This window comes from Myotis nattereri, assembly GCF_964212035.1.
Source record: "Myotis nattereri genome assembly, chromosome: 3".
Lineage (NCBI taxonomy): Eukaryota > Metazoa > Chordata > Mammalia > Chiroptera > Vespertilionidae > Myotis > Myotis nattereri.
This window is the reverse complement of record NC_138077.1, coordinates 3,935,593-4,006,496: the sequence shown is the minus strand read 5'-3', so window position 1 is coordinate 4,006,496 and position 70,904 is coordinate 3,935,593. Positions and strand designations below refer to the sequence as shown.

General features: G+C 51.3%; 1 protein-coding gene across 1 annotated transcript; it reads left to right on the top strand.

Moving 5' to 3' along the window:
* The first annotated feature begins 16,652 nt into the window (after positions 1 to 16,652).
* LOC308515820 (biotin--protein ligase-like) lies at positions 16,653 to 58,104 on the top strand. The gene is made up of 6 exons (XM_081086441.1): positions 16,653 to 16,909; positions 22,353 to 22,490; positions 30,098 to 30,260; positions 32,134 to 33,080; positions 35,948 to 36,130; positions 57,298 to 58,104. The coding sequence occupies exons 1-6, from the start codon at positions 16,715 to 16,717 to the stop codon at positions 57,571 to 57,573; spliced, it is 1,902 nt and encodes a 633-aa protein (XP_080942567.1). The 5' UTR covers positions 16,653 to 16,714; the 3' UTR covers positions 57,574 to 58,104.
* The last annotated feature ends 12,800 nt before the right edge of the window (positions 58,105 to 70,904 follow it).

Here is a 70,904-nt window from a genome sequence, read left to right as displayed (position 1 = left end):
ATTTTTATTGATTTCAGAGAGGAAGAAAGAGGGAGAGATAGAAACATCAATGATGAGAGAGAACCATTGATCAGCTGCCTCCTGCATGCCCTCTACTGGGGATCGAGGCAGCAACCTAGGCATGTGCCCTGACCAGGAATCAAACCGTGACCTCCTGGTTCATAGGTCAAAGCTCAACCGCTAAGCCACACCAGCTGGGTTATTAAAATATATTTTTTTAGCCCTAACCAGTTTGACTCAGTGGATAGAGCATCAGCCTGCAGACTCAAGGGTCCCAGGTTCAATTCCGGTCAAGGGCATGTACCTTGGTTGCAGGCACATCCCCAGTAGGGAGTGTGCAGGAGGCAGCTGATCGATGTTTCTCTCTCATCGATGTTTCTAACTCTCTATCCCTCTCCCTTCCTCTCTGTAAAAAAATCAATAAAATATATTTAAAAATATATATATGTATTTTTTTTAAAATAAACTTTATTTTTTAGAATAGTTTTAGATTTACCAAGAATTTGCAATATTGTTTCCATAAACCCATTTTTTGTTACTATCTTACATTAGTACAGTGTAATAGTTGCAACTAATAAACCCATGTTGGTACATTATTATTAACTACTAGAGGCCTGGTGCACGAAATTTGTGCGCGGGTGGGGTCCCTAGCGGCTGCTGGCTGCCGGCTGGGGCCTCCCTTCCCCCAATTGGCCAGCTGGGCCCTGCCCCCTGGTCGAACTCCTGGTTGAACTCCGGATGGAGGGGACAATTTGCATATTAGGCTTTTGTTATATAGGATAGTCCATTCTCTATTCAGATTTCCTCTGTTTTTCCCTAAAGTCCTTTTTCTGTTCCAGGATCCCATACACAACCTTACATTTAACCATCTCCTTAGGCTCTTGGCTTGGACAGTTCCCAGATTCTCCTCGTTTTGAATGACCTTGACAGTTTTGAGGTCAGGTATTCTGTAGAACATTCTTTTTTTTTTTTTAATATATTTTATTGATTTTTTACAGAGAGGAAGGGAGAGAGACAGAGAGTTAGAAACATCGACGACAGAGAAACATTGATCAGCTGCCTCCTGCACACTCCCCACACACTCCCCACTGGGGAAGTGCTCGCAACCCAGGTACATGCCCCTGACCGGAATCGAACCTGGGACCTTTCAGTCCGCAGGCCGACGCTCTATCCACTGAGCCAAACCGGTTCCGGCATGTAGAACATTCTTGTATTGGAATTTGTGTGCTGTTTTCCCAAGATTACATTGGATTATGGGGTTTGGAGAAGTGCGATTATACAAATATATACTTGGCCTTTGTCCCACCCAGTTCCTGGCACAACGCTCCTAAAACCCTGGGAATTTTCAGAGTGATAAGAGGTCTTTGTTTTTCATAATGAATTCTCTTCAATCACATCTGAGTTTAAGCTAATGAGGTGATAATTGCTGTGCTCCTATTGGCTGCAGGATGGGGGCTGGTAGCCAGAGGAACCAACCATGTGATCAGTGATTTAAGCTCCCTCTCTGCACCCACAAGCCCCGTGTAGGCAAAGGGGTCAGAGCCTGGCGTTGTCAGGCGGGACCGCTGGAGCGGGCAGGCTGTTCCTGAGTTGTGTCCTTCGTAGCAAACCTGTAATTGTAAGTAAAGCGCTTTCCCGAGTTCTGGAGTGTCCCAGGGATTATCAACCCCGAGGGGTGGGGTGTGGACACCCACAACTGTGTAGTGGGCTGGGCAGAAACGAGGGGCGCCTGGCTGGCGTCTGAACTGGGGAATAGGTGTTGCTGTTGGAAATGACACCACGTGTTTGGTGTCAGGAGGAGCAAACGTCTCCGGGAGGCAGACCCGAGAGGGGAAGCGGACGCCCCTATTTTTACGGAGCATCTGGAGAATCGGATCTGAAAGCCTGGAGGAAGGGCGTGAGCGACGGCAGGGCAGCATGCAGGAGGGTTTAAAATAAAGGTCTGCAGGGGCGCGTGGCGGGGAGAAGGCGGCACAAGAGACGCCTCGAATGGCTTTCTTCTTTGGACGTGTGGTCCTGCGCCTATCGGAGCTGGCAGCCCCGCCGGTGACTCCCGGCCCGAGCCCGCGTAGGCGCGGTCGGCCGCGAGGGGGCGCAGTGCGCGGCGGGGACACCCAAGCGCACCCCCCACCTCCCCACTCCGCCTCCCCCGCAGAGGAGGAGGTCCCCGCGCCGCCCCGGGAGCGCCGCTCCGATGATCGGGGCCGCGGGCTGCACCCCGGAGGCCGGGAGACCGGCTCCAGCCGGGAGAGGGGGCGGGTTCCTGGAAGGGCCGTGAGGGGACCTCGGACCCGCCGCGCTCGCTCCTCCCCGCGGGCCCGGGGGGCTCGGCCGCTGCCAGTGCGCACGCGCGGTCCGGGGCGCCCGAGCCTGGTTCTGGCGCCGCCGCCCCCCGGGCTCCTGGTTCCGTCCAGATTTCGCGTCCCGGGATCAAATGTTAGGGGCCAAGGCCAGGACTGTTCCCCCAGCCCGCCCCCCCTCCCCCGCGGCCGGAAAACACGGCTGAATTCTATAACCTGGGTGCGGGCGAAGGCTTTCTAATAACCCCAAACCCAGACGCTAGGAAAAAATAAAGATTGCTACCTTTGACAACATCAGAACACAAAAGCCCTAGAGCCAAGCAAAGCCTGCCGTCCATAAAGGGCTGGCACACTGAGGGAACCGAAGACCAAAAATCCAGTTTAAAAAAGGGCAGAGACATGCATGGACACTCTGCAGAAACTGATATAAAGCTGCTCTTAAACAATGTTCATTTCCTTTCATGGCAGAGCAGTGCGCATAACTGAGCCATCACTTCTAACCCTACCCATTGCAGAGGGTCAAAACCATCTGACGGCCTGTGGGTGAGCAGGCACCTGATACATGGCCGGTGGGAATGCGAGATGGCACAACGGTACAAGGGCTTGGCAATATCTCACAAAATCAGTATGTATTTGCCCTTTGACGTGGCAATTTACGGCTGGGAACTCACCCTCAGGAAACACCTCCACTAACATGAAAGCATATGTATGTTCAAGGTTACTCATTGCAGCATCGTTTGCAATGACAACATTCTGGAAAGAACCTCAGGCAATTGGTTGAGAAAACCTGCTGCCTCCACACCATGGAGGTCGGACTCTGCAGCTGTAAAAAAGAGCTTCATGATGGATATGGAGTGATTTCTAGGACACATTGATACCCTGAAAAGCTAAATACAAGAGTAATTTATTATGCTATTTTTTTTTTGTATAACGTAAGGGGAAATATTGAAATATTCAAGTGTCTGCTTAATTCTGCAAAAACAAACACAGGAAGAATAAGCTAGAAACGAATAAATTTAGAATCGGGTAAACTGGTTACCGACAGCGGGTGGCTGGGAATAGGCTGAACGTTTAAGAAGAGGTGACCTTTTTGACTATGAAAAACAGGTAAATGTTTTAATATTCAAAAAATAAAATTGAGTCAACAAAGATGGGGAAACGAAATCTAAAACTGCATACCAATGGAAGTAAACAAGTGAGGGAAACTATAGAGTAAATTACCCACAGGACAGGGAAGGAAACCCAAGCTGGTTTTGCACACAGCTCTTTGTGCACCTTGCATTTGTAAACAGCTCACAGGCACACAAAACCTGCACAGAAACTTTGAGCTTCCTTTAGTTGGGAGTGATCTGGAGTAGCGATCCTGACAAGGTTTTTTTCTGTGTGCTGGTGAGATGAAGCCAATTAGTAATTATAATGACAATGCGAAGAGGCAGGGTTCTCCCTGCGGGAGAGGGTGGGACCGATATGGACAAAGGAAGGCCAGGGCTCTGTGAGCTGGAACCTGTTTCCTGGATCTGTCTGCTGAAAGCCTCCCAGGCAAGGCACCCTGATGGCCTTCCTCCCGTCCGCATCTTGGTTGCTAAGGATCATTCTCCAGGCTCCTGGGAGAGATGGGGCATTCAGGGAGGGCAGGGAAAGTGAAAGGAGAGCCAGGAGCAGGTTGTGCCAGTGGAAAGCAAGACAATGGTCAAAGAAGGATAGACTCACCTTAACCGGTTTGGCTCAGTGGATTGAGCGTAGGCCTGGGGACTGAGGGGTCCTAGGTTCGATTCCGGTCAAGGGCATGTACCTTGGTTGCAGGCACATCCCCAGTAGGGAGTGTGCAGGAGGCAGCTGATCGATGTTTCTCTCTCATCGATGTTTCTAACTCTCTATCCCTCTCCCTTCCTCTCTGTAAAAAATCAATAAAATATATTTATTAAAAAAAAAAAAAGAAGGATAGACTCAGGACAATACAGGGGCCAGCTTGACAGGACTCCCAGTGGCCACATGTGGAACATTTGAGCAGCAAAATGAGTATGGCATCCACGAATTATCCCATCGACTATAAAAGAGCCCACAAGTCCAAAGTGCTACTAAAACGCAAATAAAATTACAAATACATGAATGGGGGTAAAAGGGACAGCTCTATTTTTTTTTAATAGAGAGAGAGGAAGGGAAAGGGAGAGATGGAAACATCAATGATGAGAGAGAATCATTGATCGTCCTCCCGCACACCCCCTTCTGGGAATTGAGCCCACAACTCGGGCATGTGCCCTGACTGGGAATCAAACTGGCAACCTCTGGGTGTATGGGACGACACTCAACCAACTGAGCCACACTGGCCAGGTCTGGGACACCCTTCTTCACAGCAGAATGCCAAGTAATGAATGCTGAAGGAACAATAGAGTTCGAAAAGCTGCCATATTAAATGGATGCTAAAACCGCTGGTGCCAGTTTGTTGGGCAATAAGCTGTTACACAGTTTTAAAGCCTTACTCCTCCACAGATGGTTAACTACAAAGGTGAAAAAGGAAGCTATCTAGTGGAAAAGCTGGTGGATACCACCTTCGCCATGTGATCAAAGTCAGCATCGCCAGTAAGGGACGAACTGACATCATGTGCTGAGTGCGACCACTTGGAAACTCAAGTTGAGGGACAAGCTAAAATATAATGGGCCTGACTCTTTAAAAATGCCAAGGTCATGAAAAACAAAGCCAGAGAGAACTTAGGGACTGTTCCAGCTGAAAGGGGCCTGGAGAGGCATGACAACTCAGGAAATGTGTGACCTTGAACTGGGGAACATAAATAGTATCACTCTGAACGATGTTACGGGGGCAACTGGCAAAATGTGAATCTGGCCTGAAGAGTAGATATTATTAGCATTGGATCAATATTCAATGATCTGAATTTGGTCTCTGCAATATGGTTACATGAAAGAATGCTCTTTTTAAAATTGATTTATTGATTTGAGAGAGAGAGGGAGATATTGATCTGTTGTTCCACTTATTTCTGCATTCATTGGTTGATTCTTGTATGTGCCCTGACCGGAGATAGAACTCCAACCACCTAAGCTACTTGGCCACAGCCCATAAGAGAACATTCTTGTTCTTAGGAAATACTCCCTGATGTATTTAGGGGTGAACAGTCATGATTTCCGAAACTTAATCGCAAATGGTTCAGAAAAGAAAATCAAGTCTGTTATACCTTGTACCGCTGAGTGGATATCCCACTATTTGCATACTATGTTCCTTACTGTGGAGAATTTAAAAATTTGAACTAAAAAATTCATCCCCCTTATAAACCATGTTGCTATCAACATCTTCACAAATAGAATTTTTCTTCTTGAGTTGTCGATTTTTAGGATAAATGCCCAGAGTTATGAATACCAAATCGAAGCGTGTAAGTGTTTTTATGACCTGAAGAAGAGAGTACTAATTCAAGAGGCCAGGAGGGCTGGTGTAAATAGAACATTGTGTGTATCCCGGGAGGTGAGAGCATAGTCCTACAAATAGCAGGCAATAGGGGCGCAGCTGTGCCAGCGACTGTGCAAAGGGCTCTCGGATTACCAGAACGCCCACACTGAGCTTACGAAGCCTTTTCGGTTAGCAACACCCCTGCCACTGTTCTAGACTCGGGTCTATTCCAAGCCACCATGCCCTAAATTTAGACGTTGGACAATAAGGGAGTTGTGATTAGCTGGCTCGTTGCCTCTAGAGCAGCGTTTCTCAACCAGTGGGTCGCAACCCCTTTGGGGGTCGAACGACCCTTTCACAGGGGTCGCCTAAGACCATCGGAAAACACATCTATAATTACATATTGTTTTTGTGATTAATCACTATGCTTTAATTATGTTCAATTTGTAACAATGAAAATACATCCTGCATATCAGATATTTACATGACGATTCATGACAGTAGCAAAATTACAGTTATGAAGTAGCAACGAAAATAATTTTATGGCTGGGGGTCACCACAACATGAAGAACTGTATGAAAGGGTCGCTGCATTAGGAAGGTTGAGAACCACTGCTCTAGGGGATTCTCCTGACGAACAACCACAATGTGAAATTTTGTGCTTCCAGAACCTCATAAATCTCCGAGGCAGTTGTGAAAATCAGTATGAATCTAAAATGTTTTTAAAAAGTGTGTGGGCCCTAACTGGTTTAGCTCAGTGGATAGAGTGTCAGCCTGTGGACTGAAGGGTCTCAGGTTTGATTCCTGTCAAGGGCACATACCCGGGTTTCGGGCTCTTGCCCCAGTAGGGGGCATGTAGGAGGCAGCTGATTGGTGATTCTTTCTCATCATTGATGTTTCTATCTCTCTCCCTCTCCCTTCCTCTCTGAAATCAATAAAAATATATTTTTAAAAAAGTGTTTGGCCTAAAAGACATTGAGTTGAAAAAAAAATAAAAAGAAATAAGGGTAATGGGAGTGTAAATTGGTATCACTACTTTGGAAAATGGTTCAGCGTTAAATTTTTTTTTTTTAAATATATTTTATTGATTTTTTACAGAGAGGAAGGGAGAGAGATAGAGAGTTAGAAACATCGATGAGAGAGAAACATCGATCAGCCGCCTCCTGCACATCTCCCACCGGGGACGTGCCCGCAACCCAGGTACATGCCCCCGACCGGAATCGAACCTGGGACCCTTCAGTCCGCAGGCCGACGCTCTATCCACCGAGCCAAACCGGTTTCGGCAGCGTTAAATTTTAACACTGAATTCGAGTTCGGCTCAGTAAGTCCTCTCCTAGTCCATCCCCAGAGAAACACCTGCCTGTGGGCTCTGGAGACAAGAAGGGGATGCTCAGAGCAGCATGGTTTGTCAGAGCAAACGGGAAGTTACCCAGTGTCAGCCGCAGAGCAACGGCCAAACAAATTATGGCACAGTCATACAACAGAACATGGCACAGCAGTGGAAGGAATACAGAGCAGCTATGCACAATTATATGTATGACCCTTAGAAGCACTGCCTAGACAAAAGAAAGGTTCAGAAGTTTACTTCTTTTTGTTCATTTATTTTGCTCTTTATATTCCACATATAAAGGAAAGCATATGGTATTTGTCTTCTATCAGAAGACAAAATGATACGACATTTGAGGTCCGAAGTTTGGGCTTATGTTTCAAGAGTCTTAGAAAGGTTCATCCACAGCCTTTGGCCCACTTATAGGAGGTAGGACTGCATCTTAAACAATGACCAGAACGGTGGCTGCAAACTTCTGTGTAGGACCGTCCACTTCCGCATTATAGCAGCAAACCTGGGGAAAAACAGCCCAGCACCAGAAGACTTCCACAAACGTGGAATGTTTTACAGCCATCAAAGACCCTGTTCCTGCAGACTTGCTTATGACCACCCTGAATTTCTTCTCCCCTGTGCACAGAAGCCTCAGCAGTGATGGGAGCCCTCAGCATGAGGTTTCCTCTGACCTGGTGACGCTGTAGACCAGCGGTTCTCAACCTGTGGGTCGCGACCCCTTTGGGGGTCCAATGACCCTTTCACAGGGGTCCCCTAAGACCATCGGAAAACACATATATAATTACATATTGTTTTTGTGATTCATCACTATGCTTTAATTATGTTCAATTTGTTACAATGAAAATACATCCTGCATATCAGATAGTTACATGACGATTCATAACAGTAGCAACATTACAGTGATGAAGTAGCAACGAAAATAATGTTATGGTTGGGGGTCACCACAACATGAGGAGCTGTATGAAAGGGTCGCGGCGTTAGGCAGGTTGAGAACCACTGCCGTAGACCACCCACGAGCTCTTCCCCAGGGCAGACATGGCCCCTTTCCCCCCATGCCCAGTCACCCCACTGAGTGCGCCCTCCTCTTTGGGGGAGCCTTCTATTGACACCATGGGGCAGCCTGGGTCCCAGCACGGAATCCTGAATGAATCCCCTGTTCCGCCCAGAGGGGGAACCTCAAACCCTTGCCTGAACTCGGAGGCTCCAGAGCGCAGGGGCAGGGTTGACCCCTGAGGGTGCAGGAAGGTCTCAGGCAATGAAAGGAGTAACATGGGGAGCAGCAACCCGCTGAGTACACCCACGCTGGGCACCTGCCTCCCCAAACATCCCGCAGGAGCAGCGCGGCTCACACCTCAGCCACTTCCACTATGAGCCAGGGATCCAGACAGTGTGTGTGTGTGTGTGTGTGTGTGTGTGTGTGTGTGTGTGAGAGAGAGAGAGAGAGAGAGAGAGAGAGAGAGAGAGAGAGAGAGAGAGGACGGGAGGCAGGCACGTGGTGCCCACAGTGCCAGGAGGGTGCCACCGCAGAGGACTTTGGGAAGGGGTCGCACCTGGCGCAGGGTCTGGCGGGGCCTCGCGAGGAGGCGGCCTGTGGACGTTTGAGGCCAGACCTCCGGGCGGCGGGGCGGGAGGCCGGCCGGGTGCCCGGGCAGCCAATGGCGGAGGCCAGCGCAGCGGGAGGGCGACTCCGCCGCCGGGCGCCCAGCCAGCGCGTCCCGCGGAGCCAGGCCGGGCTGCAGCGCTGTCAGGATTTGGGGTGGCGGCCCGGCAGGGGGCCCCACGGAGGAGAATCCAGAGCTGGCCGTTCCCACGCCCTGTTTCCCACGCCCCTGCTGCCACCTGCTCCGTCCTTGGCGACGAGTCCCCCGCCCCCTTCGGGCGCTTCTCGGGGGCGGCCGCCCACTCGGTGCCGGCGCAGCCGCCGGACTGCGGGGCCGGGAGGCCGGGATCGCGGCGCTGGGATCCGGGCTCGGCCCACAGGTACGTGCGGCGCCCATCGACCCCGGGGGTCCGTCTCCCCAGGAAAAAGGAGGTGAGAGGGGCGCGGTGCCGGGGCCGCGGCTCTCCGGGGCGCAGGCGCTTGCTGCTCGGTGGGTTTCCTAAGACGAGGCCAGATTCCGCCTTGGATGCCGCTGTTTACCCCCCACCCCCCGCCCCCGGGAGATGTTTGTGGGAAGGAACGGTCTAACCCCCGCGTGCTCCCGGCTGCTCTCCTCACGCAGGGGTGCGAGTGGGGGCTGGGAGCACCTTCCCGGGGCTGACCGCCTGCAGAAAGCGGCTGGTACAGCAGCTCCAATCCGGCGGCGGCGGCGGCGCGCGCTCGGCGTCCCCCGGAGCGGGCTCCTCCTCTGCTGAAGGCGCCTTGTTATAAACACGGAGCGTACTCCGCCCTGTGGCTGCCGAGTTGCTTCTTCACTTCTCTTCCTATTCCACCAGATTTACTGTGGTTACAAACGGCCTGCAATGCTTTCGGGGCTAAGAAGTGGGGTTTGCATAATCATCTTTAAAAATCTCGGTTTGACCTGCAAAGCAAGGGCCACCAACAGGGGGCGCTGCCGCCTCGCCGGACCGCGCCCTGGATTCTCCCCACGGAGCCTCGGGGACCGACCGCGAGGGAGCGAAGCTGTGGGCCGGGAAGGTGGGGGGCTGTCCGCTGTCCGGAACCTTCCGCTCGGTCCTCCCACCCCCTGTTCCCACCAGACTGCTTCCCAGGCCCGTGACATGTCCGGTAGCAAAGGGTGATCGGAGGCAGGACTGCTTGTTTTGCTTAAGCAGTAATTGGCTTTCACTAAGCACGGAAGCGTCAGTTCCGAAGGGAAAATGTTCAGGGTGGTGGCGGGGGTGGGGGTGGGGGGGGCGGGGGGAGAGAAAGTGCAGTTGTCATGTGACTCGACTGCCCCTTTTCACGGAATTTTGGGCCACAGGGAGGGTCTCTGAGGGGTGGAGTCTGCTTCTCCGTGGCTCTCTCCCTGTGCTTCCCGCCAGGACACTGCCTAAGGGCCCGTTAGCATTGACCCTTTAGGGGCCTTTGGTTTCCAGCTGTCCCTGGATAGCCCTCTGCTTGTCCCTGTGGTCTTCTTGACCCCAGATATGCTCAGGCCAGGGTTCCACCGAGCAATTCATAGGGCTGCAGTTTATACTCAGTTGAATGGTTTTTTAAAAATATGCTTTTATTGATTTCAGGGAGAGGGAGAGAGAGAGAAACATCAATGGTGAGAGAATCATCCATCAGCTGCCTCCTGCACTCAGGATCCAGGCCACAACCTGGGCATGGGCCCTGACCGCGAATCAAACCATGACCTCCTGGTTCATAGGTCCACGCTCAACCCCTGAGCCACGCGGCGGGGCCACAGCTGAATGTTTGTCCTCTGGCCTACGCACAGGGTCCTACCCTGAATTTTCTAATTAGTGTGATGGGCTCCATTCAAAGCTGCAGCCCAGGGCTTGACACTGACTTCACTCCGTTGGGAGATGGCGTAGCCGGAAGGGGTATTTCGCCTGGTAGAGACTTCGGGCACCGCGACTGGCCCCTTGAGGACGGTTCTTAGGCAGACAGCTTTGCTGTGCCTGGGAAAGGCATGTGGTCCGTGGGAAAGGGCCCCGCTTTGTGTGGGCCGCACAGCCCGAGTGTCCTGCGCTGTTACAGGAGGTACACCCACCCCAGCGAGTGCCCTGAGGGTGGGATTGCCTTGCCCTCTGCTTCCTGTTGACTTTGTGCGGGTGGCTGTTCCTCCATCAGAACAGTTAGAGGTCACGCACAATGAGGTTTCTGTCCACAGCGGAGCATGTGATGATGGTCCCCTAAAATCTCAGTGGAGCTGAAAGACGCCTGTAGCTCAGTGACGTTAGCTGTCATAACCTCGCAGCTGCCGTAAGATACTCAGGTGCCTGCGGTGATGCTGGTGTGCACACACCCACTTCGCTGCCCGTTGTCCAAAGGTATCGCACCTGCAGTTACATACAGTATGTAATACTGGGCAATGACTGTTACTGGTTCATATATTTACTATACTACACCTTTTATCATTATTTTAATGTTTTCTTTCTACTTGCTAAAATTTCTTTTTGCTGTGTAAACAGTATGCCATTCCTTGGGCAGCAGACCCACCCATCTCGTGATTGCCTCATTTTTTCTTGTGCTTGATTTAATCTCGTGTTTTATACAGTGACATGCTTACGGGCTGTTCCCTATTGTGTGTGTAAGGGCACACTGTGTTGTTTGTACAACCATGGGATCACTTCAATACCTTTCTCAGAACGTCTCCCTGTCCTTAAAAGGGTACACTCGGCGCGGTGTGCTCACCCTCCACTGGCACCTGGTGGATCCTCTAACTCTCAAGCTGTGGAAACAGGCACCTGCCCCGGCCACTGAATGCATTTGTATGTGCATGCGTGTGTGTGTGTGGAGTCGGGGGTCAGGCAGTATTTGAACCCAGAATTCCTGACTCCAGACTGTCGCCTCTATTGCTTAACTATGCAAGCTGCAGCTCACGCAGGCTCCACCCGGGGCTGCTGCAGGGGTGGTGGGAGTTGGGGTGTGTGCAGCTCCTAATGTTTTTACCTCATTTTGGTTGTAAAGGTTGTTGTCAATTTCCACATTCATTTACTTGACCTTCATAACTGGCCCTTTAAGACCTTACTTCTGGAAACGAGACAGGGTCATTAGGAAGACAACAGTGTCCATGGAGCAAGCAGAGCTCACCTGTTTGGGTCACTTCACCTTCGTTGAGGTGATTTAGACCTTTGAGGCTGCCGAGTGCTGAGTGCCGTGTGTGTGTGTGTGTGTGTGTGTGTGTGTGTGTGTGTGTAGCTGTCTGATCCGTAATGGCCCCAAGTGCAGGTCCTGTCTGATGGGAAGAAAACTGCTCACAGATGGTGACTCCCCTCCCCCAACCAGGAACAGATTCTGCCTGGGATGTAAGGGACCACTCCCCTCTGCTGGATGAAGATAAATTTGCTCCCAATGAAGAAAATTCTGTGAGCGCCTCTTTCTAGCGGCCAACTGAGTGAAAGCGATAAGTGTTACCTCACTTTACAAGTGGGTGTAGGAGCCAGTTTCCGAAACTTTTTATTAAGCACCTACTGTGTGCTGGCACAGTGCTAAATGCCAGGGATATGAAGGTGAATATGACATTACTGCAAATCAGATCCTGGTAAAGTGAATCACATTGTCATTGTATTGGGATCCCAGAATTACAGAGCTCGAGGGGGAAGGTGGAGGTACCATCAACGGAAAGAAACAGGATTTGGGGTAGAGAGCAGTTGGTACTCCAAGAAGACCGAGCCCTAGATCCACGTGGAAAGCAGGATGTGATGTCATTAACAGAGATAAAGAAATCATGGTGAAGAGGTAGTTTGTGGGAGAAAAATGCATTTCGTTTTACTCATGCTGCTTCTGAGATACCAACAGAATATCCCACAAGAGATATGCAGAGGGTGAGTATGGCATTGGAGGCTGGGAGATGCCAGAGCTGGCAGTGAGGGCCTGAGATCGCGCCCTGAGGGGTGGCCGCTGAAACCTGGCAGGCAGGCAAATGGAACCGCTGAGGAAGAGAACAGGTGGGGGCAGCAGCTGGCCAGACTCACTCACACCCAGCGGTTCAAAGGGTGAAAGACAGGCGTCCTGAGAACTGGATGGATTAGTCTCCTCGGGCTAATAAGGCGGCTTATTTCCCCACAGTCTGGAGGCTGGAAGTCCAAGATCAAAGTGTCGACAGGGTTGGTTTCTTCTGACTACTAAACACATGTACCATAGATTGTCAAATATTCAAAGAAAGACTCTTCACATTTTATAGTTTTTTAAAAACATATATTTTTATTGATTTCAGAGAGGAATGGATAGGGGAGATAGAAACACTAATGATGAGAGAGAATCATTGATCAGCTGCCTCCTACTGGGGATTGAGCCCACAACCCAGGCATATGCCCTTGACCGGAATCGAACCTGGGACCCTTCAGTCTGCAGGCCAACGCTCTTTCCACTGAGCCAAACCATCTAGGGCCACATGTTATAGTTTTTGCCAACAAAAACCTCATGATTTCAAATAAGTATTTCAATGACCTTTTCTCAGAAGGCACTTTAAATAGATGGTCATTCTTGAGTCCCTGGGATCTCTGAATATCATTTTATTTAAAAAAAATATTTTTATTGATTTCAGAGAGGAAGGATATGGGAGAGATAGAAACATCAATGATGAGAGACTCATTGATTGGCTGCCTCTTGCAAGCCCCACACTGGGAATCGAGCCTACAACCCGGGCTTGTGCCCTGACCTGAAAATCGATCCATGACCTCCTGGTTCATAGGTCAGCGCTCATCCACTGAGCTATGACGACCGGGCTCTCTGAATATCATTTTAAATTCACAAACTTGTCTAGCAGTCCAACACTGTTGTGGAGGGAACAGATTCTTTTATTCATAGAAGAGACTACATACTTTAACTGCTAAAAAAACGAACTGTTTACAATTACAGTTATTTAAACTTCAGCTTCTACTCATTCCTACTAAACTGGGATTTTTTAAATTTCAGAAACAAACTAATCCTTCTCAGCTCTGGCCACTGGCCTGATCAGCATGCTGACTGCTTCCCATGTTCAGACAGAGCTAATGTCAATGTGATCGACTTCCTCTGGGGACGAGCTGTCATGTATTGAATGGGGGACAGGACAGCTTCCGAGGGGAGTGATCTTCTCTTGGTTCACACTCTGCCTTGTCCCCAGACCATCACTTCTGGGACATGCCTAAGGGCGGGAGAGTAGAGGCGGGGGTCTGGGAAGGCTTTTCTTAGAGAGAGCCTGTCCTTCTGGTGGGTAACTGAGGTGGTCTTCAGTTGCTGCCTGGTGAGTGCACTGTCTTCCCTGTAGTGACAAAGTCTCATTTTGAAATTCCAAAAAAAAAAAAAAAAAAAAAATTCCTAGTCTGTGGTCTTCTTCTCCACAATTTGGAAGACTCTTGTTAAGAGTCTAGACCAGTGGTCGCCAACCGGTGGTCCGTGGACCACTGGTGGTCCGTGAGGCCCGAAAGGTTGGCGACCACTGGCCTAGAGTAACCCAGACACAGGGAGTGACAGAGGTAGGCTTCACCAGTGCTTTTCAAACTTGAATGTGGTTGTGAATCACCTGGGGATTTTGTTAAAAAGTGCAGACATTGCCCTGGCCAGGTGGCTTGGTTGGTTGAAGCGTTGACCCATACACCAAAAAGGTTGCATTTTTTTTTTTATAAGAGTTTCTTTTTTTTTAAAATATATATTTTATTGATTTTTTACAGAGAGGAAGGGAGAGAAATAGAGAGTTAGAAACATCGATGAGAGAGAAACATTGATCAGCTGCCTCCTGCACATCTACTGGGATGTGCCCGCAACCCAGGTACATGCCCTTGACCGGGATCGAACCTGGGACCTTTCAGTCCGCAGGCCGACGCTCTATCCACTGAGCCAAACCGGTTTCGGCAAAGGTTGCATTTCTGATCCCTGGTCAGGGTGGGTGGAGTCAACCGATTCATGTTTCTCTCTCATATCGATATTTCTCTCCCTAAAATAAATGAACCAATAAATCAATAAAAGCATATCCTCTGGTGAGGATTAAAAAAAAAGTGCAGATATTGACTTAGTGGGGCCAGGATGGGGCCTGGGATTCTGCATTTCTAGTGAGCTTCTAGGTGATACCAACGCTGCTCATGCCAAGGACCACTCTGAGTAGCAAGGGGCTACAGGGTGCGAATCAAGTACACACACAGTCAGCTCCCCTGATGCCTTTTAAAAAAAATGTATTTTTTTTATCGATTTCAGAGAGGAAGATAGAAACATCAATGATGAGAGAGAAACATCAATGACTGGCTGCCTCCTGCACACCCCACACTGGGGATGGAGCCCTCAACCTGGGCATGTGCCGTGACTGGGATCGATCTTGGGACCCTTCAGTCCGTAGGCTGACCCTCTATCCATTGAGTCAAACCAGCTAGAACTCCCTGATGTCTTATTTTTTGCCTCCTTCCCCTTTTCCATTGCTATCTGGGGGCAATGAAGCTAAGCTCCATCATTTTAAATGTACAGTTTTGACCCCCACATTTTCCCATGATGTCTTCTCAGACCAAGACATTGTGAGGCATCTAAAGGTCAGCCTGGAAAGCTCCCATGCTGGCCGGATGGAGGCATGGTGTCTGTGGGAAGGTGAGGTTGCAAAGCTCTTAAGGAACTTGGAAAAACTAGAGATGCTGTGACCGTCAGGGAAAAGAGATGGCCTCTCCATACCTAGTGGGGGTGGGGAGACTGGTCTTTTGAGCTGAAATTCAGCAAACTTCAATAAGGCTATCTGAAGTGTTTGTCTAGGAAAGCATTAGGGCTAAGCACTTTATTAAGCTTTTTCATGTTCTAATTTCTGACTGGTAGCCCTGTGTCATCATGGAGGGGCGGAGTCCCTCCTCATAGGGGCTCATCACTTCTTTCTCCAGGGACACAGGTTCAGGTCTTGTTACTGTGCAGGGACCCACTTCCCACCTGTCACCGCGGGATCCGGCTTCAGCCCTGAGTACCGCTGTCTTCTCTGTCTGGCCCACTGTGAAGCGTACCTTGTTTTTGAGCCCAGTTACTTCTCCTTGGAGTCTTTCTCTTTTTTAAAACTCTTCTTGCTATGTGGAATGGGAGAGTTTCCTGTGTCATCTGACCCGAGGTGCGAGGTTCTGAAAGTGGGTATTCTATACCGCTATTCCAAAGCAGATGCGTAAAGGGTCAGGGTACTTGAAAAATCTGTCCTCGGATGGAGGAAGACTTGGAGTGGCACACTGGCTGGCTTTTACTGTGTGTTGCCACCCACTCACAGCCACGGCGAGAACGGGAAGCAACGCAGGGAGATGTGCCTCCGCGTGGCTGAGGCAGCTGTTGTTCACTTGCGGTTGAGTTGCTCACCTCTGGTGTCCCCGTGAGTGAGGGAGGTTCAGTGTCCTGTCCTCAACACTCCCGTACACGCTGCCTTGGAGAAAAGCGAGCCTCCACGGAGACATATCATTCCCGCCAGGAATAACTATGCTTCTCTGAGGCCCTCAGACGTAGGGGACAAGAACAGTGAGTCATAACTGATGTTCCCCAGAACTGGCTTTAGGATGCTCACAAAGTGCTCACGTCAAAGAACACCAGCAGCCTTTTTACTCCCGATCTGTCTTTAACTTGTTCCCCGCCCTTACTTTAAACTAGGGTCCAGAGAAAAAGTATTATTGCATTGCATGAATTTGCTTAAGTTATGCTAAAATCCTTTGAGCAAGAAGGCCTCACCTTACTTTCCCAGCTGGACGGGGTGGAGGCTGTCAGCACGCTGTGACTCCCGTATGGAGCTGTTAATGCCATACACATGCACAGCCCTGTCCTCCGTCAGCCTCCCCCCCCTCGGGAGGCCGGACCCGGGCCGACGCAGGCCAGGAGCCCCGGAGCCTACCCGCTGGTGCTCAACTTACTCATCACCCCCCTCCCCTCCCCGCTTTCCCTCCAGCACAACGTACCTGCCCGTCTCCCCAGCCCGCACCCTTCTCTCTCCAGCACGCCCCCAGCCTACCGCTTCCCCGCGGCTCCGCCTCTTCCGGCCGTCGGGAGGGCGGGAGGGCCGGCGACTGGGACAGGCGGAGGGGCGGGTCGGGGCGGGCCGGCGAGTTCGAGCGTCCCGGGCCCGCGCCCCTCCGCGGCCGGCCGGCCATGCTCATCACGCTGTGCTACTTGTACCTGTGGGCGCGCTGGGGGCGCCGGCCGGCCGCGCTCGTGCGCATCACGGTGCAGCGGCTGCGCGCCTCGCGCTGCTCCTTCACCTTCTGCGTGGCGGCCGCGCGGCCCCCGGAAGCCAGCGTGTGCCTGAGCCGCGGCGGCCGCGTCTTCTGCGTCGGCGAGAGCCAGGTGGGCGGGGCGCGGGCGGGGCGGGGCACGCGGGGCGGGTCACCAGCGGAGGGGCGGGGCCGGGGCGGGTCACCAGCGGTGGGCGGGGCCTTGGGCGGGGCAGCTCCGGTGGCGGGAAGGGCAGGGTACCAACGAAGGGGGCGGGGCACAGTGGTAGGGGGCGGGGTAATCCGGAAGCGCCTGCCTGGGCCCCTCCTACCGCCTCCCCTCCACCCGGCCCGTCCCGTGCTGTGGGGGCCTGGGAAGACCCCTCTGCACCGGGTGTCTCGGAAGCGCCCGGCCGGGCCCCCTGCCCGCGATGCCCACGGAGCCGGCTTTAAGGGGACCAAAGATCCGAAAACGGACAGGCGCGCGGGGCGAGTGCACGGACGCCGGGCCCTTGGCTTCCAAAATAGGCGTGTACCTGTGCGATCGCGATGGCCACTGGCACTGAGCCCGAGAGCGCTGCCCACTCAGGCTCCTGGCGTCCTCCCCTCCACTGCGGGCTGCCGTCTGGGTGAATGAATTCGGAGAAAGACAGCAAATTCTCAGCTCTCTGTCAGATATCTCCGAGGTGACAAAAACTGCCCGCCCGCCCTCCTCTCCTGTCAGGGTGTCATTTACCAGCCGGGCGCCCCACCGGTCGCCTTGGCACCTGTCTTATTTCGGTTTGCACAGTCTTTGTCTTTTTGGCCCAATTCTTAGCCTGGTGGCTACACGTTCAGCCGCGCTGTGGCTTAATCTCAGCAAAAGCTCTGCTCTCCGTGAAAGGGACAGTAGTAATTCCCGTTCAGCTCTTGGAAATGGACTTGGTTCACAGAGCGGTTCAGCGCAAATTTCCATTGATGTCACTGATACTGTTTTCATGAATGTTTCAAAGTGTTTTGCTTTTCATTGGCTTCTTGCCCTTTCCTTCTGGAAAGTTGGCTCATTTTTAGCATTAAAATGAGATTTTCTATGTGTGTAAAACCATAACACCCGAATGGGAATTAAAATCTTATCTCAGGTCTTGAATATTTTGTTGGGGTTATGCATAAGTATAGGATTGTACTGTTCTAATAGCAAATCAAAAATACCCTTCCTTGTTAGTCTACTGCAGTGGTTCTCAACCTTCTGGCCCTTTAAATACAGTTCCTCATGTTGTGACCCAACCATAAAATTATTTTCGTTGCTACTTCATAACTGTAATGTTGCTACTGTTATGAATTGTAATGTAAATATCTGATATGCAGGATGGTCTTAGGCGACCCCTGTGAAAGGGTCGTTCGACCGCCAAAGGGGTCGTGACCACAGGTTGAGATCTGCTGACCTAGATGCAAAGGAGTGACGTTCATTCACTGCATACGGTGGACGCCTGAGGGCTTAATTCTCTCAAGGAACCCTGATTGAGAAACAAGTCCAAGAGGGGGAAAATGGAGAGGTGGACTTTTCTATTGTACTGGCTTCCACACTGGATCATTTACTTTAAAAAATAACCTTTAAAATTTAGAGTGGAAATTTCAAATATTCAAAAATATTCAGAGTTTTCTTGAGAAACAGTTTTACTCTCTTTTTTGTTTTGTTTTATTCTCACTCGAGGATATGTTTATTGACTTTAGGGGTGGGGGGAGAAACAGATCGATGGCCTCTGAGTCCGATCCCTGACTAGGTGTCGAACCTGCAACTTATTAGGAGCCCTGACCCAGAATGGAACTTGCAGCCTTTGGTGTTCGGGACGTCGCTCCAACCAACTGAGCCACCCCGCCAGGAGGACAGTTCTACTTTAGAACACCTCCATGACTTGCTTGGTCTTCTGCTAACTTCAATGACTACAACTAAAGCTTTTCAGCCCTTGCCCTCTGCTCCAGCCAAACCTGCCTTGGGCTTTCAAGGGATTCTGCGCCCCCAGTTCTTAGCATAGTTACCTTTGCCCGAGATCTTCAGTCAGATAGCACTGTCTCACCCGCCGGACTATATGGGTCCGGACTGCGCTGTGCTGCTCCGTGCCCTTAGAGTTTAAGTCACAGTTCATCTTTCTAGCTTTTCTTTTTTTTCAATTGCACGTGCTTTTATTTTTCTTCTTCTTCTTTAGATATGTTCTTAAAGCTGTAATGGCTGATGGAAATGCAAGAACAGTCCTCTGGGCTAGGCTTCTGTTAGTGACGTGCTTCTGTCTAATGGGATGCACTTCTGAGCCTCATTTTTTAAAAATATTGCTGGGAGCCGGTCCATCCTTGCTGTTTCAAGGGACCTGGCATATATGGCATACTGTTCTTGATATGTTTGCTCACCTTCTTGGCACTGTGTGTTTTAGCCAAGGTCTCCTCTCTGAGAAAGATTGTTTCCCCAGGTAGGGATTTTCCCCTGAAGTTAGGGAGGGAATAAAACCTCTTAACTAAGTGCCAGGCGGGTAATTAATCATTTTAACTACAAACAATCATGCTTAAGCTACATAATCTTTACTCCCTGGAATGGAGATAAGAAACGCCCTAACCTTTGTAATAGAGATTGATAGGATTGAATCAACTGGTATAAATACAGTTGTAACAAGACAGCAAGAGACACAGAGAGAGACAGAACCTAGGCACAGAACCTACACAGAACGTTCTCTAGAGACAGAAGAACTTCGCTGGAGAGAACATGGCAAAAGATCCTGGACAGAAACTGGCCTCAGAACCTAGAGACAGAACCTAGCGAGAGAACATGGCAAAAGATCCTGGACCTAACCTGACTACAGAAATTGGCAAGAGAACCTGACTAGAACCTGGTGACTGAACCCGGCTGGAGAACCTGGAGAACCTGGCTGGAGATCCTAGCGAGGGAACATGGCTACAGAGCCTGGCTGGAGAATCTGGAGAACCTGGCTGGAGAACCTAGCAAGAGAATATGGACGCAGAACCTGGCTGGAGATCCTAACCAGAACCTCTCTGGAGATCCAGACCCGAACTTGGCTGGAGATCCTGGCTGGAGATCCTGGCTAGGCTGCTGATCAACTGAACACTGTCTCCATGTCATTCCTTCTTCGCCGACTCCGTCCACACCTTTGGGGACCCCTGGACCCGCTGGGGCAGGACCCCGGCATCTGGCGCCCGAACAGGGACCCCTTAGGTAAGCCACCCCACACTCGGGACGGATAGGACTCCACCGTAGGAAGAGGGTGGATAGTCTTCGCCGACTCCATCCACACCTTTGGGAACCCCTGGAACAGGATTCCCATAGGTAAGCGTCCCCCCCATTGAGAACCCCCACATTCAGGACGGATAGGACTCCACCAGGGTGCTGCAAACCCCCCTACAGAGGATAAGTAGGGTAAGAAGGTGGATAGTACAGAACTTAGATTGAGAAGATGTGCCATACTGAGTCCAAAGAAAGAAGACTCTGTATTGATCTTTACATTAAGAAGATGCGCCATACTGAGTCTAAAGAAAAAAGACTCCGTATTGATCTTTTAACACATATGCTTGCTAGCAGAGGAGTTAAGGTTACTCCCAGTCAGATGGAACATTTTATACAAGAAATACGTCCATGCTTTTCTGAGGAAGGAAAGGTGCCCAAAAGGTAAATGTAGAGGCATGGGAGAAGGTAGGCCCAAGGAGCCTTATTCTTAACCCCACTGCAGCCTTTCCACCCCGGGAAAGTACAGGATTGGCAAGTTCTCCCTGGGGTGATAGATCAGGACTCAGGTAATAGTGGAAAGCGCCAATCCTACTCTTAAAATGGATACAAGAGAGCATTTGGGTTTTTTTGTTCTTTTTAATGCCTCCTTTTAAAAAATAAAAAAAGGGGGAATTTGCGGGGAGCCGGTCCATCCTTGCTGTTTCAAAGGACCTGGCATATATGGCATACTGTTCTTAATATGTTTGCTCACCTTCTTGGCACTATGTGTTTTAACCAAGGTCTCTGAGAAAGGTTGTTTCCACAGGTAGGGATTTTCCCCTGAAGTTAGGGAGGGAATAAAACCTCTTAACTAAGTGCCAGGCGGGTAATTAATCACTTTAACTACGAACAATCATGCTTAAGCTACATAATCTTTACTCCCTGGAATGGAGATAAGAAACGCCCTAACCTTTGTAATAGAGATTGATAGGATTGAATCAACTGGTATAAATACAGTTGTAACAAGACAGCAAGAGACAGAAGAAGACAGGAACCTAGAGACAGAACCTACACACAGAACCTAGGGAGAGAACATGGCAAAAGATCCTGGACTGAACCTGACTACAGAAATTGGCAAGAGAACCTGACTAGAACCTGGTGACTGAACCTGGCTGGAGAACCTGGACAGAACCTGGCTGGAGAACCTAGCGAGGGAACATGGCTACAGAACCTGGATGGAGAACCTAGCAAGAGAACATGGACACAGAACCTGGCTGGAGATCCAAGGCAGAACCTCTTTGGAGATCCAGACCAGAACTTGGCTGGAGATCCTGGCTAGGCTGCTGATCAACTGAACACTGTCTCCGTGTCCTTCCTTCTTCGCCGACTCCGTCTACGCCTTTGGGAACCCCTGGACCTGCTGGGGTTGGACCCCGGCAAAATATGTTTTTATTGATTTCAGAGAGAGGAAGGGAGAGGAAGAGAGAGGTAGAAACATCAATGATGAGAGAGAACCATCGATCAGCTGCCTTCTGCACACCCTCCACTGGGGATCGAGCCGCAACTCCGGCATGTGCCCTCACCGGGAATTGAACCATGACCTACTAGTTCATGGGTCAGTGCTCATCCACTGAGCCACACTGGCCAGGCTCTGAACCTCATCTTTAAAAGTCCCTCCAAGTCCTAGCTGGTTTGGCTCAGTGGATAGAGCGTCGGCCTGTGGACCAACGGGTCCCAGGTTCGAATCCAGTCAAAGGCATGTACCTCCGTTGCAGGCTCCTCCCCGGCCCAGACCCTGGTCAGGGTGCGTGCAGAAGGCAACCAATCGATGTGCTTCTCTCACATGGATGTTTCTCTGTCTTTCCCTCTCTCTTCCACTCAAAAAATCAACGAAAAAATATCCTCAGGTGAGGATTAACAACAACAACAAGCACACGTCCCTCCACGTTGTCATTTGGAGAGCTCCCACCTGCTCTAAACCAGCGGTCGCCAACCTTTCAGACCTCACGGACCACCGGTTGGTGACCGCTGCTCTAAACCAAGCATGTCAAACGCGCAGCCAGCGGGCCGCATGCCTCTTTTTCTCTAAACAGTAAAGAATAGTAGCAGTAAGCCCAGATTGAGAATCAATTAGTTGCTAACAAATATCTGGAGATGTTAAAGCTGTCCTGAGTCCTAGAGGGGAGTTTGCAGCTGTTTGTCTAGCCCTAGTTCAACAAGAAGCGCAGGTGAAGGTGGTCTGTAGGAGGGGTACCCCATGACCTTACTTATATCCCACCTGGAATTAGCGAGGGGGGAGGGGGAAATGTCCCGGATGTTGAGTTAAGTGGCAGTTGTGGTTTGAAGCGACATTAAATCCTTTTTTGGTGTTTTCTTTCTCTCCATCCAGTCCATTGATGACTTGAACAAATGGGCCCTCTATCTTGTTTCTCCTCTCATACTTGAAGCCGAACACATAGCATTTGTGACAGAGAGCGTGTGGGTGCAGGGGGAGAGTCTGCAGAGGCCGTCTTCCCCTACAGAAACCGTGAGTAACGCGTTTTCCATTTGTTTATTGTAAGGAAACTGTGTGTCTTAATTAAAACTGAATTCGTTGTCTTACGAGAGCTTTTTCCTGGCCTTTGTGACTCCCTTTCTTTCAGGATGTTTTGGGTTAAATGAAAATATATCAGTGAAATTACTTTCCCCAGTTTAAGTTTTTTATTTTTTTGATCCTCAAAAAAATAAAGGATCCTCAAAAAAATGAAGGATATTTTTCCACTGATTTTTAGAGAGAGTGGGAGGGAGGGGGAGAGACAGTGGATGTGAGAGAGACACATCAGTTGATTGCTTCCCACACAGGCTCCGACCAGGGCCAGGGATTGATCCTGCTCCTTGTGGGATTCGAACCAGGGACCCTTTAGTCCACAGATCGACCAGTGCTCTATCCATTGAGCAAAACCGCCCAGGGCAAAACATTTATTTTGTTTTATTTTTTATTACTTTTTAAAACGTGGCTGCTAGAACAGGTGAAACTGCCTGTGTGGCTGCGTTTGTGGCCCACACCATGTCATTGGGCAGCACGGCTCAGGGTCCCCAGGCCATTTAGTCCATCCTTATGTCAAACCTTCGAGGCTGGGAGTGGTCCTGACAGAACGGGCTTATTGAGCCATGTGCTGGCAGAGAAGGACCAGGTCCTGGGACGTGCAAGCTCAACCACCAGCGTCCGGGCTGGAGGGAGAAGGCGGACATGTCTGCTGATTTCCAGCTGACGGGGCTCCTTCATCTCATGGGTTTGGGGCAAAAGATGTAAGTTGTTTTGAAAGAGTTCACATTGGCCACCAATAAGGGGAGGGGGCAGCAGGGGGAAGCAGCAGCTCCCTGAGAGGCATCTCCCAGTCCTGGTTGGTCGTGGGCAAGAGTCTGGAAAGTTCACGCATGAGCAGGGCGTGGTGGCGCCTGGCGGCTGGCATTATTTATTTGTTTTTGATAGCTGCCTTGAAGTTGATTCAGAAATTTAAAAAAAAATTTTAATTGAATTTATTGGGGTGACATTATATAGGTTAATGAAATTATATAGGTTTCAGGTGTACAGTTCTATAAGACATCACATGGATATTGTACTGTGTGCTCACCACCCAAAGTCAAGTCACCTGTCACCATTTACCCCCTTTGCCCTCTCCACCTCCCCCACCCCCTCTCCTTGTGGTGAGCACCACACTGTTGTCTGTGTCTAGGAGGTGGTTGTTTCTCACCCAGCCCCCCAACTCCCCTCCCCTCCGACAGCTGTCAGTCTGTTCTCGGTATCTGTGAGTTTGTTAGTTTATTTTGTTCATTAGATTCCACATGTAAGTGAAATCAAATGGTACTTGTTTTTCTCTGACTGGCTTATTTTACCCAGCACAATACTCTCCAGGTCTATCTGTGTTGTCGCAAAGAGTAAGTTTTCCTTCTTTTTTATGATACATTATGTAGATGTATCACAGCTTTTTTAAAAAATATTTTTTCTATTTTCTTTTTTATTTTTAAATATATATATATATATATATATATATATATATATATATATATAGACTTCAGAGAGGAAGGGAGAGGGAGAGAGAGAGATAGAAACATCAATGATGAGAGAGAATCATTGCTCTCAGCTGCCTCCTGTACGCCCCACACTGGGAATTGAGCCCGCAACCCCGGCATGTGCCCTGTCCGGGAATCAAACTGACCTGGTTCATAGGTCGATGCTCAACCACTGAGCCATGCTGGCCGGGCTATCGCAGCTCTTTTATCCACTCATCTACTGATGGGCACTCTGGCTGCTTCCACCCCTGCCACTACCACAGCAGTCAGCCTCATCCAATGTCAGCCCTCAGAATGGGGGACATGGGCAACAGCCAGCGCCCTCTTTAACATTGAATCCAGAAGTTTCCAAAGTCACTTCTCGCATCACTTTAGCTGCAGGGAGCCTGAGAAATACATTCTGTAGCTGGACAGCTGTGGGTTCAGAGGAAACCGGAGTTGTGTGACTACAAGGGAGAAAGACAGACGAGATATTGGGAGATAACAGCGTCTCTGCCACAGGTGCCCCATTTAATTTACCTCCTAAGGAAGATTTCATTAAGATCTCATTAAGATCTCACTTAGTGGCGGTTTTGCTTAATTTTTTTTTTTTTAATCATCACCTTAGGACATGTTTATTGATTTTTTTAGAGAGGGAGGAAAGGGTGGGGAGAGCGAGAGTTAGAGCAAGAAAGAGAGAGAAAGAGAAAGAGAGATATCGATGTGAGAGAGAAACATTTATTGGTTGCCTCCCATAGGCACCCTGACTGGGGGTTGAACCTGCAACCTTTTTGTTGTACAGGACGATGCTCCAACCAACTGAGCCCTTCCCGGCTGAGGTGCTTAATTCTTTTTTTAAAAAATATATTTTATTGATTTTTTTACAGAGAAGAAGGGAGAGGGATAGAGAGTTAGAAACATTGATGAGAGAGAAACATTGATCAGCTGCCTCCTGCACACCTCCTATTGGGGATGTGCCCGCAACCAAGGTACATGCCCTTGACCAGAATCCAACCTGGGACCCTTGAGTCCGCAGGCCGACGCTCTATCCACTGAGCCAAACCGGTCAGGGCGAGGTGGTTAATTCTTAATTTTTTTTTGGGGGGGTGGTGGTGGGGTTGTTGACAGATGCCTACCCACCAAGGGTGCGATCCAGTTAACTTATTTTGTCTGTGATCAGAGTTTGGCGGGCCTTGCAGCCGGAGCTGGATTTGTCTGGAGCTAGTTTTCCGAGCGCCTTGGCTATTACACCGAAGTCCATTTCTTAGGTTGGGCTTCAGAACCTAATGAGGCGCTGCCGTCATAGCTCACTGTCTTCTCACGAAGTCTGCAGGCCTGTTCGGGTTGATTGCTCGGTGGGGTTTTGCCTTCTGGGCGCCCTTATGAAACTATGTATGCACTTTACAACTCAAAAATGTTTGAATTTGACAGAATCCTAAGATATTCAGTAGAAAATATCTTATTTAAGACAGACTTTTAAACCTGATGAGATCTTACATTCTTTCACATTAAAATTTTTTAATTGATTTAAAAAAATTTTATTGATTTCTTTTTTCTTTTCTTTCTTTCTCTCTCTCTTTTTTTTTTTTTAGAGAGAGAGGAAGGGAGAGGGAGAGAAACATTGATGTGAGAGCATAACATCGATCAGTTGCCCCCCGCACAATCCCCGGATCGAGCCCACAACCGGGCATGTATGTGTCCTGACTGGGAATCGAACCAGCAACCTTCCAGTCACAGGACAACACCCAGCCAACTGAACCACACAGCCTGGGGCCAGTCTGTCACATGTTTAGGACGATACAACCCTTACAGATGCTGAAAGCGATACCTTTGTGAGTTGGGGCTCTCTCAGAGGGCTTTCACTGGTGCCCCCCGGCGCTGCCATTCCCCGTGGCCGAGGACAGTACGGTGTTCGGCTGATGGAGCAGAGACCTCACTGCCTGCTGTCATCCGTGCCGCCTGCAGTCACGTGCTCACGGCAGGACTCTGCACCCCCTTCTTTGAGGAACCCTTTGTCGAGGGCCGCCCAGGGCTTCCTTAGCTTTGATCTTTGGGAGCCAGCCTTTTCTTTCTCTGCCCTGGTGTTTCCATCTCCCAGTGCAAACTGGAAGGGTCCTGTTTGCTTTCCATCCCCGGAAGGCAAACACCCCCGGCCCAGGAGGAGATGGGTGACGGGCGGCTCTGCTTTGATCAGAGCACCCGGCTCCGCTGCCGTGGAGTTTGCATGGTCGGTGGCTCCTGGACCACGTTCCTAGAAAAAGGACAGGCGCTTCGGAGAGGAAATGGCTGGCCGAGTTGGGAAACCTGATCAGGGACGTGTGGAGATTGTTCTCTGTGGCTTCCTGCCCACCCCCTGGCTTTGTTTATCTCCTGCTTCTCTGTTCGGGTGTGGAGTTAATGACCGGCTCCTTTTACACTGAGTGCTGCCTTCAGGGAGGGGCGCCACCTGCTAGCTCTGGCGGCTGCTAAATCAGCGATGGAGCCCCTGACGCTGGGCCGGTGTCCCCTGGCCAGCACCCCTGCTCTTAGATCGCCCGCCATAGCGCTCAGAACAGAGATGGCTTCAGCTCCGTGCAGGAGGTGGCACTGTCCTTTTCATGCTTCCCTTCACCCTCGTCTGAAAAGGCAGCTCTTGCCACGGTGGAAGTTTCCCTGCGCAGCCTCCTGAGCTCACACCCTTCCTCTGTTCTCAAGGCTGGACATCGGCTCGGCGTTTGTCTGAATTGGGAGGTCACCTCTCATTTGATCAGAGATGTCCCCTTTGCGATGCAGAGTCCGACCGCACCATTGGTCAGCCCGACCCCCCTGGTGAACCCCAGTCACCCTGGGGGTGCGTCTGGGAGGGGGTGGGGGGAGCAGTGACAAGGTCCGGGGGAGGCTGCAAGTGGAGCTAAAAGGAAATTCAGAGGCTTGTCTTCCTCTACAAATTCCAGGCCAGTTAATGGGTTTCAACCTTTTAACCTTAAAGACTTGCATGTATTATTTTTCCCTCTAAGACAGTCTTTATCAACCATAATTTACAATTATTGTTTCCCTTAGGAGAAAGATTCAGTTCAATTTGAATTCTCTCTGAGAGAGAAATGAAATACTAAAAACTCAGATTTTGTGGGGTAGGATTGAGCCTTGGGAGGCCCAAACCATTGCGGTAGGTACGATGTGCCCCCCAACACCATCCCCCCAACCAGTTTTTGCCCACTTGGTGGGTGGTGTGGTCCCTGCTGAGCATACTTGCTCTGAGGGCTCCATGTTTTGGAATAAGAGCGCCCCCTAGGGGCCAGGTGCCTTATGTGTCACCCCATTTAGCGCTCCCAATAGACTTCCCAGGTAGGTAGGTGCTCTTGCTGTCATCAACACCTTACAGACAGGAAACCACAGCACAGAGAAATTGAGTGACTTACTTGGGTCACACAGCTGTTAGCCAAAGGAGCCAGGATTCAGCTTTGGGAAATCAGACCCTGGAGTCCTCTCACTCCCTAGGCCAGCGGTTCTCAACCTGTGGGTCACGACCCCTTTGGGGGTCGAACGACCCTTTCACAGGGGCCGCCTAAGACCATCGGAAAACACATATATAATTACATATTGTTTTTGTGATTAATCACTATGCTTTCATTATGTTCAATTTGTAACAATGAAATTGGGGGTCACCACAACATGAGGAACTGTATTTAAGGGTCGCGGCGTTAGGAAGGTTGAGAACCACTGGAAGGGAAAAGAGGCCGGTGCCCCTGGTCAAATAGTCAGGTACTGCATGTTTTAAAAATTCTCGTGGCACACCGGTTGAAAATCACTGACTCAGCATAATGTGTTCGAGATTCATCTATGTTGCACCATGTATCGCTGCTTCATTCCTTTCACGGCCGAATCCATTTACGGGTATATACATTTTCTTTCTCCACTCATCAGTTGATGGACGTTTGGGTTGTTACCACTCTTTGGCTATTATGAATCATTCTGCTGTGAATATTTGTGTACAGTTTTGTGTGTGGACATATGTTTTCAGTTCTCTTAGGAATATGCCTAGGAGTGGACTTGCTGGGTCACTGGTAACTCTGTGTTTAACTTTCTGAAGAATTGTCAAATTCTTTTCCGGAGACTTGTACCATTTTACATTTCTACCAGCAATGTACTAGGGTTCGGGTGTCTCAACAGCCTCTACAACACTTGTCATTGCCCATCTTTGATGCTAGCCATCCGAGTAGCGGTGAAGTATCTCATGGTGGTTTTGATTTGCGTTTCCCTAATGACCGATGACGTTGAGCATCTTTTCAAGTACTTACTGACACGTATATATTTTTTTTTTTGAGAAATGTGTTTCAGATCCTTTGCTCATTTTGAAATTGAATATCTGTCTTTTTATTGGTGAGTTACAGGAGTGCTTCATATATTGTGGATACAAGTCTCTTATCCGATATATGATTTATAAATCTTTCCTCCCGCTTTGTTGATTGCCTTTTCATTTTCTTGAAAGTTTCTCCTGAAGCACAGGAAATTTGTCTGTTTCTTTCTTTTGCTCCTTGTACTTTTGGAGTCCTATCTGAGAAACCATTGCCTGATCCACGGTCATGACATTTTGTGCCTATGTTTTCTTCTATGAGTTTTGTGGTTTTAGCTCTCATTGACGATTTGATCCAGCTGGAGTGAATTGTACATGGAGTGAGGGGGTTCATTTCATTCTGCCTGTGGAGATCCACTCTCACCAGCATGCTTGTCACTCTTTCCCCGTTGACTTGTCTTGGCGGCCTCGTCCAGATGCTTGTCTACACATGTGTATGTTTGTTTCTATCCTCTCAGTTCTATTCCATTGATCTATTTGTCCATTGGACCTTGACTTTTGCGCCCAAGTTCCCCGGAGGAGCAAGTACCCTCAGGGCAGAAGTGGTTTGGCTTCTGGGAATTTCCCTTCGCTCTGTAGGTCCAGGATTTACCCCGGCATTTGGCCTGGCAGTTCTTCATTACGTTGTCATTCATCAGTGCTTTTAAGATGCTGTTTTAATTACTTCATGCAGCAGTTTTCATTGTTTTCAGCAAGAGTTCTAAAAATCTAGCCTACCAATAAAAAATAGAATTCAAAATTATATATCTCTGACTTTGAGAACTGGGGCAGTATGTTTCAGAGAAGATTAATTTTGGGAAATAGGGAAGTTATTCATGGCATCTTAAAAAATGATCACTGTTTACTGTTGCTTTTAAAGTCAGAATGTCTAATAGCTGGTGATTAATTTCATTCATTGGGCACTTTTTTTTTTTTGTCCCAAGTTTTCTGCTCGGGGGCAGTATATATTTTTAATGTGTTAACACAACAAGCCCATAAGACCGTGGGTATTGATACTACCATTTCTCCCTGTTTTACGAGTGAGGGAACAGAGGACACCCAGCCATGATTAGCTGAGTTTGACCCAGACCCACGTCCTCGGACCCCAGGGCTCCCCTTCTCCATGTCCCAGTTAGAGATGCTTCTATAACAACTGGAAGGCTTAAGGCACCGAGTGTTTGTCTGCTGTCGACCCCCCCTCCTTCCCCTCCCCTCCCCGTCGTGGTGAAAATGGGAACCGGGACGGGCAGGAGCTCTGTGGAGAGGCCTGGCGTTGTCCTCACTGCTCAGGAACCAGCGGGGAGGCAGGTCTAAATCTGATTCCCGGGCTGCAGCTCCGGAGTCCGAAGCAGCAGCCGGGGTCACGCTCAGGGCCCTGACGCTGTCCTGAGCTCCGGGGAGCGTCCTTGTAGTGGGCTGTGATCCCCGCTTTGAGAAAGGCTGGTCTGCGGGTTACATGATGAATCACCGCGTAGTGTGGACTTGTTGTTTACTCCGATTTCTGTTGCTAAAGGGCAGGTCGATGTTTTCCCAGGGCCTGGGGGATGGCTCTTTCCCCCTTTAGTGCCTAGAAAAGCAACTGAGACGTGCGTTAGCTTGAAAGGAGAGGGTTGTAGTTAGAGCTTTGTAAGCCCTGCGTTGGGCAGAAATGAGAGGGTCCCAGCAGCACAGCTTTGATGTAATAGTGCAGCGGGGGGCGGGAGGGGGCGCTGAAGGGGAAAATGAAGCACCTCCTTAGTTTAAGAAGAGACACCCCAACCTCTCTTTTTCTTCTCCCATTTTCCCCTCAGATCGTGAGGTGGTCAGACTGTTGTTTGCCGTTAGCTTGCAGACCTGGGGACCCTTACCAGTTAATCGCCAAAGCGAGCGTGGATGACTTCAGCAAGCTGGGGGTGGCGTTCATGGAAGACAGACTCCAGATGGCCAACGGGTTGATACCCCAAAAGATTGTTTGTAAGTAACTTTAAACATTTTTAATTTATATATATATATTTATATTTAATATATTTTTATTGATTTCAGAGAGGGAGAGAGAGATAGAAACATCAATGAGGACAGATAATCATTGATCGGCTGCCTCCTGCATGTCCCACACTAGGGATCGAGCTTGCAACCTAGGCCTGTGCCCTTGACAGGAATCTAACCCAGGATCCTTCAGTCCACAGGCCAACACTCTATCCACTGAGCCAAACCAGCTAAGGCTAATCCTTTATAATAAAAGGCTAATATGCAAATCGACTAAATGGCAGAACAACCGGTCACTGTGATGTGTGCTGACCACCAGAGGGCAGACACTCAATGCAGGAGCTGCCCCCTGGTGGTCATTGTGCTCCCACAGGGGGAGCGCCGCTCAGCCAGAAGCGGGGGAGCCTCTCCCACCTCCATAGCAGCCCTAAGGACCCCTTGGCGGACATCCCCCAAGTGGTCCCGGACTGTGAGAGGGTGCAGGCTGGGCTGAGGGACCCCCTGCCCAGTGCACAAATGTTGTGCACCAGGCTTCTCTCTCTATATATTTTGATTTCAGAGAGGAAGGGAGAGGGAGAGAAACATAGAGATATCAATGATAAGAGAATCATTGACTGCCTCCTGATTTAGCCCACAACCAGGGCATGTGACCTGCCCGGGAATCAAACCATGAACTCCTAGTTCATAGGTCAGCGCTCAACTACTGAGCCATTCCTGCTGGGCTGTTTGTAAGTAACTTTAGATGTTTTCATTATAGCAGACATCATAGGTGATTAGCTTGCGTACTGTTGAGTACTCCTATTTAGTATGACTTACTAGTAAGTGAATGCTTATTCTCAGTTTAATTAAGTCAACAGGTTAGATTTCCATAATGTATAAAGTTCATATATGTGCCAGGGTTTTTTGAGGAGTTTACCCCTGAGAATATCATGAGTGCTTTTAAAATCCTTAAACAAGGATATCCCATAATCGCACTGTCTGTGAGCTAGCGTGGAAATTCAGAACCCGTGGAATAGTTACTAGTATTTTCCCCAACCTCCTGCAGGCTAACTAGTTTCTAGATTGTAGTGTGGTTGAATGGAAAGCATAGGCAGTGTTACTGTGAAGTTCTAAATCTTAGTTTTTTTATCTGAAATATATACTATACATACCACAATATTTTGGGACACATTTTTTTAATTTTTTTAAGAAACATGCAAAATGGTCTTACTTAATTAGGCCGCAAAGCTGGCTTTCAGGGTCCAGGAATGTCTTCGTTGATGTCTTGAGCAAATGACTGTTCCTTACCAGCTCGGAAGTTTGTGTAAATCACTTACGTTTCCCATTTGCCACCTGCGTATGCCGAATCCCATGCCAGGTGCAGAGCAGGTGCTCAGTAAATGGGTTTTGAATCAGTGATTGTAGATGATACTCCAGTCCTGGGAGCAGACACTGGAAAGACCCTTCTTCCGGCCCGGCCGAGGGGGCGCCCTGGGAGTGACTTTCCCGGGGATGTGCTTGGATAGGCCCAGAGGAGTGCCTTTCTGTTTTGTCGTTTCATTATCATATCGGAGAGGGTCACCCAAGAAACTGAATCTAGAAGGAAGTGGGCAAAGTGACCTCTCGGAATCTCACTTTCTTCACTCGTCAGCGGGGGAATCTTGAGATTTTCCGCCTCAAAGGTGTTGCGAGACCATCAGGGGCCCCCTCCTGGCAGGCGGGAGCACTTACCTGGTTCCAAAGGGTGCTGCAGGGTTAGGTGGGGAGGCCGTGGGCGCCCAGGAACCTGAGGCAGGGAACGCAGGGAGCGCCGTGGGGTTTTGAACGGAGCAGCAGGACAAACCAGAGAGGTGACTGAGTGTCTTTTCTGCTCATGCGTCAGCGGTGCACCTGCAGGACTCCACTCTGCAGGAGCTTAAGGACCAGGCCGCGACCAAGCCAGCCCGCAGCCTGCAGCCGAGCCCCGAACCTGCTGTCCAGGGTGAGCCTGAGCCGGGCGTCATGGAGCACGTTGGCAAAGATGACCCGGCGGTTCTTGGTGCAGAACCCACCCCAGGGCGAGGCGGCGCCTCCGGGAATGAGGCCGCTGGGGAGAGCGACAGAGGAGAGGGCTGCACCGAGCTCTGCGGTCTCCACCTGTCTAGTTGCCACGAGTGTTTGGAGCTGGAGAACAGCACCATCGAGTCCATCAGGTTTGCATCTGCAGAAGACATTCCCGATCTTCCCTACGACGCCAGCGGCAGCGGGGAGGGTGCGGCTGAGGCCATCTGCCCCGAGAGAGAAGGGAGGAGAACCAACCTCACGGGGAAGGCGCCCAACATCCTCTTCTACGTGGGCTCCGACTCCCAGGAGGCCCTGGGCCGGTTGCAGCAGGTCCGGGCCGTTCTGGCTGACTGCGTGGACCCCGACAGCTACACGCTCTACCACCTGCCGGAGGAGAGTGCGCGCCGAGACCCGTGGCCAGACAACTGTCTGCTGTTGGTCATTGCCACCAGGGAGTCTATTCCCACAGACGTGCAGCAGAAGTTCCTGGCCTACCTCTCCCAGGGCGGGAAGGTGCTGGGCCTGTCTTCGTCCTTCACGTTGGCTGGCTGCCAGGTGACCAGCAAGGACGTGCTGCAGGAGACGGTCCAGAGCCTGGTCTTCTCCAAGGCCGACCAGAGCCAGGTGACGCTCAGCGTCCTGAGCAGTGGCTGCGTTTATGAGCAGGGCCCCGGGGAGCCGCTCCGCCCCGGCCAGATCCAGGGCCACCTGGAGAACGAGGACCAGGACAGGCTGATTGTGCAGGTGCCTTTTGGAGCGCGTGGAGGAGAGGCTGTGCTTTGCCAGGTAGGCGGCCGGTGCCCCCGTGGTGATCTCTGGGTGCGTCTGACGGGGAACGCGCCTGCACAGCTGTGCTTTGCCAGGTCTGAGAGCCTGCACCGGGGGCACTTTTGACCTGCGGCTGGGAGTTTCTGCTGATGTGAGGAGATGGGTTAGATCAGGGCTTTCCTGTCGTGTGAATATCTTGCCTAACCAGAATACTCATGATGGAGGAACGTTATTTATTTCAGAGAGAGAGAGAGAGAGAGAGAGAGAGAGAGAGAGAGAGAGAGAGAGAGGAACATCAGTGATGAGAGAGAGAGAGTCATGGATCGACTGCCTCCTGCATGCCCCACACTGGGGATGTGTCCACTATCAGAATTGAACCCAGGACCCTTCAGTTCCCAGGCTGACGCTCTATCCACTGAGCCAAACCAGCCAGGGCGGAATCTCTTTATTGAATTAGGGAACTGTTTCCTTTTTTATTGTTTTAATTTTTTAAAGTATATTTTTATTGATTTCAGAGAGGGAGGAAGAGGGAGAGATAGAAACATCAATGATGAGAGAATCATGGATCGGCTGCCTCCTGCACGCCCCCTGCTGGGGATCGAGCTCACAACCTGGGCATGTGCCCTGACTGGGAATTGAACTGTGATCTCCTGGTTCATAGGTCGATGCTCAACCACTGAGCACCCGAGCCGGGCCATTGTTTTAAGTTGTTTTAATTTTGTATGCTGTCTCTTTCCAGCCCTCCTAAGTCTTTTTGGTTTTCTGACCAAACATTTTTCAAGGGTATAGGTTTGTTTCTTTACCATTTTTCCCGCCCATTTGTCCCTAAGATGCATATAAACAAGCAATCTGGACACTGGGACAGATGAACATGGGCGACCAATCCGGTTTTCTCTAGGTTGCAAACCACATGGATTTGTTTGTGGAGGCCTAATACATGTTCGTCTTCTCTTTCTCTGTGCAAATACGGTAACTATGGTAACTGCACTCTCAGAAAATCCACTCTACAACCCGACTTCCTAGGGCCGTATTTCAGTTTTGAAGAGCGAACTTTACCGCCCGGCGCACAGACTTGGACTAGAAAATTGATTCGGCACCGTGGTGACCGTTCCTCCGAGCTGCACAGCGGGTCTGCTCTAAATTGGCCCCACTGCTGTCATAAAATCCGATACTGCATGCATCGCTCCAGGAAAAAAGGCGATATGATGCAGCTTCAAAAATCAGATTCAGGGGATTAGCGTGTCATCTCTGATCCCAGACGACTTCCAGTCTCTGGGGCAGGGCCACCGCTCTCTCCTCAGGCCTGTGTCACGACGATACCTCGCCGCCGAGATCAACCAATAAATCGCATCACAGGCTGGTTGGTTTCCTCTTGCCCTGTTGGATTTCATAGCCTTCATCTTTGCCATAAATCGAGTAATGATGTAACCCAGTAAGGGGAGGCTAAGTACTGCAGCCACAGCTGCACAGTAGGTGGTGGCCTGGCGGCAAGGGGTGCCCGCGGCGCTGTTGCCATCCGTCACCACGGGAAGAGGGGGTCTGCGGCCCTGGCCGTGCCGGGCAGGTTGGCAGGGACATTTAAGGCCGTGGATTTTGCTGACATTAGGTTATCAGAGGGGCACGGAGTTCGGCATGAAATGCAGATAAAATCTCTACAATGGATTAAAAAATATCTCTACATATATCTCTACATATATCTACATATATTTATATAAACAGGGTGGACAAAAGTAGGTTTACAGTTCTGAGTACACAAAACACAGAGTTTATTCTTGATTTATTACTTGTTAATTATTGTATTTTCCATACAAGCAACCTACTTTTGCCTCACCCTGTATATTGTATATATGTATATTTTATTGAATACTAATTTTATTTGTTTAAAAATTTTCAAATTTTTAATTATAGTTGACATATATTAGTTTTAGACATACAACATAGTGATGAGACATTTCGGTAACTTGTGAAGCGATCACCCCAATTAGGCTAGTACCCACCTGACACCACACGGAAATAGAGCTTTTTCTTGGTTAACTTGCCACGTGGCAGAAGTGGTCCCCCTTCACGCAGAGTCCCACCCACGGCTTGAGGACATTGCTTGTGTCCTCTGTTGTGGGGCCGTCCTGTGCCTTGTCGGGTGTTAGCTGCCTCACCCACTAGGTGCGAGTGGCGTCCCCTCCCGCTGATCGCCCAGTGAGAATCTGATCTGGAGGAGCTGTGAGTTCCGGGACGTTTCTCTGTTGTAAGACACAGACCTTTCATCGATAGGAGGCGCTGTTTCAGTGTTAATCACATGGCACAGCCTGAACTGAGTGCCTGAAGTTCCCGGTCTTAAACTCAGTCAGGTGAAGGGGGATGTGGGGCAGGCCTTTCCCGGGTCCCCCCAAGCCACGCATCTGCCTGGATTCCTGCAAACACACTTAAAGGCGGCTCGGAGGACTGCCTCCCCGGTTGCTTCCCAGTGGCTATGGCCACCAGGGAGAGTGGGCCTCCCGCCGCACCCCGTGCGCCTGCCGGTCAGTGGTGACTCCACGTGGTTCGCAGCACACCATGCTTCTCAGGGTCGGTCAGCCATATACTCGTGACCAAGTGAAGTGACTTGCCCAAGGCCCCCAGGCTGGTCAGTGGGAAAAGTTGGGACCTGAGAGAGTTGCTTACTGTCCTGGGCCGTTTCCACCGTGGCCCCTCGGCCCGGCAGCCACGGTTTTCCTGGGCTCTCCTGAATCTTCTTACTGCTTGGCGTTCCCTTCTACATGTTCAGGTTCAAAGGTATATCCTGTCGCTAATTAGAAGGATTCACGGCCGCGTTTTCAGAAACACTGCCAGACACCGTTTTTGTGAATGTTCTGAGTGCCCCCCCTTATGGAGTGGTGCCTCCCCCTCAGGTGCACCTGGAACTACCTCCCAGCTCTGCAGTCGTGCAGACTGAAGAAGACTTCAACCTGCTCAAGTCCAGCAACACGAGGAGGTACGAAGTCCTGAAGGAGATCCTGACCACCCTCGGCCTCAGCTGTGACGTGCAGCACGTTCCTGCCTTAACGCCTCTTCACCTGCTGCTGGCGGCGGAGGTGAGTGTGCTCAGCGGAAGGCCACCGAGGCGCCCTTCTCCAAACAGTCACCCTGGCCCTGGCCGGTGTGGCTCAGTAGATAGAACGTCGGCCTGCGGACCACAGGGTCCCAGGGTTCAATTCCGGTCAAAGGCACGTACCTTGGTTGCAGGCTCCTCTACAGCCCGGGCCCTTGTTGGGCGCGCACAGGAGGCAACCAGTCAATGTGTTTCTCTCACATCGATGTTTCTCTGTCTTTCCCTCTCCCTTCCACGCTCCCTAAAAATCAATGGGAAAATATCCTCGGGTGAGGATCAACAACAACAAAAACGGTCAGCCTTGCCCTGACTCGTCGTGGCAGTGGGCTTCCACTTTGATTTCTGTTTTTGATTTTTCTGTTTGGGCCTCTGCACAATCTTAAAGATGTCCCAGTGTAACTAATGTATTTGGCATCTGCATCACAGGGAGGGCGAGAAGACGGTTAGAATGTAGAAGGTGTTCAGTCTTAAAATTCTGGCCCGTCCCACGTTAAGGGGAGAGGGTCACTGTCTGATGTGCCAGGAGGTACTTGGAAACCACAGTTACGCGCTTGGGATTAAAAACCGCCATTTGATGTGGACCCTTCTCAGCGAATCTCTGGAAGGGAGCGTCCCCGGTTTTGTTTTATTTTTGTGCTGACGCCTGCCACCTTGTGGCCAATCCTAGCTGTGTCTGCCAGGAAAGGGCCTGAGCCGGGAATGCCTGCGGGCATTTGCCTGGCCTGGTGTCTGCATTGGATGCCTGTGGTGGGTACCTGGTTTGAGCAGGTTGCTAAGCCCAGGTGAGGCTTCTTGCCAGGCTGTCAGTTTCTTATTAATTGTGGCAAATTATTCTGTGGGTCTGTTTCTGTTGCCTTCCCTAAATAGGGGCGGGGGTGAGTTTAGTGACATAACCGAGCAGATTCAGCAAATACCGACTAGCCCAGGTGACTCTAAACACCACACTCACCTGCTTTCCCTTGAAGAGAATGCACTCTATCTCCTACCCCAACTTTTAAAAGAGGAGGAGCCCTCCTTGGGTTACACTTTGTCCCGTGGCAAACTTGCTGTGCAGAGCAGAGCTGTGAGCCTCCCGTGGAGAAGAGAGACACAAAATTTGGAGCATTTAAGAGTAGGATTTTTAGTCCTAACCGGTTTGGCTCAGTGGATAGAGTGTTGGCCTGCGGACTGAGAGGTCCCGGGTTCGATTCCTGTCAGGGGCATGTACCTTGGTTGTGGGCACATTGCCGGTGGGGAATGTGCAGGAGGCAGCTGGTCGATGTTTCTCTCTCAATGATGTTTCTAACTCTCTATTCCTCTCCCTTCCCCTCTGTAAAAAATCAATAAAATATATTAAAAAAAAAAGACTAGGATTTTTATAGGAGTATTTGAAGACTAGATGAAATAACATATGTGGAAGTTCTGTGTAAAGAGTACAATTATTATTATTTTAAAAATATATTTATTGATTTCAGAGAGGAAGGGAGAGGAAGAGAGAGAGAGAAACATCAATGATGAGAATCATTGATTGGCTGCCTCCTTCACACCCCCTACTGGGGATTGAGCCCACAATTTGGGTGTGTACCCTTGGCCAGAATCGAACTGGGACCCTTCAGTCCACAGGCCAAAGCTCTATCCACTGAGCCAAACCAGCTAGGGCAAGAGTACAATTATTGATATTAAGATTAGATTGTTGAGAGGTTAAATTACAAGAGTCTAGTGCTTCTAACAAGTGACTGGTGATATAGGTAATGATTTTAATTTAAAAATTAATAAAGCAACAGGTGCTTTTTTTCCATCTAAGAACATTCTTTTACTAGAGGCCCGGTGCACGAATTCGTGCACCAGTGGGTCCCTCGGCCTGGCCTGCGGGATCAGACCAAAACTGGCTCTCCGACATCCCCTGAGGGGTCCCGGGTTGCGAGAGGGCGCAGGCCAGGCTGAGCAACCCCACCGGTGCACCATCGGAGCCGGGGAGGGACGCAGGAGGTTGGCCAGCCAGGGAGGGACCACAGGAGGGCTCCAGGGCCTGTCTGGCCTGTCTCGCTCAATCCCGATCGGCCGGACCCCAGCAGCAAGCTAATCTACTGGTTGAAGCGTCTGCCCCCTGGTGGTCAGTGCATATCATAGCGAGTGGTTGAATGGTCTTAGCATATTATTAGCATATAACGCTTTGATTGGCTGAATGGACGACCAGATGACCGGATACTTAGCATACTAGGCTTTTATTATGTAGGACTAGAGGCCTGATGCACAAAATTCTTGCAAGGGGCTTGGCCATTGCAGCCGCCGTGGCTTGCCTTGGCCCTTTTAGCCACGGCAGCTTGCTTCGCCCTCGCAGCCCCGGTTTCGTCCAGAAGGTTGTCCAGAAGGACGTCCGGAAAGTCGTTTGGCTGTCCATTCTAATTAGCATATAACGCTTTTGTTATTATAGATTGAATTTTCATTACACAGCGTCTAGTCAGTCTGCACGCTTTTTAATGGGTGCTTCTGAGAATTAATCGTGTGACTTTTGTTTGCACCTGTCTCAGGAAATCAAAGCTCACCGTCATTTATCTGTTTAGTGCATTCTGTTAATAGAAGGAAAAGCTCCACCTCCATCTATCTGGTGGCTGGAGTATAAAAAAGTATCAAAATTAAGCTGGTCCTCAGAGCTTCTGCTCTTGTAGACGACCCCCCTACAGACCTGCCATCTGGCGGAAGGGACAGAGCCATGTGGGCACGGGGAGATGGGACTGTCACTCTCAGACACCCCCCCCCCTTTCCTGGGCATGGAGGGCTGAGGCTGGACATGTGAGGAGGTGCCTGCCTTCCCCGGAAGCTCATGGCCAGGGAGGCAGGGAGCAAGACAGACCAGGGCTTGCCCTTGACCGCGCTCCCTGACCTTTCCCGGGAGTTCTGACCTTGCTGGTCTTGGGACTTGCCCCTCTAGACTCTTAGAGCAATGGAGAAGAAGGTGAGCCCAGGTTATCTTCCTGTGAGCAGAAGGTTGGGACTCGAGGCTTTTCCTGGGCCTCCTTTAGGGTGGCTATAACCCTACATACCGAAGGCTTTGAATCGGGCATGTGCTCACATTACTATACACAGCAGGTGCTTCCTCCTCTTGGGGATCCATGTCCCCCTGTGGATTGGTAACCCCTGTTCACAAACCATGGACATGAGATGCTTGAACACGATCAAGGCACGTATTTGTTCTGTAGACACGGATACTGCCCACAGACTTCAAGCCCGCCAGCCCCTGGACACATCTGACTTAGGAGAAGAGTAATATTTCGAGTCTCCGTTTGCTCTGGTTGATCTTAGATGTCTACTGTGGCCTCCTTTTCCCTCCCGACGGCTTCTCTCCGAGTGCTTGCACTTAGGGAGCCCGAGGAGCCGAGCGAGGGAGGGCGTGTCCTCGTTTAAGAGTTGGGCTGTGCTGTGGGAGGGAAGGGAAGAGTTTAGGGCTTTAGAGCGTGTTTCCTGGGATACACGTTCTTACACGAATGCGAAGGTGGCTGCTCGCCCACCGTGACGGGCGTCCTGGGGCGGCTGGGGGGTTCCTGCTCTTCTCCTGACGCCGGGGCCCAGCCGTTTCAGAACAGCTCCTGGGCCCTGTGCTGGGGGCTCAGTGCTCGTAGAGACGGATGGCAGGTTGGGACTAGAGCCCTTTGCATCTGCTTTGCTTTCCCGCGGCCTTCTTAGTAGGTCTCATTGGTCCCCACGGAACGAAGTTGGCAGCGGAGAGTTCTTGGCGCCCTGGCACCCCGGGGTGTTACACGCAGCCGCAGCCCGCCCTTAGATTCATCCCCTGCCTTCTTCCCAACCAGTGCCTGCGCGGGCTCTCTGCTTCCTGCGAAATACTCCGTGACCACACGGTGTCGCTGCTGAGCTAGGCTGCTGGTCAGCAGACACCCTGGCCCCATAAAGCAGTTCCGAGGCTTAGTTTTTCCCTCGCGACATCACCGTGTGATTTCACAGTATAATTTAGTAGTTTTCCATGATGCTGGCGACGCTTTCTTCTGGGTCCGTAGCGATGATTTCAGTGTCACAGTTCGTAATATTCATCTTCCATTCAACATTGACTGTGTACGAGGTGCCGTTACAGGATGGACTATGAAAGAACCAAATATACACACTGGTTATCTAAATAGTTTCACTGCATGCCAGCTGTGTTTATACAGTTTGGGGCCGAGACACCCGCTCTTTATAGCAAATGGCACGGAAGATTTATGAGGTACCTCGCGCTTCCACATGACTGCGACATGAATGAAAAAGACTGGCACGGAATCCGAGTAGGAAAATGGGCCCAAAGTACAGTTGGCCCCTGGTATTTGCAAGGGGCGTGTTCTGAGTCCTTCATTGGCACCCAGACACCACGGTATCGTGTGATTTCCGCTGTAAAATCCCGTCAGCATGATATTGCGGTGTCCCCGTGCGTGATCAGACCGGGCAGCCAGTTCTTGAGGTGCAGGCTCCTGGTGGCCAAGCGTACCTCCTCTCTGACCGGGGTCTAGCCGGTTCATCGAGCCTCCCAGAGGCGGGATTGAAATTCGGGCCTCAGCAAATTTATGATCTGTCAAAGTAAACCAGTAAAACACATGAGCATATGCACACCACACACATGTATCCATAGACAAAAGACTGGAAGGAAATACAGTACATACACGGTATATTTTTGGGTGGTGGGCTAAGAGCAATTGTAATAGGCTTTTAAAACTTGCGTTGTATTTTTCAAATTTTCTATAATGTACATACATGTAAGAGCAAAACCAGTTATTAAAAATTAAAAACCAAATTACTCTATGTCAGTAGACTTTGAAGGCATTCCATAAATGGTCAAATCTTGAATAAGAGGCAAAAAGTCCCATATAGCCCTAGCTGGTTTGGCTTAATGGATAGAGTGTCAGCCTGTGGACTGAAGGGTCCAGGGTTTGATTCCGGTCAAGGGCTCATCCCCTGGGCTGAGGGCTCGATCCCCAGTAGGGGGCGTGCAGGAAGCAGCCAATCAATGATTCTCTCTCATCATTGATGTTTCTATCTCTCCCTCCCTCTCTGAAACCAATAAAAATATATTTAAGAGAAAAGTCCCATATAGATGTTGATATTGGTTTGATGTTTGACATCTGTATTAATTTTATGAAGAGTATTAGCTTTGTTAGTAAATGACTTATATTGGTGAGCGGCCGCTAGGCTTTACTGTGGCTCTCAGGCCCCAGGTGTCCCGGGCTCCTGTGGGTGGGAGGTCCTTCCTGTTCATAATTGGAGCGCCCCTCCACCCCCACTCCCCCCTGCTTGGATGCAGCAGTTTCTTGATGGAACCCCTTGAACTATTTCTCAGAGAGGACCACACGCGTGCTGACACCTGACGGTGAGTCCTTTCCGGCAGGTGACCTCCTTTCCGGGTGTGGGTGGTGCGCCAGACTCACGAGCCACACGCTGGACTCCAGGGTTCTGTGGAGCGAGATTTCGGGGCGGCCACCACTCTGGCCTGCCATTGGTGGTGAGGAGAAGTTAGCAGGAATATGCCTTCATTGTGGGGCCATGAGTGTGTTTATGAGCATCACCGATTTTATAGAAGAAACAATTCTTCCCCTTACAGAACCTAAGTCCAACTGAAAACCCCCTCTTGCTTCCATTTTGGTCTCTGCCAGGGACATGGCAGACAGAAGAGGGTGTGCAGTGGCGGCCCGTGGGGTCGGCCCCACACGGATGCGGGAACCCCGACGACGCAGACAGAACCTCAGCCTCCTCCGTCCCTGCAGAGCAGCTGCCTGGGGTCCCTTTCCATCCCCCAGCCCGGGCGGAGGAGGGGGAGGAGGAGGAGGGTGCCCAACCACCCGCTCGCCCCTTCCCCTGGGACACCCCGCTCCGGTCGGGGAGCACCGGGCTCTTTCTGAAACCGCAGAGCGGGATTCTTTGGAGCATTCCTCTTGCTGATCACTGAGGATGTGGGGGGGCCTGAGAGAAGCAGGCAGGGTGTTGGCAGCCTTGCAGGGCGATGTGGTTCCTTTGCCTTGGGGTCAAGGTGGAACTGTAACAAGAAGTGACAACGGGGTTTGTTATTAAAGCAACTGGCGGAAAATCGCCCTGTCTGTGTGCGTAACTGGTAGTGTTGCGGGATGGATCCGATAGGCTTCAAGACAGAAACCAGTCTCACGTTTCAGTTTGATTCAACCCCAAATCATTTGCCGTGACAACCCCCCCCCCCCCCATAACAGCAGCACTGCTGATCACGATAGTTTGATAGTCGTAAACATGTCAGAAAACGCCCGTCTGGTCCCTTCCACCAGGAATTCCCTTCCTGATGGTGTTGCTTTATGAAGAATCTTAGCCTCAATCGCACCGTACGGTTCTTCTTCCTTCTCCTGCCAGCCACTTCCTGTAGCCACACCGCATGCCTACTCAGTGTGTGACCTCGCTGCGGGAGTTTCCGGAACACGAGAGACTTCTCGTTCATGGCACTCCTGATAGCTCACCAGGTGCCTCACGCGTGCCGCGGTCTCATCGGCCTCACAGTGGAGAGCCTCAGGTCTGGTGCTGAACGCGTTAGAATTCTCTGGGTGTTTTTTTAGCGTAGCGTCGGGTGCGGAATGCTTCCTCCCTTCACCTTTAATCCTCGTCCTGCGCCGGGAATGTGCAGTGCGGGGAACTTCTGGTGTTACTCTAAATGCAGCTTAGAGACGAGTGATCAGAGGTCCCGGGTGGAGACGCCGGGATTCCAGGTGCGCCCTGAATAGCTTCAGACGAGCCAGCGGCGGACGCTGCATGGCAGCTTTTACCACCGGCCCCGGCGAGCCAGCAGCTGGCAGATTAAAGGCAGCCTTTCAAAGCTTCACGGCGATGAATGTTTGTGAGGCTCTTTCATGCCCCTCTGTCTCCTTTTTCCTTCCCTCGCCCTTTCCCTAAACTGGGCGCTTTTTGTTCATTTCAACTGACTTCCTGTTATCAAGCACAATACCTGTGGCAAAGGTGACGTGATGAGTTTTGACATTGAAGCAAAAGGAATGAATGACAGGTGGGGTGGTTTCCTTAGCTGCCTTTCTTCTTTTCTGGGGGGGCGGGGGGGGGGAGGCTTTTCAGCTACTGTATATACTGTATTCGTATTTGAACCTTGCTTCCACAGGAATGTGTCAGAGCAGCTCCTTTGGAGTGTAAATCCTGTGCTCACATCAGGCAAAGGCTGATGAGATGCGGTGGGAACCAGGCCCCCCTTGGATAGTTTTCCGCTGCCGCCTGGTGGTGTGAGGGTTTGGGGGTGCCCTGTGCCGCCCTCCTGGCTGGCCTGGGGAAGGACAGCTGCGTCTCTGAGTGGCAGGGACCTCTTCCCCAGCCGCCGTGTCCTAGGGTAGCGGCCTATCTCGGACGGCGGTTTCACTTCCTCAGACTATTGATATCCACCGCGGTGCAGTCACAGATTTGTGGATGGGAAGCAGGCGCTTTTGGAATAAAAAATCGCCCGGGACCAAATGTTCTGGCCTGAACATCAGGCCCTAATAGCTGCCATGTGTGCGCGGGCCGGGACGCGGCGGGAGCGCCCGGGGAGGCCGACTGAAGCTGCCTCGGGGAGTCTTGTAGCGTCTTGGTCTTCAGAGCAGATTTCTGTCTCCCAGGCCGAAAAAAGACATCCCGGGGCGGGGACCCGCACGGGTCCGGGTGGGAGGGCACGATCAAAGGCCCGCACCCTCCTTGTGGTTCGAGGGCGCGAGGCGTCCGGTCCTCGAAGCGAGGCTCTCAGCGACGCAGGGGGCTGGGGCCTGCTCTCCCCTGAGTGCCCGTTGTCCTTCGCTTTCCGGGATCTGAAAGGCAGGTGGGGCACCTGGTGTTTATGTCCATGCTCATCCCTTGAGAATGCTGCCCCAGGAACTGTGTCGCCTAGAAGAATGGTTTGTGGTGTTTCTGGGTTTCCAGACCGACGGGCAATTTGTGGAGCCGCGTGGCGTCGAATCCCCTGCCGGCGGGGACCAGCGGCGGCTCCCTGTGCGGGAGGCCGGGAGGCTTCTGGGCTTCCTCTGAGAGCCGGCCGCTGTGCGGCCGCGGGACACTCAGCCCAGGTTAGGGTCGGTCCGCCTGTCTGTCTGTCCATCAGTCTCTTTCTCTCGGAGACAGGAGGGTGCGAGTCACTTTCTTGGTTTTGTTCCTGTTCCGGCCCCGTCGCTGCCTCTGAGTAGCTGCCTCTGCCTGGCACCGCGGGGCCTGCCAGGGACCGAGCGCCCCTGGTTCTCCTCTGCGCGGTCCCTGCCTGTGTCTGCCTTTCTGAAGCCGTTTCCCCGGTTCTCTGCGCGGTCCCTGCCTGTGTGTCTGCCTTTCTGAAGCCGTTTCCCTGGTTCTCCTCTGCGCGGTCCCTGCCTGTGTCTGCCTTTCTGAAGCCGTTTCCCTGGTTCTCCTCTGCGCGGTCCCTGCCTGTGTGTCTGCCTTTCTGAAGCCGTTTCCCTGGTTCTCCTCTGCGCGGTCCCTGCCTGTGTGTCTGCCTTTCTGAAGCCGTTTCCCTGGTTCTCCTCTGCGCGGTCCCTGCCTGTGTGTCTGCCTTTCTGAAGCCGTTTCCCTGGTTCTCCTCTGCGCGGTCCCTGCCTGTGTCTGCCTTTCTGAAGCCGTTTCCCTGGTTCTCCTCTGCGCGGTCCCTGCCTGTGTCTGCCTTTCTGAAGCCGTTTCCCTGGTTCTCCTCTGCGCGGTCCCTGCCTGTGTCTGCCTTTCTGAAGCCGTTTCCCTGGTTCTCCTCTGCGCGGTCCCTGCCTGTGTGTCTGCCTTTCTGAAGCCGTTTCCCTGGTTCTCCTCTGCGCGGTCCCTGCCTGTGTGTCTGCCTTTCTGAAGCCGTTTCCAGGCCTCAGCTTAGGGGCGCCGTCAGTGGGAGACGTGCCGGTGTCACACCTGTGGCCGGTCTCGTTGCTCACGGGAGAAGCTCTCCCTCCCAAGGACTCCGGAGCTCACACCCTGTTCCGTCCCTTGAGCAGCGCTCTCCGTGCCAGCCCCTTCGTCTTTGGGACGTTCCTTTTAACCAGTGAACTGCCGCACGTCCAAAATGGAAACCATCCCCACACGCCATGATGTTTTGAATTTAATTAAAAAAGTCAATTTGCAATGAATATTATAAAAATAAACATGTTACTCACATTTCGGGTGTCCTTGACTATTTCCAGCTGAAAATTCTCACGAAAAATGATTTTAAAGTTGGTCCGGGCTGCCACTTAGGGAAAACATTTTTTTTTTTTATAGATGCGCCTGGCGGGTGGGGAAGGTCCGCCGCTTGCGTCTCCAGACGCTTATGGCGTGCAGTGGGTTATTTCTGTCCCTCAGTGGTGCCTGAGTCTTTCTAACCTTAACATGAATATGACAATATCTGTTCGCATGTTTGTCTTAGCTAAAGCTTCAGGAAAGGGCTGTCCGATGGCTGAGCTAGAACCTGCTCCCCTGACCCTGAGGACGAGGGAGACAGGCTGTCGCAGCGAGAGGTTGCTGCTCGCAGGGAAATAAATGGACTCTCCATCCACACAGCCTGAAACGCGATTTTGTTGCATGGGTGTGAGTTGTGTGTGTCTCCCGTGCGTGTGCCCAAGGGTGGGGAGAGAGAGGTTATGGTGAGGAGATGGGTGGTGGTAGCACTCACACCCCCAGATTTACATTCAGGTTCTCAGCAGAACCTCGTGGGCGATGGCCTGGCTGTGAGCAGCGGAGCCGGCAGGACGCTGGCCGGGCTTTGCCGGGGTCGGTGTCTTTCCTGAGCCCTGAGCTGTCCAACTCCCGGTTTAATCCTGGTTGCCGTCCGCAGGCAAAGGAGACGTTTGCGATACTGAAATGGAGTGTCCGTCCTAGAGAACAGGTGAAGCTTTGCCTTCTGCGCGGCAGGAAAGTGCTTGACGGGTTGTCTTCTTGTCTTTGAGCAAAAATGAGCCCCACCCACAGGGCTCATCACAGGGACTGAGCGAGGGCTCCACGCCCCCCTCCTGCTCTCAGGCTCCGTAACTAAGGAGACACGTCTTTTAAAGGGAAACACTGAATCGTGGTTTCATAAATGGAAAAACAATGGTTTATCTTTTGGGGGGGATGGGATGGGAGAGTGGGGCATGTCCAGACTCTGCCAGCCTAGAATTGCCTAGATTGTTCTGGAGTACTGCTTCCCGTGGCGACCTCGATGTACGCGACGATTTACAGGTTTTGTTTTGTTTTTGGCTCTTGAGTCCATAAAACGTTTTAAAGGTCAAAGGTCGTCGTTTTGAAGATTCTCCTCTTGGAGGGTATTTTCCTCCCGCGATGATGGGATTAGGTGTCTCAGATTCGCTCAGTGGGTTTGTCACAGACGATGGCTTTTTAAAGGACAGCCGCTGCCTCTGAATTCTCAGTCGCTGCCCTCCTCTCTTCGTTTGGGGGAGGGTCGATGACGTGACCTTTCACATCTTTTCCCGGACTCTGCAGTGTCATGCTGGTTCCAGGAAGCAAGTGGGTGTAAAACAAACAAACAACAAAACAACCACACACAAAAAAAAACCCCCAATTTATTTTATTTTATTTTTTATTTTAAAAAATATGGAACGCTTCACGAACTTGCGTGTCATCCTTGCGCAGGGGCCATGTTAATCTTCTCTGTATTGTTCCAATTTTAGTATATGTGCTGCCGAAGCGAGCACAAAACCCCAAAATTTTAAGTAGTTCCTTTGATGCATTCTTTTCAAAAAATGTGTGATTATAACCATTTTCATTTTAAACTGGAAAATTTGATCACCTCCATCCACAGGTCCGCTCAGCACAGTGAAGGGAAGTTATGCTTCTGCTTTTCCTATTGCAGGCTCTTTCTCCAGCCACTCTTCCCGTTAACTTAAGCATTACCGGTGCGACACAGAGTAGCAGCCTCAGACGCACAGACCTGGTGTGCTTTTCAGGTTTGTGTGCCCCGGGCGGTTCTCCGATCACGGTGCCCTCACGTGTGTCGGAGGTTTTCTTCCCGCTCACGGGCATCCTCGCTCCGCCACGTGGTCACAGCACGGGTCCCGCCTCGTGGCGCTGCGTCTGACAGACTCTGGCCGGCCACCACGAGCGCAGGGCACCCTGAGTGCTTCTCCCTGCGTCCCCGGCGGTCGGCTCGGAATGTAAGGCCTCTCTCTCGGGCCCTGCTCAGACACAGTCTCGTTGGACACCTGGCAATACCGTGGTAGGTGTCCTTATGGAGAAGTAACGAACTCGCACGGGTAGGTTAATATTTTCCTTATATTTAAAAAAACATTTTTTTATTCTTTCCTGCAATTGTATGTACAAATAAAAAAAATACAGGGTGGTGCTTTTTCTACAACCAGTGAATTTTGTTAAGCTACCCGTCCTGGTGAGTACATGAGACACAGTTTATTCTGGCATTATTATTAGTTATTGTGTTCTTTTCCATACAAACAGCTATAAACCCACTTTAACAAATATGTTTTTGTTGATTTCAGAGAAGAAGGGCGAGGGAGAGAGAGATAGGAACATCAATGATGAGAGAGAATCATGGATCGGCTGCCTCCTGCACGCCCCCTACTGGGGATGGAGCCTGCAACCTGAGTGTGCGCCCTGACCGGGAATGGAACCGGGACCTCCTGGTTCATAGGTCGATTCTCGGACACTGAGCCACACTGGCTGGGCTGTAAACCTACTTTTGCCCCGCCCTGTATCTCATAGAAAATTTCCCCCATACAAAAAATAAACAGACTAATGTCCTGACCCCTGTGTGGTCAGCGAGCTACTTCACGCTTTTCCGTTCTGGCCAGTGTCATCCATTCCTACCCGCTCCTCCTCCTGTATTATTTTGAGGCAAATCTCAGATTGCATCGCTCACCTGTAAATATTTTAGTACGTGCTTCTAAAAGATCAGAGCGCTATTTGAAAATCCAACCAAATACCACTGTCACACCAGAAGCACAGTTCCTTCAGATAACCCCGCAGGCAGCCAGCGTCCCAGTTTCCAAGGGGACAGACATCTTTGAAGAGGGGCTGCCTCACCCATGCACCGGGGTCCTTCATGAAATAAACCCAAGAAAGAAGCAACGAGATCTGAACCCCTGAAACTTTGGGGGGAAGTGATTTAGAAAGTCGATTTCTGTGCCTCTTTTGATGCCATATTTTACCCCTGTTATTAGGCCATTCTGAAAATGACAACAAATAGCCATTTGTAGTAACGTGCAAAGCCACCCAGCACCTTGAAATGGGAGTTTTGTTCTGCTCCTCTCCCCGTTCAGAACTAACGGGAGTCCCTCACCCCCTCTTTTCTGCCTGCGCAGCCCTGGTTTCCCGGGGAGGGGCGGGGGCGGCATTGATTTCTGCTCCGTATGCTTTCGCTTCAGGTTGACGTTTAGCCTTTGACCCGGCCACTTTCTTACAATAAACAGTTTGTTGATGAGAGCAGCTGCCCCGCAGATTGTTTCCAGATGGTTCTCCGGCGGGGGACAGCGTGCACCTTACGGAGAAGTCGGCTGGGGCTGCGGCTCCTCCCACGCTGTCTGTCTGCCTGTCTGCCTGTCTGTCTGTTTGCCTTTGAAGCCGGCTGTCAGCCTCTGAGCGCTGAGCTGTTTATATCGGGGAAACAGTGTGAATCCGGATCGGAAATCGGGTCTCACCGTCTTGACTATTTGATTTTATTCTCCGAATGAATGATAGCGTTTTCTAGAAGTTTCTGCCAGATTCCTTACATTGCAGTAGGAATTCCTGGCGTTCGGTATGTGGGAATGTGTGTGCCGGGGGTGCCATGTGGGGGACTGGACAGGACATACTTTATTTTGTGTAGAAACCCCGGCTCCTGGCCTATTTAAAAGAACAAGGTAACTCTCGAACTGTTACTATAGTGCCCTTTTGAAATAAGTTCTATTTTTTCTACTTTTGAAAAACAGTACTTTAAAATACATATATATGTGTTTTTTAAAAAAATATTTATATTGGTTTCAGAGAGGAAGGGAGAGGGAGAGAGAGAGAGAAACATCAGTGATGAGAGAGAATCATTGATCAGCTGTCTCCTGCACGCTCCCTTCTTGGGATCGAGTCTGCAACCCAGGCATGTGCCCTTGACCAGAATCAACTGGGGACCCTTCCGTCTGCAGGCCGACGCTCTATCCACTGAGCCAAACTGGCTAGAGCATTTTTTTTTTTTTTTTTAACGAAAAGGACGGGTACCCTGATGACTTGGTAATTTATGCGGCTCTGAGGTGCCCCTTCCTTTGGCTTTCTGCTGCTCCCCCAGCCGCCCGGGCTGTGGCCTGGCCTGGACTGGCCCGCCTGCCGCAGCAGCCTTCATTAGGGTCAGACTTCCAGCCGCGGAGCCAGCACGTTTCACCAAACTGGCCACCAGGGGCTGCTGTCAGGACGGTGAGGCTGAGCTCACCTCCCCGGGGGCGAGTTTACTGTTTCTACAACCAGTAAATTTTGTTCGGCTACCAATCCTGGTCTCCCAGCTCAGTCTCACCACACAGCCTCCGGTCCCCAGGCCCGCGCACGGCGTGTCCCTCCAGCCAGGTATGACGTGGGCCCTGGACGCCGTTCAAGACCTGAGATGAAGACTTGTGTGTTTCTCAGTCAGTGCCAGGAAGCTGTTATTGACACCCCGAGTCCACACGCACTGCAAGGCTTCGCGCAGCGCTCTGGCTCTGTGCTCGGGGAGCGGACTTCCTGCGTTTGGACGTCAGGGTCCGGCCTCCGGAGGAATGGCCCTTGGTGATCAAAGCTCGGTTTTTCTGGAAGGTGTTCTTGCCCGGAGTGGCCTTAGCAACTCCTTCCGAGTGTAGACAGCTCGGAGGGTCCTGCTGACCCACTGAGGTGTGAAATGCTAAAAGGAGTTCTTGGTGGTGGTTTTTTGATTTATTTTTTTTTTTAACAAAAATTGTATCTTTGATGATTCCAGGATAAACAGCAGAGCAGAAATGTACAGCGAATATCAGGGCTGACAGGTGCCTTGGAGTTTCTGGAGCAAATTCCTTCATTTCCTCCCAACTTCTTACTTAAGGAAAATTAAAACGTAAGAGAGGCCGAAGGGATAGGCCACAAACCCCACGCGGGCCCCCCCTGACGCACGCCTGGCTGACATTTAGGTAAAGAGGGCTCGGCGTTTTTTTGAAAGATGCATGTTACTGCCTCTCTGAGCTCAGGACCTAGTGCAGCTGTGCCCGAGAGCGCGCGCTGTCACTGTCTTGCCTCCAGGAGTTGGCGGGCAGGGCCAGGGGCAGGGGCAGGGGCAGGGGCACTGTTTCCGCTCGGCCCTGCCTTGTTTCCTTTCGCCGAAGTGAAGCCAGTGGCCTGCTGGTGTGCGATGGTCCTGGGTGGCCGGGGTCGCCCTCCTGGGCTACGGGCACATCCCGTCTTCACCTGGGCCAACATGTCTAAACTTCTTACAATAGAATATATTTTAAAAGTGCTGTATTTTAGAACATAAAACGCCTTCGAGCCTTATGCTATGAGGGCCACTGGTGGATCATTTATACCCAACAAAGGCCCCTGATCAAGGAAAATGCCACCGTCAATCACGTCATGAGTTATAGGATTTAAAACTTTTCTTTCAGCTTTTTTTTTTTTTTAAGATTTTTTAAAATTTTTTTTTTTTTTTTTGAGAGAGAGAGAGAGAAACATTGATGTGAGAGCGAAATATCGATTGGCTGCCTCCTGCACACCCTTACCATGGATCGGGCCTGCAACCTGGGCATGTGCCCTGACCGGGAATCTGAGTGGCAGTCCTGGGTGCACGGGAGAATGCCCAGCCAGCTGACCCACACTGGCCAGAGCTCCGACTGCTTCGAGGAGCTTTTTTTTTTTTTTTTGTAAAGGTAAGTAGTGTGCAAATGCTCTGGTGTTATTTACGTGAGTGTCTGCCTGCCCCGTTAAACTGCAATCCAAGGCCACTGGAAGGCAAGGACCACATGTTGCCAATCTTCGCATCACTTTCCCAGAGTTCTGCCCACAGTAGGCGTTTAGTCAGCGCGTGTTGTTAGGACATTAGAAAGCGCTCGGCTTTCCCACGAGCACACTGTGAAGCGCTTCCCCGCTCCTGTGGCGGGGAGACCCGCGGGCGGGGGTGCAGGCTAGCGCCAAGCAGCCCGGCAGCTCCCACTCCCACCCCGTCGGTCTCGCTCAGTCACCCTCTATTCAGGAGGAACGGGAGTTTCGTAAACAACCGTGTTCCGCAGTCGGAAAGCATCGGCTGTTGCTGTGCCTAAGGAAAGCTGACAAGGCGGAGCTCGGGGAGGTGGGGGGAGCGTATCGTTAATTGACGTGCTTCCCAGGTTAGACACGGTGCCAGTGCCCTGGCCGGTCAGCGGCTCCTTCCCGTGCGCGAGCGGCCCTTTCTGCTTCGAGACTCCGTAGCCCGTCTCCTTGGGGTGCGGCGAGCACGTCGGCCCTCCCTGTGCCCACGGAGGCAGTGCCCCGGGCCCCACCCCAACACCCCATGTGGTGTTCCCTGGGGCTCTCGGGACGTCCCAGTGTCATGGTGACAGCATTGAACAATGGACCTTTGTTAAATAAGTGGACTGGATCGCAAGCTCTGGGCTTTCCCTAAATCCTCTTCAAACGGCCACTTCTCTTTTCGGGCACCATGGTATCTTAATAGTGCACCCCTAGAGTTGCTGTTCTAATTTCTACTGAGGAGCAGACATTTGGGACTAAACATTGAATCTTGAAGTGAGAAACATGAAGACACTGAGCCCTGGCCGGGTGGCTCAGTGGGTTGGAGCATCAGAAGGTTGCGGGTTCCACTCCTGGTCAGGGCACATACGTAGGTTACAAATTTGATCCTTGGTCGGGGCACGTGCAGGAGGCAACCGATCAATGTTTTTCTCTCTCTCTCCCCCACCTTCCTCTCTCTCTAAAACAAACAAAAACCACCCACACATCCTTGAGTGAGGATTAAAAAAAAAGGAGAAGGGGCCAGAAGAGGCAGTGCCTCCCGCTGGTGGTGGCAGAGCGGGTGACCCAGTTCTGAGCCGGTCCCTGCCCCATGCCTAGCTCTCCAGAGGGTCAAGGCCGGGCCCACAGATTAGGGGCAGATTGTATAGGATGGTGGCCTCTGTGACCTCAATACCGGCCCTGCCCTGCGCTCCGGGCCTGCCGCCCGCTCAGCATCGTGGAGGAGGGGAGGTCACACCTGTGCCTGTGTGCGCCCACGTGTGTGCCAGCCAGGACGTGCCACCCCAGGGCGAGCTGGGCAGGGCGCCCCACAGGTGTCCCACCCGCACGGGGCTCACAGCGCAGAGCCTTCTTGGCGTCCCACGCCCGTCCTCGGCCCCGGGAGCCTGTTTGTGTTGGACGAGGACAGATGGCGGCGGTTCAGGCCGGCAGGCTTAATGAAGGCCCTGGAGACTTCTGCGGATGTGAGCCCAAACCCCGGCCCGGCCGCCAGTGGAAGTTAGCGCCTTTCCCGTAGGGCCGGTGGCTGCCTCTCTCTCTCTCTCTCTCTCTCTCTCTCTCGCTCTCTCGCTCTCTCGCTCTCTCTCGCTCTCTCTCTCTCTCTCTCTCGCTCTCGCTCTCTCGCTGTCCCCACACTCGCAGAACGGGTTTCACCTCTCAAACGAGCCCACTTGGCCCCGCGGAGGTGTGATGCCCGTAAAACCAGCCTTGTTAGAAATGACTTATTCATTACCTCGGTTTTACGGGTCCACCCAGCCTTTTGTGCTCTTTCGCTAGTTGGCAGGTAACAAAAACGGCAGTAAATCCGTGGCCTTTCGGAGCCTCAGCCGGAGCGATACCCTTACATAATAAAGGGAATGCAGTGTGACCGACATTTATTGAGTGCCTACTGTGTCCCAGGCACTGGGGGCCTGGAAGTGACTGTGCGAGTGCAGACTGAGAAACCTGGCCCACCTGCCGCAAATCCCTTTGGCGTCACAGGGGTGTCCTCTCAAGTCCCCGCTGGTCACCAGTGAAGGACCTGGGTGTGTGGAAGCTCATCTCGTTGCTGGGCCCACGTGGGGCCTCAGGGCTGGCTGCGGAGAGGGGTCCCTCCAGAGCGAGTGCCCTCGGCCAGCGCCCAGCCCCCAGCCCCCTTGGGCTCTCTCCCTGCCGGGGGGGTTGGCCACTGTCCAGGCTGCCCTGTCCCCTTTCCATGAGGTCAGCCCTGCTCTTACAGGAGCGTCGTCTTTTGATGATAAAGGTCTGCGGTGCGTGTCCTTATGGTTGTGAAGACGCTGAGTCAACGCGGAAGTGGCCGTGACACACCAGTTTGTAAACCACAGTAGTAAGAACAGGTTTGTTGTCATCTGTTCCTATTTCCTCCAGCGTACTTGAGAACGAGACAGCCCTAAAAACGAGCGTGTATTCCATGTCTGTGTGGATTCCTTTTCTGATTCACACACTGCTGGTTGCCGAGCAACTTACAGTGTTACAACTGAGGCACAACTCATCTGATTATGTGTCTCTGAGGTGGAGACCTTCAGAGGTGAAGATAAGGTGTTTCTTGGGAAGAGGAGGACCAAACCACAAACAGGTGGTAATGAATATTTCGAGTCTAACACCGAATCAGAGGGATGGCTGTGCTTCGTTTACTGAATCTTCTTAGACGGATAAATGTAGCCGAGGAGACGAGTGATGGTGAAATGGCGCTAACGGGACTGTACGTAGCACCCTGAGCGTCTCTTCTCTTCGCTGCACTCCGTTCTGGTGGGTGTGTAGTGGTACCTCATTGTGGCTTCAGCTCGTATTTCCCCGGTGACAAAGGGTGCTGGTATTTTTTCATGTACTCTTTGGCCACCTGATGTTTTCTTTTGGGTAGTGTCTGTTCCAACCTTTTCACTGACGTTCTAAGTTGAATTGTTTGTTTGTTTACAATTCTGGAAGAGCAGCAGTTCTTAATGCTCTTAATTTTTATGCAGTCCAGTTTATCATTTTTTTCTTTTATGGTTCATGCTTCTTTTGTTCTATCTGAGAAAAGCTTTACTTATCCCAAGGTCAGAAAGTTTTGCTCCTATAATTTTATTTTAGAAGTTTCAGAGTTTTTTACATTTAGGTCTATGATTTGTTGATACAATTTTTTTAAAAAGATTTTTTAATTGATTTTTTTTTAAAGAGCAGAATGGAAAGAGAGAGAGCGAGAGAGAGAGAGAGAGAGAGAGAGAGAGAGAGAGAGAGAAACATCAATGTGAGAGTGAGACATCTGTCAGAACCAGCAACCTTTTCAAACACAGGACGACGCCTAACCAACTGAGGCACACCAGCCAGGGCTCAGGTTAATTTTTGTATACATGCAGGATAAGATTTTTTTTATTTGTGTGTTTTTTTGCATATGGATGTACAATTGTTTCAGTACCATACCTTTTTTCAAGTGAATGGCCTTGGCACTTTTGTTGAAAATCAGTCAAACATATATTTGTGGCTCTGTTTCTGGACCCTGTTCTGTTTTAGTGATCTATGTCTGTCTGCACTCCAATACCACACAATCTTCATTACTGTAGCTTTGTAATAAGTCTTGAAAGATAAATCTTCCAACTTTTTCCCCCCCAAAATTGTCTGGGTCATTCTAGGTTTTTTCTATTTTTGTATATGTTTTAGAACCTGCTTTTCAATTTCTAAAAAAAAAACAAAAAACTCTCTATGCATTTGATTGGAATTGCATTGAATTCATAGATCAATTTGGAGAAGGATTGACATCTTAGTAATATTGAGTCTTCTAATTCATGAACATGGTATATCTCCTCAGTTATTTTGAGCTCCTTTAATTTTCAACTCAGGAGTATTTTGTAGTTTTCGGTGTACAGGTCTGGCACATATTTTGTTTAATTTGTCCCTAAATGTTTCAGGTCTATTAAAATGGTATTTTTGGAAGTTTCAGACTCCAAATATTCTCAGTTAATATATAGAAATACACCCAGTTTTTGTATATTGCCCTTGTATTTTGAAACCTTGCTGAACTCGCTTACTAGTTCTGGTACTTTTTTGGTAGATTCCTTAGTATCTTCATCATTGTGTGCAATGTGTTTCAGCAAGAAACAAAGGCACGTTCACTTGTCCTGCGAATGGCTAGTGATCGACTCCTTAATGCTGTGGTCAATTCAAAAGGGCCAGCAGTTATGTAATTATAAAAAATTCAGATTTTGGTTCTACCGAAATTGTATTTAATTAGCCTGAAATCTTAGAGAAAGGTAAAAACTAAATTCTTGAAATTCAAATCTTTTTTTAAAAAAACATTAATTAGAAGGTTTTTACGCATTCCGTTGGGGTGAAATTGATAGCAGTTGTTTTTTGTTTTCAATAGAACTAATTGGCTTCAAAGATTTCAAAGAGTTAGATGGATTTTGGATTGGGGTTGGGTAACACTACTTATGTCAGCCTATTTGCCTTGATATATATGATCCAAACCTTTTCGTCAACAGAATATCTACACTGCCGTAGTGGTCATCAGTAGAGTTAAGCCAAGAATCATGAATCCTTTTTCCTACATATGGCATCAGCTACTTGTACAGCTCTTCAGTCATTGTTGTAATTTGAGTGCATTTGAAGGGACATTCCAGGCAGATTTGCATCAAACAAATAGTGATGCTGATATTTCTTGCAACCAGAATTTTATTCTATTATCCAGAGATAACGGGTGTGGGAGAGCCTAAATGCTTCCTTTGTGTCCTTGGTTTTGATGGCTTAAAGTTGCATTCGACTATCATGAATGTAAATATTTATGGGTAGTATACGGTTATATTTCTTAAGAGGCTTCAGGCCTCATTTTATATCTTTTAGATTCTGTTTGTACTGAGTAATTTACTTGGCTCTGCGTAAGTCCTGAAAGATTATGTGAAAGAAGTATAAGAGAAAAACACAACATGTGCATTGCTTTCATCAATTTTATTTTTTGCATTTGTGCATCAAAGTATTGCTTTTGAAAACATAATTGGGAATATTACTTTCGTAATTAGTAGATATAGTAATCTATATATATAAAAACCTAAGTGACCATTACGACTGAATGACCTGAATGACTGGTCGACCAGTCGCTATGGCCTGCACTGACCACCAGGGGGCAGACGCTCAATGCAGGAGCTGCCCCCTGGTGGTCAGTGCACTTTCACAGCCAACCTCCCATGGCCAGTCAACCTTCCGTGTCCCCTCACACTCACCCCCCTCAGCTGGCTGGTCCAGATCAGCCCCTATTGCCAGCCAGGCCGAGGGACCCCACCCATGCACGAATTCGTGCACTGGGCCTCTAGAGTCCATGCAACACTTCCGTTATCTGGATGGTTTACCCTTTCACCTGGTGTATCTTTCGCTTGTGTCGTTCCCTTGTGACGACCAGCGGCCCTGGGAATGTGAGGAGGGGACTTCAGACCTGTCCACTCAACCCCTTAAGAGGGCTGACCAACACTTAAGGAGCAGAGTTGCTTTTAACTAGTGGCCAGCTCTGAGGTTTGGGGGTGTCTCAGTCAGTTCAGGCTGTGAAGCAGAATGGCATCGACTGGGTGGCTTGTCAAGGACAGAGTCATTTCTCCCGCTTCTGGAGCCTGGAAGCCAGGACCAGGGTGCCAGCATGGCTGGTTCTGGCGAGGGCCCTCTGCCAGGCTGACAGCCGGCGTCTGGTCGCTGTGCCCTCCCTTGGTGAGAGGGTGAGGGATCGCCCCGGGGGCTTTGATAAAGGCACTAACCCCATTGAGGAGGGCTCCGCCCCGCCCGCATGACTACTCCCCTCCCCAAGGTTCCACCTCTCGGTGCTATCGCCTTGGGGGGTAGGATTTCAACATGAGAATTTGGGGGGGCACCAGCCTTCAGTCCATTACCTGTGCCCGTCATTCATTCATTCTGTCTTCTTCCTCCACAGAGTGCATGCCCACGAGACAGCGAGCAGGACCGTGCTCGGAGGCTGAGCCGAAGGCTCTCGGCACCTCAGTGCCGGGTCCCCGGGGCCGCCTCCACCTGGGTTTTGGGTTTTCTCCCAGATGGGAGAACGCGTGTCCTCGTGGGGGAAAGTGGGAGGTAGAGGATTCCTAAGGAGCCCGAGAGCTGGAGAGGGCTTTGGAGAATTTAGGGTAGAAAGTGTGAGGGCTCTCCTCATTTCCTGGATCCTGGTTTCTAGCCGTTTATGTTTGTGGTTTAAGCACACTCAGCGTCCTTACTGCCTGTCGGATCATCGTTCCAGCGTTCAGAACACGCGAAGGTAGCGTTTATTGGTCATGACTTGGACGTGCTTATGCGACCTAGTGCCGTCTTAAGGAAAAGCTGCCCTCGCCTAACGTAATGCCGCGTTACGACCTTCCCATTTCTTTCTTTATGATGCAGGAAATCCGGGACCCTCTCCTGCGGTGGCTGGAGAGATGTGTGGATGCGGGAGGAGTGATAAAATCCAGCAAGCTCTCCCTCACCTTTGTCCCATCCTACACGCCGGAAATAGAGGTCACCCCAGCGGCTCTCCCCGTGGTGACTGACGCGACGGCCTTCTCGTCCGCACATTTTGACTTGGAGATCTACCGGCAAAACTTGCAGACAAAGCAACTGGGGAAAGTAATTCTGTTTGCTGAAGTGACGTCCTCCACCATGAATCTTCTGGACGGGTAAGTGGAGGCCCTGTGCAGATGAGTCCTACTGTGCGAAGGTTCGTTGCCTCTAACCAGCGCTGGGGAGAAGGGATAGGCGCATAGAACTAGAATGTTCCATCACCCCGTCAGGAAGGCAGGCGTTGCCCTGTCCCAGAAGACTCCAGATGCAGGAAGAGAAATGAAGTGCAGCTCTTTGGTCACAGGTTTGCGTTCTAAAGCATGGGTGGTTTCTGTGCCCGTGACCCCTTTTTTAATCAGGCCTTTCAGAATGTTCTCGGGGAAAAGCACGTTATGAAAAGACACGTTTAACAGGTGGCATTGCTGTTCAAGCTATCGTTTCGCTTTCGCGTTGCTGGCACCGGCGTTAAACATTTAGTTGACGTCCTTTGCGGGGTTGTCAGCAGAGCAGGTTTGCACGACGTGTAAGCTGTGTTCAGTTGAAACAGATCGGAGCTTTGTACTTCGCTGCGTTCCTGCCCAAGACATTTTTGGAGCACTCTGTAATCCCACGTGGATGTTCGACATTTATTAAAAATTTTCCTTTCAGTTCCTTCTGTTTCCTGGACATTGATTAAAGGTTAAAAAATGGAAAACAGATGAAAGGACTTGTTTAAACTCCCAAATTAGTCAGTATTAATTAATGCTCTTATTTTGAGATAGTTTAACAAGTAGGGTTATGGAGGGAATGAATAAGAAAAGCATCTTCCCTCAACATGGGACTAAAATGTAAGGAATGTAAGATCCCCCCCCAAAAAACCCCCAGATCCCCGGTTTCAGACACTTCCCCCTGTTAGATTGCATGGTTAGCTGCATAATTCAGTGTATGGAACATATGGGAATATTTGGCCTCTCAGTAACTTCTGGAATTTGATAGCATGTTGATATCAAACGGTGACGTTAGGATTTCTTGACCCTCATTCTCAAAGTCATGGAAATGGCAGCTTTGCTGAGTATAGAGGCTGCAGGAAAAGCATTCGTAAGGCAGCGATTTCCAACCTTTTTCCCCTCACGGCGCACACAAGCTAGTTACTAAAATCTGCGGCACACGATGTGGTTTTCGCTGATTTGACACAGAACAATAGGTATGATTTTTATTCATTCACATCGTACGCCTATTGTTGTGTTGGCTGTTGTCATTTTTTATTTGACAACCTAAGGCAGTGGTCGGCAAACGCATTAGTCAACAGAGCCAAATATCAACAGGACAATGATTGAAATTTCTTTTGAGAGCCAAATTTTTTAAACTTAAACTATATAGGTAGGCACATTGTTATTAACTTAATTAGGGCACTCCTAAGGCTTAGGAAGAGCCACACTCAAGGGGCCAAAGAGCCCCATGTGGCTCGAGAGCCGCAGTTTGCCGACCACGGGCCTAAGGGAAAACAGTCCGTGCCCCCGACTAGTCAGGTGTGGCATGTTTAAGAGTTCCTGCAGCACCCCGGGTGAACATCGCTGGTGTGGGGAATTGACAGAGTGGGGGAGCAGTAAGAAGGGGATATGAGCCGCGGTAACCACAGTTCTTGTTCACTGAGCTGTTTGTGTTGTCATAGGTACTTTCCCCACCGTGTTCCCATCTCTCCCCTCCCGCCATCCCCCTCACCCCCCCAAGTAGAGAAGATGCCTGTTCTTGTAGGGCAGTGGTTCTCAACCTTCCTAATGCCGCGACCCTTTAATACAGTTCCTCATGTTGTGGTGACCCCCAACCATAAAATTATTTTCGTTGCTACTTCATAACAGTAATGTTGCTACTGTTATGAGTCGTCATGTAAATATCTGATATGCAGGATGTATTTTCATTGTTACCAATTGAACATAATTAAAGCATAGTGATTAATCACAAAACAGTATGTAATTATATATGTGTTTTCCGATGGTCTTAGGCGACCCCTGTGAATGGGTCATTCGACCCCCAAAGGGGTCTCGACCCACAGGTTGAGAACCCCTGTTTTAGGTGGAACAGTCCTACTTGCTGTACAAACCTGTGATAATCTTTTGTTACTCAAATGAACAGTCTGTTATATTGAGAGGGTGACCCATTATAATTACATCTTCTGAAAACCCCCCCAAAAAACCAAGACCTGCCATTTAACACAAGATTTGGGAAAGTAGAACGTGGATGGAAAAACACTGGCACTCCCAGAGCTTTTTCGGTATTTCTGGGGACATAAGGGAAGATTACTTTATGTTGGACGATCTCGAAACATTGGAATAATGGTCTGTGTGCTCGTGTGGCGGGCAGTGGTTACCAGGATGCCTGTGGGCCCTGCTGGGGTGCACGGACCCAGGCTCCGTGCGATCGAACGATCGGGTGCTCGGGTCTCCTTACACCCAGGGGAGCCTGTGTTTAGGATGGAAAATAATGCCATGTGAACACACTGCTGGATATGGGTAAGCTCTTTTTGATATTGTACTTTTAATAAAAAAAATAAGAATCCTGTCTACGCAGCGTGGCTCTGTAAATGTGTAGAGCTGAGCTCGATGACCGTGGAGCCGGAAACTCTGTAGGATTAAGACTTTCTGTTTTTATGAAAGAAAAACATTTTAACTCTTCCCGGGGCATTTAGAAATCTTTTCTGTTTCTCCTCCTGCCTGATCTGGCTTTGATGGCTGATGGCTGATGCTCTGCTGGGCTCAGAGCAGACCCTGAGAGGTAGTTGCCGCTCACCAAGACTTACCCTTGGAGGTGGTGGCTCCCTGTAGCCCGAGGCCGAGAGCCTGGGGAGAAGTCCCCGGGGGCCGTTGCCTTTTTCAAGGGGAGGAACTTGAAGAGGTCACCTAAGTGCCAGAATTGTCCACAAAAGAACTACAAGATCCACAAGCGAAACATATGACTTATTACTTTCTTTTTTTAAAAAATCTTTTTTGTTGAAAGTATGCCACAGATACTCCTTTTTCCCCCATTAACCTCTTCCAGCCCGCTCCCACCCCCCTCACCACCTCATTGTCTGTGTCCAGGGGTCATGCATATATGCACACAAGTTCATTGGTTGAGCTCTTCCCACCCACCCTCCCTCCCCTGCCTTCCCTCTGAGGTTCAACAATCTTGGCTTATTACTTTCTAAGCATAAGACCAAAACTGTTTCTACAGCTAGTGTTATATTTGATCCTACATAAGCCACCCTTATGGAAACACAGTACATTGTGGTCATAATAGCAGTAATAATAGCCAACATGTAGTGAAAGCTTTTATCTCCCAGACACGGCTTTTATGTGCTTCACATGTGTCCACTAATTTCCTACATCATCTTTCAGTGCCTGGGGTCATCGCTGGAACCGAGTCAAACGCTGTCATCAGCGTGTGTGGGAGCGTTGCTGTCTCCGCATGTTTACGATGATTACACGGCATCACGTCGTGGGTCAGCTCGCTGGGCGGGAAGGGTTTCCAGGCCGGACCGGGTTCTGTCCACGCTTGTTTCTCTCTATGTACACGACTCCTGTGGCAGCTGAGTGGCTCTTTCCTATGGACTGGACTAGAAGCGAAATTTAAATTAGATGTAGATCTTTTTAAAAATATATATATTTTTTATTGATTTCAGAGGGGAAGGGAGAGGGAGAGAGAGATAGAAACATCAATGATAAGAGAGAATCATGGATCGGCTGCCTCCTACATGCCCCGCACAGGGACCGAGCCCACAACCTGGGCATGTGCCCTGCCCAGGAATGGAACCATGACCTCCTGGTTCATAGGCCGAAGCTCAACCACTGAGCCACACCGGCCTGGCAGATATAGATCTTTATTATAAGGTTTCTAAAATCCTGTTTTCCTATTTCTACTCCCACCCTTTGGTTCCTGTACTGGCTAAATATTGAGAATTTCCTTCCTAAGAAAGGAGGGAGCGTGTATGCTGTGTGCCATTGAGTTGGCGCCCCCTCCTGGCGACCCTGTGAGTGAGCGCCGTACCCCCAAGCCCCCTTCCACAGCAGCCGGGCTCAGGTCCTACACTCATGCCAGTGGCGTCTTCTATGGAGTCAGTCCCTCTCATGTTTGGCTTCCCTCTTTTCCTGCTGCCTTATAGTTTCTCAGCATTATTACTTTTTCCAAAGAACCCTGCCTCCTCATGATGTGCCTGAAGTGGGGCGTCTTCACAGTTTGGTCATTTGGCTCCCGGGATATTCACTTCCGTTGCTCTGGGACCCACTTGCTCACTTCGCTGGCGTCCAGGGCACCGCAGAGCTGTCCTCCAACCTGTTTCAGATGCATCCGTTTCTCCTGTCAGCCCTCTTTGCCTCTGTCCTAGACGTGGTGTCACTGGTAACACAGGGGTGTGGATGGCCTTAGCCCTGTCTCTAAGGACCCGCCTTTGCTCTTGAGTGCATCCTGGGGAGCAGAGTTCTGCTGCAGGCCCAGATACCCTTGCCGCATCTTCCTTCCCCTCCGTCCAGCACCCGCACCCTCCTCCCACCCAGCACCCGCACCCTCCTCCCACCCAGCACCCGCACCCTCCTCCCACCCAGCACCCGCACCCTCCTCCCACCCAGCAGCCTCACCCTCCTCCCACCCAGCACCCCCACCCTCCTCCCACCCAGCACCCCCACCCTCCTCCCACCCAGCACCCGCACCCTCCTCCCACCCAGCACCCGCACCATCCTCCCACCCAGCAGCCTCACCCTCCTCCCACCCAGCACCCGCACCCTCCTCCCACCCAGCACCCGCACCCTCCTCCCACCCAGCACCCGCACCCTCCTCCCACCCAGCACCCCCACCCTCCTCCCACCCAGCACCCGCACCCTCCTCCCACCCAGCACCCGCACCCTCCTCCCACCCAGCACCCGCACCATCCTCCCACCCAGCACCCCCACCCTCCTCCCACCCAGCACCCGCACCCTCCTCCCACCCAGCACCCCCACCCTCCTCCCACCCAGCACCCGCACCCTCCTCCCACCCAGCACCCCCACCCTCCTCCCACCCAGCACCCGCACCCTCCTCCCACCCAGCACCCGCAGGCAGTCCTCACCCCTGGTCAGTAAGGCCGCTGCTCAGCCCCAGGCTCTCTGGGGACGGCAGCCCCCTCTCAGCCGCGGTCTGTCCGCTGACACGGATGCGCTCGGCCCCCAGCACCCGCGGGACTTGAACTCATAGGGTGGGTCCCTATTTGAGTGGGGACACTGGTTTTGTTTTGCTGCTTAGTCAATGTCGTTAGAGGGGTTTTCTTACGTTGCTGTAATCTGGGAGGGTTTGGACATTTCTCTTTGGACAAATAGTTTGGAGGACGTCCTGTTTCCTCAGGGACTGCACACCCAGCTAAGCCGCCGTGGCGAGGGAGACCCTGGGCGCTGGCATTTGATGTCTGGGTGTGAGCGCAGGCGGGTCCTGAGCTGTGGCCGACCACCTCCACCCCTGCCCCGCCTGCCCGGGAAGGTTAAGGCTGAGCCAGTGTCTCCGCAGAGGGAGGGCGGGCCGGGGGAGTCAGTAGCACAGGGAATAGGGGAGTTTCTAGCTGATAATGAAATCAAGGCAATTGGAGGGCCTGTGCCCCCTCCCCCCAATAAAAATAAAATGTAAAAACCGTGAGAGTGATGTTCCCCGGGAGTCTGACCCGGCCGAGCCCCCCTCCCCAGTCGGGTTCGAGGCGGTCCCCCCCCCCCCCACCCGCGTCCTCCCGCGGTCATTTTCTCCGACGCGCCTTTCTGGCCGAGAACTGCACCGTCTGCTCTGTCGTCAAGGCAGCACCTCTTGGGTGTGACGCTGGTTCTGGACGATGTTAGACCCTTTCTTCTTCCGGTGCTGTTTCCTGGTAGGTGTCCCTGAGACCGGTTTGCTCAGTGGTTGGACGGGTCCCGAGGGCAGGGGTTCAGTCCTGGGTCTGGACCAGTGAATTGTGTGTGTTCCCAGTCACGCCCTCCAGCTGCGGACCCAGAAAGCCCTCCGCACGGGAGCTGTGGGCGGGGTGGGCGCCGGCCCGGGTGTGGATGGGCCCCTGCCGGTCCATCGTCACGGCTGGTCCATTGTCACGGCCGGTCCATCGTCACGGCCGGTCCATCGTCACGGCCGGAGGACACCCCCGTGCTCGCTGTGCGGCGTGGCCAGGAGCCCGCGTGCCTGTGTAACCGCCTGATGAGCGTGGCTGACCCTCTGCCGTGAGGAGGGCGGAGGCTGGACCACGGCGCTCAGGAGCTTGGGGGTCTCCGAGTCACTGTGGTCCTTTGGGATCGTGTCATGTATTTGACTTGCTGTGTCAGTTTTATTTTATATTTATTTATTTATTGTTTATTGTTGTCTCTTTTTTGAGCCTCTGCCAGACACTGAACGCTCCGTGAGTGCGGCAGAGCGTGGGGAGCCAGGCGGCCCCAGACTCGTTGTAGTGATTCCCTTTGATTCTTGTGCATCTGCCATCGACTGGCCACAGGTGTGCTGGTTTTCATTTGCAAAGAACAATTTCTATTTCCTTATTAAATGCATTTGTTTCCTTCACATTGTGTAAGCCCCTTGACTTTTCAGGCTTACGTCTGCCTTCATCACTCAGTGAGCAAGCGTGGATGGAGTGCGTCCTGTGTGCCAGGCGCTGTGCCAGGCGCCGGAGGGAGAATGATGGAGAAGGTGCCCTTGCCGCCTCCCGTGCATCTGCCTTGGGAGATAGGTGTGCATTCAGTCCACGTGGTTCTGTGCACCGTGTGGGCTGCGCAGGGAGCTGGGGCCGCGGGTGGTGGGCCCATAGGTAGCACGATGCAGGAGAGAGCTTGACTGGCCAGTGAGGTTTTTTGAGCAGTTGCTCCTGTGTCAGCATCGTTCCTGACGCCCTGAAGCTCCGCCTGGCTGGGAAAATGCTGGACCTGAAGGATGGGCACCCGCCAGCTCTGTAACCGCCACAGCCGCGCCCTGGGCTTCGCTTTCCTCAGCGGTGGGATCGGGGCTCTGGGTGCTCCCCCCTCAGTGGCGGGGTCGGGGCTCCGGGTGCTCCCCCCTCAGTGACGGGATTGGGGATCCAGGTGCTCACCTCTCAGCTGCAGGATTGGGGCTCTGGGTGCTCCCCCCTCAGTGGCGGGATCGGGGCTCCGGGTGCTCCCCACTCAGTGACGGGATCGGGGCTCCGGGTGCTCCCCCCTCAGTGACGGGATCGGGGCTCCGGGTGCTCCCCCCTCAGTGACGGGATCGGGGCTCTGGGTGCTCCCCCCTCAGTGGCGGGATCGGGGCTCCGGGTGCTCCCCCCTCAGTGACGAGATCGGGGCTCCGGGTGCTCCCCCCTCAGTGACGAGATCGGGGCTCCGGGTGCTCCCCCCTCAGTGACGGGATCGGGGCTCCGGGTGCTCCCCCCTCAGTGACGGGATCGGGGATCTGGGTGCTCACCTCTCAGCTGCAGGATTGGGGCTCTGGGTGCTCCCCCCTCAGTGGCGGGATCGGGGCTCCGGGGGCTCCCCCCTCAGTGGCGGGATCGGGGCTCCGGGTGCTCCCCCCTCAGTGACGGGATCAGGGCTCCGGGTGCTCAGCTCTCAGCTGCAGGATCGGGGCTCCAGTTGCTCCCGGACCCCTTCAACTCTACTCTGCAACCAGGCGACACTCGCAGGCCAGCACCTGCCAGGCAGCCAGCCTCTCTGACTCCCAGAACCTCCAGCGTCGTGAGAAGGCTGCAGCGGTTTTCTGATCAGCCTCACGGTCGTTGGGGAAACCTTGTATGAAATTCAGTTGACTTCTACCACCAAAGGCGCAGACAAGGAAAAGCAAACCCATACAATCGTGGTAAAACACATTTTGGGGGAGCCCGGCCAGCAAGGCTCAGCATTTGAGCCCCGACCATGAACCAGGAGGCCACCATTCGATTCCCTTTCCGGGCACATGCCCAGGTTGTGGGCTCGATTCCCAGTGGGGGGCGTGCAGGAGTCAGCCAGTCAATGATTCTCTCTCATCACTGATGTCTCTCTCTCTCTCCCTCTCCCTTCCTCTCTGAAATAAATAAAAACATATTAAAGAGAAACACTTTGGGGGAGATTGCACGGAGGAGAATAGCCACCATCATTTAAGAAAGATAGTATTTTGGTCTCGGAATTTGGGGCCAGTCCCAGCTTTTCTCCCTCTGCCTGGGTGTCGCTCAGTCCCGGCGGCCCTGTACCCCTTTCTTCTCTCCTGATGCTGCTCCCCTTGCTCGCTACTCGGCACCCTCCTCCCGAAGGCGAGGCCGAGGGGACAGAGATTGGGCTGGAACTAATTTAATGGCTGAGTGACCTCACAGTAGAGAAACAGCCGGGTCCTAATAGGGATCTTTGTCTGCATTTTCACCCTGGCTGGTAGCATGCCAGTCAAGAGTCAAGCTGGAGACACAGGTGGAAGCGATTAGACCTGTCATAAAGTTTGAAAAATTGATTCTGGAGGCCAAGTGAATAGATTGAACTTGACAGTGTTGTCCTAAAGATTCTAAGGGAAAATTCTGTAGCTTAATTTGAAATCCCTTGATTATTCATTAGCTTTCCAGATGGCTTTTGTTGATGTTTTACATATTAATGCCTGTATTGTGTGATGGGTGTTCTCTTAATGTGCACGTAGGTAATGAGCAAAGAGTAAATACATGGGTAAGTGTCCCAAATTAATGGGATGTTAGCGTAATTGTGAAATAAAGGGTCTTAAAGAAGTCGATTGCTTTGGAATAATTAGCGTGAGCTTTTTTTATGGGCCAATTTGGTACTTTTAAAGTGCAAATTATCAGAGAGTTTTAAAGAAAGCTCCATTTTAATGTTTATTTCTAAATGAAGGCTTAGGGTCTAACTCCAGCCTTTGACTCTGGTGGTCATGACTAAAGGGCTGTTCAGGCATGTTCCCCATCAGATGCCTTTTTTGGGGTCCCCACTCGATGCCCGATTAACCTTCTCACCCAAACGCCTGGGGCTGAGTTAGAAAGTGGCCTCTTGCTTTGCAGAGAGCCTCTACATTGTTCGTGCTCTAGGACGTCTATTTTTACATTTTGTCACTGATTTTAAAAAATATACACATTGTTATTGATTTCAGAGAGGAAGGCAGAGGGAGAGAGATAGAAACATCAATGATGAGAGAGAATCATTGATCAGCTGCCTCCTGCACTCCCCCCACTGGGGATGGAGCCCGCGACCCAGGCATGTGCCCTGACCGGGTATTGAACCATGACCTCCAGCTTCATAGGTTGATGCTCAACCGCTGAGCCACGCCGGCCGGGGCTTGTCACTGACTTATCGTGCCGTGTGCCGTTCTGGGTGACAGTGTCTGTGTAGACGGCATTCTCAGGAGAACTGGGCCTTCTGGGTCTCTCTGAGCCTCGGCCGACGGAAGAGCGGAGTGCAGGCATCTGCGGCCGATGCCCCGTGAGCGACGGGTACCCCTGCGGGGGGCACGCGGCCATGGCAGGGACCGCTGTGCCCGAAGCATGGGCCTTCCTCGGACCGAATCCAAACTCCAGCACGGCTCCCGCCTGTCCTCAGGGGTGGGGGCCTTCACCCTCTGAGCGTGTGCAGACTTTTAGGAAAAATAAACAGACAGAAACCAGGAGACACGTGGCCGGGCATCCATCGGTGGAGGTATTTGCCGAGAGCTGTTTCTCTTTCACGCAGCGCGGCACTGGGCCCTGACTGGGTGTCGCCGGGGCTGAGGCCCGGCCGCGGTATGGCTGCCCGGGTGGCACCTGCTACTGCATGAGCAGCTTTGGGCAGACCAGGAACCCGGCCCCCTCCTCCCTGTCTGTGTGATGCAGCTGGAAACGGTGTCTGCTCTTTCTTCTCTGTGCCCTTTGTAAGTGCCGCTCCTCCGCTCCTCCGCTCCTGTCCCCTCAGCTCAGCTCGCCCAGCGGGGAGTCCCGGCTGAGGCCTCACCCCCCACCCCAGGCTGGGCAGGGCGAGGCGCCCCGAGCTGGCTTCTCGGGGCTATGAAGGGCTGCTGTGATTCTGTCTGTCCCGCCGGCTCCACCCTGCACCCCTCTGGCAGCGCTGAGCGCCAGGACTCGGTCGGCCTTGGCTGTTTGGCTGGGGTAGTGTCTGTTGAAGACTTTGACAGCTCTTTCTTGACATACCAGACATAGGATGGCTCATCACTGGTTACTGTTTTGCCAAGAAAAGGTGTTATTTTAGTACAGGTTTCCTTGGAAGATGAGAAAACCTAGCCGATGGTCCGTGTTTGTGTTTCCCTTAAAATTCGTGGAGCCAGTTCTCTCTCAGATCAGACTTTCTCTTTGTAAACCTGAACACCTTATCATGCTCCTGGCTGACAGCAGTCAGTGGAGGGGGCCAGCGTTCAGCGGCGGGGACAGTCCCCGTAGTCCCGGGCGCGCCTCGCGCATCACCCTCACTCATCACCGCCCCCCCCCCCCCCCCCCCGCATCACCCGCGCGCATCACCCGCGCGCATCACCCGCGCGCATCAACCCCGCGCATCACCCGCCCGCATCACCCGCGTGCATCACCCGCGCTCATCAATCCCCCCACCCCCACCCCCGTTTCCTTGGAGACCCCTGACCCTTCCGTGCCAGTCAGGGCAATACAGGGTCCGGTACCGCGTTATTCTCTTGTGCTTCTTTTAAGACCTCAGATACTTATTATTCTGTGGAATTGCTTGATTGTGTACACATATTTGACATTCATTTTGTCGATGCCTCTGTTGTTACAAAAGCAAATATAAAAGACCACAGAGGGAATAAAGCAAGACACGTAGAAACGTCAGTCAGTGAAGATGGGGCAGGGAATTCTTGTGAGGTTTTACTCCCCCGCTCAGTGTACCTTAGAGAGAAAGCCAGCGTGCCAGCCGCAGCGTAGAGGGGAGCCTCCTCTGCTGGCTGGGAAGGTCTCAGTCGCGTTAGAGAGGACGCAGGAGTTCCCTCTGAGCCACAGCGCCATTTCAACGACCCCTTCCACGGCCCCAGAGTAGCAGAGGGAGGCTGAGAGGACCCTGGCCGACGGGCGCCAGGCAGCGCGGGTCCCGACGGCAGCACAGGCTCATCTCAGTGGGCAGGCAGGGATGCCCACTCACAGGACCGCCACTCACGTCTCGAGGGTCAAAGGGGTAGTGTCATGGAGCAGGTGGTCGGTAGGTGCTGGGTTCGTCTCCTCTTTGCCTCCCAACTCAGCCAGGCAGTGCTTTCCCCAATGGCGGCTGCTGAGAGCCACGGGCGTGGAAACCACCGACATGCGGATGGGGAGTGTGTCCGAGATTCTAATGCCGTGAGAAATGGATGGTGAGAAAACGGGGTTTCTCAGACTTGGCCATGCAACAACACGGCCAGACCTCGAGGACGCTATGCTGAGTGAGAAAAGCCAGGCCGAGAAAGACAAGCACTGTTGGATATTACCTATGTGTGGCCTCAGAGGGCATGGGGACACTGTTCCGTTCCAGACCATCACAGCAAAGGGGTATTGCAATACAGGTCAGATTGCTTGGTTTCTCACTGCATAGAAAGTCATGTTTGCACTGTCCTGCAGTGCATTATGTGTGCAATAGCATTATGTCTTGTAAAACAATGGGCACCCTTTAATTTAAACGCACTTTATTGCTAAAAACTGCTAACCATCATCAGATCCCTCAGCAAGTCATGACTTTTTTGCCAGTGGAGGGTCTGGCCTTGATGTTAATGAAAACGCCGAATCTGCGAAGCACAATAAAACGAGATCTGCCCATAAATAACTCGAGATCTAATGCCCCGTACGGTGAATAGGGACAACAATATTGCATTGTAGCCATCAAACTTGCTAAATAAAAGACTAGAACTTAATTATTCCACTAAAAAGAAACGATAATTGTGTAACATGGTAGATGAACTAGTTATTGCTACAGTGGCAATCAACATATAAATGTATCAAATTAACCTCTACACCTTAATTTTACGCAATGTTATCTATCCAATATATTCCAATTAAAAAAAACCAACTTCTGTAAATGCAGGAAAAACCCCCACTTGGTTTATGAATGAACATTAGTTTCTAAGTGGAAATGTTACATATTCTTAGAATTTAGTGATCACGATAATTCAAGTATGATCGCTCCCCTGTATATCTATGCGGTGAGGAGGGAGAGGCCGAGTTCTGGGTTAAAAAAACAAAGTGTTTTGGTAAAAATCTGTAACTGTGTTGGATGGCCGAGCAGATGTTTTTCCTTCGCCCCACTCAGCATCCCTCTCCCCCTTTTCCACTTCCCCCCGGACTCTGCTTTGTGACTCACTTAGAAAACTTCTGTTTTCCTTTCCAATAAAACACTTACCTGCTTTGGAGGTGAGGGTTGATTTGCTTTCATCTGCCCCTTTAAAATCGCTGACGCGCCTCCCCGTTGGCCCGGTGCTGGGAGCGGAGATACCGGGCCTGCTCTGCGCGGTGGCGAGCAGCGTGCTCTCTTTCTGCATGAGGGGGATTCCGTCACGTTGAGATCCCAAAGTTTGCCACATTTTTTCTGCATTGCACAAGGAGTCATTCATCATTTTCTCTCTCCGTCTGGCTCTCCCACAAGAGCATTCAAATTAGCGAGAAGGAAAACGATGAAGTCATTGCCTGGCAGCCAAGCATTTTCCTGGGACGTGGGAAGGGGCGCGGAGGCGCGGGGAGAAGGAATTGCGGGGGGCCTGCACCCACCTCTCCGTCTGCACGCTCGTGTCGTTGCCGCAGGTTGAGGCTGTGTCCTCTGCGGGCACAGAATTCAGCTGAAAGCGGACTGCGCGGTGGGGCGGCCGTGTCAGTGGCCCCGGCGACTCGGGCTGGACCTTATGTCTCCTGACCCACCAGCTGTGCGATGTTGGGTGAATCCCCCGACCTCTCTGGGCCTGTTTCCTCAGCTATAAAACAAGAAGGTTGTACTGGGACTCAGCCGTGGGCAAACTACGGCCCGCCTGCGAAGCCGAAAGAGCGGGGGTGGGGGTGGGGGTGGGGTGGTGGGGGGGTGGGGGGGGGTTTCTCTTGCTCTCCCCTCCGCTCCTTCACCAGCAGCAGCGTTAACATGGCAACGTCGGAAACACGGCCGCAGCTCCTTCTTCTGAGTCCAGTTTAAGAACCCATGGTCGCCCTCCAGTCAAAAAGTTTGCCCATCCCTGGCTAGGTCCATGGCTTAAATACCCATTTCTAAAGCAAGAAGCCATTTCAAATGAAGTTCCACATACAGATGGGGCTGAGTGGTGGGGGGGCGCTTCTCAGAGCCCAGATCCCTCGGGACACAACTGTCCAGACCGCTGGCCGAGAAGCGTCCAAGGTCCGTCCAGCTGGAACCCGCAGGCCCGCCGGCCGGGGCGGGTAGGTCTTGGCTGCCCTCGTGGCCGGACCGCTCGGAGGGTTTGGGGAAGGAGGACTGCGTGGATCTGTTGTAAGCTCTTCCTGTTTCCTGTGCAGTCAAACGGAACACACTGCGTTTCTTGCTTGTTACGTGTCACGGGTAAGCTCTGTGCGCGTTATTCCTGAAACGCCGCACCGTTCAGAGTTCCGTGCC

Excerpts from the sequence above, each read along its gene's own strand:
- LOC308515820 (XM_081086441.1), top strand. The coding sequence starts at position 16,715 with ATGCTCATCACGCTGTGCTACTTGTACCTGTGGGCGCGCTGGGGGCGC. Across the intron at positions 22,491-30,097 it reads CGTCTTCCCCTACAGAAACC|ATCGTGAGGTGGTCAGACTG; the intron begins GTGAGTAACGCG and ends TTTTCCCCTCAG. Across the intron at positions 33,081-35,947 it reads GAGAGGCTGTGCTTTGCCAG|GTGCACCTGGAACTACCTCC; the intron begins GTAGGCGGCCGG and ends CCTCCCCCTCAG.